Source organism: Echiichthys vipera, assembly GCF_963691815.1.
Source record: "Echiichthys vipera genome assembly, chromosome: 16".
In the NCBI taxonomy this organism is placed as follows: domain Eukaryota; kingdom Metazoa; phylum Chordata; class Actinopteri; order Perciformes; family Trachinidae; genus Echiichthys; species Echiichthys vipera.
In genome coordinates, this window is record NC_139841.1 from 15,952,659 (window position 1) to 16,024,747 (window position 72,089).

Genomic DNA, 72,089 nt, shown 5'->3' on the forward strand with positions numbered 1-72,089 from the left:
TGTTTTATCTGGGTTTTCTCTGAATTCTACGGAAGCCCTTAAAGGTCATACATAACATACATTTTATTTCCTCAGTTTCCTCGTGATAATGAGATAATACCTCCTTATCCCGTGATAACAAGATAGCCCCCCCCCCGTTTTCTTGTGATAACGAAATAATTATGATCCGTTTTTTGTTAAAAAGAGATCATTCTCTCGTTATCACGAGAAAACGGAGGGAAATTATCTCGTTATCATGGGAAAACAGGGAAAATAAAATATATGTAATCTATGACCTTTTAGGGCTCTTGTAGAATACCATGTTTAAATAAAATAAAAATAAGAAACAGTAGTCAGCTATTTTTTAAAATTTTATTTATTCATTTTTTTTGCTGTTAGCCAAACGCCATTTTCTGAAATAATAACATGTCCATTGTTTTTTCTTCCCTTCTCTTCCCTGCAAACAACTGGCTCAAAGCAAGAGACACAGTAACTTTGCCTAATGATATCTAAGAGGTATTGATACTTAAACAAAGCTGGAAAATAAAAGCTCAATAGATAATGAATAGTAACTCAAATATGAACATTATTGTTGTTTATTTTAGGAAAGTATTTGAAGAATGCAAGAGTCAATAGACTTGAATTAGACTCACTCCATACAAAATGCCTGTCATACTTGCAGAATGCATCTTATCAATTATTATATGAGAGACTTTTTTATACCTCTATCAAAGATATGCAGGTGCACTGCAAGAAAGTTTGAAAACCCCCCATGGAAACAGCTCAAACACAATAAATATGTATAGTCATGTGCATGTTTCAGGGCCCCTGAATCATTTAGCATTTTCCCCACTTACTGGCAACCCTTAATTATTTCATACGATGTTTATGTGACTCATTCAGTCTTAATTTTCTGTTGCCAGTCAAGGTGACATGACTAGATGTCATATCTGGCTTCCACCTCACCTGAGTCAGTTTGGTAAAGCTGTGGATAAAAGTTACGTTGCAACCAACTATTAATTTCATTATCGATGATCTGCTGATTATTTTCTGAAATCATTTTTTCATTTTTTAAACCAAATGAATGACCATGACAGTGTCCCGTCTGCAAATGTCTTGTTTCCTCTGTCCATCAGGCCAAAACCAAGGAGTCATTTAGTTTTGCAAACTGATGTTAAACATGGAAGGGCAGAAAAAAACTCATAATGATGATTGCTCGAAAAATTACACTTGCTGTTAACTGACCAAAAATCAGCTAATCTTTTCAGCTCTACAAGTCCAAACCTAAACGTAATCATTGTTCTTTGGTCTTATCTCTAATCTCTATAGTGTTGTATCAACAACATACGTAACTGGCAGCAACATTTAAACTTCTTCTTGTAATCTAAAATCCCAGTGTAAAGTTTGCTATAGTTGTAGTTTCTGATGGCTGCCACTAGATGTTACTGATTTCCTTCTTGCACACAAACGGCACAAAGAAGGTCACGTTTGAGGAGTTGCAAATTCTTTGTTGCTGATTTCTTGACTTGGATAAAAAGTTTGGTTGAAATGGTCTTCAGTGTTTGGTGTTATTGTGAGATATTCCCATGAAACGGGAGCACTTTCTATAAAGCAGATATGCTTTTACTTTAACAACATGACAAACTAAGATGTGAAGAGGAAAATCAAACACATTAAGTTTTACAAAATTGCATTTCATAATGTTATGTAAAGTATTTACATGATCTTTGGCAGTAGAAAAGTTGTTTAGTCTACATGTTGAAACTTGAGACAAAGACACCAGAGTTAGTCCAGAGCTGTGAAAAGTTCAGCTAGCCATACGAACAGCAATGGAATATCATAGTATCATATCATCGACTTTTATTAAAACAATTATGGCAAGAACAATTCAAACAAATAATGTTTACAACAAGTAGCTATTCTTACAAATAACAGTAGAAGCATATATGTAAATACATCGCTGTGGAGTTTCTAAAGGCTAAACGCAAATACTGTTCTAAAAAATGTTTCCCACTTTGCTGAAATGATGCAAATAACATAGCCTCAACACATTCAATTGTTTTGTTGTTTCTGAGGAAACAAACTTTAAAAGGATTACATCATTCAAAGGAATCCAATCTAGCCTAATTCCAGATCCTTCAATCATAATTATGTCCAATTAATAAAAAATCAAATGGTTATCAGGCTAACCAAAAGCAGCTCCCAGAGTATATCATCAATAAACATAATAAATAACATAAACAATATCAGTATGTAAAACAATTAACCCAGTGCAGGATGATTCTAGTCGTTGTCATAGATGCAATCTGAAGAAAAAAAAAACATAATATAAATTCAAAAGTTTATTTCTATTATAAATGGTGATTTAAGTTTAATGTGAACTGGAAAACATACCATCTCCAATGTCGTCGTAGATATCACCATCACCGTCGCTGTAAACAAAACAAAATGATCAGTACAGGCAGTATATTGTTTATAAGTCTCTCTCTCTCTCTCTCTCTCTCTCTCTCTCTCTCTCTCTTTCTCTCTCTCTCTTTCTCTCTCTCTCTCTCTCTGTCTCTCTCTCTCTCTCTCTCTCTCTCTCTCTCTTTCTCTCTCTCTCTCTCTCTGTCTCTCTCTCTCTCTCTGTATGTGTGTGAATGTTTGTGGTACTCACTCCGTAACAATGTGTCCGGTCGAAACATACCCAACTGTAAAGTACACAAACAGATCAATTAAAGAATTGGACTGATTGGTCTAATTTTGCGGTGCAACCAAATGAAAAAGTAGTAGTGTGGTTGAATATTCTATTTGTAGTGATTATTGATTAATTGTCTTTGCAAACACGAACAATAATAACCAGCAGATACTCACACTTGCCCTCCTCGTTTCGACAGATCAGTTTGTTATCCACAGCTTTAACGATGACATCAAGTGTCTCTCCTGCTTTGACTGGAAGCTCCTTCACAGCCCACTTCTTATTAGTAAGTGTCGGGGCGATGGTCACCTGGTACAGCACCTGTATCTCTCCGTCATACTGATGCAGAATTACGTTACGTTAGCTTTTCATGAATGTAAAGCAAAATACTTTTTGAGAAATTAATTTTAACACCATAATAATCCCAGTTAATACTCAACAACATTCTAATTTAATTGAATGAAAATGATTGTTGTTTTTGTTTTTGTTTTTTCAATTATTAATGCGCTTAAATTAGGTAGCAGTATGTGTTTTACACTACAGAGCTGTTTTAGGTTTATTAGCAGGTGAGATCCTAAAAAGCATGCTCAAAGCAGTAATAGAGCGACACACTTTAAACTTTTTCCTGAAGTCCTTCTCCTCTTTCTCAAGCTTTTTCTGCTTCTTTGGGTCCATCTCTTCAGTCTTACTTTTGCCTTTTAGGGGTGGAAGCCTGGAGAGCAAAAACAAATTATTCTTTGGTTGCTTCTGACAGTTTTTGAAAATGCACTTGAAAGCATGGATCTGAATGATTGTAATGTGATTGTGTTTTAAGACTGATGTATTTTTACCTGCTGATGGGAGGAAGGGGAGGCAAATTTTGAGAGTCAACATCGTCGTATATCTCCTCATCAATTGCTGCCCCTTGCTGATCTGTGATAACATGCGGGAGACAAAATCCGCGATGTGAAATATTAACATGCATTCATGCACATTAATCAGACTATATATAACAGTCAGTGTTTGTCACCTTTGAAGGATACAGGCTGGGCGAAAAGTTGATGTATATCATCAAAAGGATATAAAAATGTCTATTGTACTGTATATATCTGTCTGTATCATTTATATCCCAATGTTGAAAAAAGCGTTCATATTCAAGTCATTTCAGTGATGCTTTATTATCTGATCCTTCCACGTTTTATGTTCATTTTGCACTAAAGTTCTTAATAATGCATGCCACATTTACCCATACACACATTCATACGGTGATGGTTGTCTCACAAGGTGCTGCACAATCAATCTAATTTAACTATTGTAGATACAACAATATGTTTTATTGCTTATTAATTCAGTTTTATTTGTAAGAGGAAAATTTTGTTATGTCTTATTTCTTGCTTTAATAATGTCAACTAAGTGGAGAGTAAATGACATAAGGCCAGTTTCATAAGGGAAGGTGTACCTTACCCTGAGTATTTTGAGATTCAAATCAGCACGTGTACTTTGTTTTTATTAAAGAAGAAGACATTCTAAGTAAGGACAAATATAGTATATTTTTCAATAAATATTCACAGTATTATAAGTGATACCTGAATTCCCCTCTGCAGTAAACTGGCTGGGTGGAGGCACTCTGGCAACAACAGAAGGAAAACAATTTTTACATGATTATTATATCATCAAGTAAAAGTAGGTTAATATGACTCAAAGCAGCCCAAATGAATATTCAAATTCAAGAATTACAACACAGTGTTTAAATTAGCATACTTGTCGGTGGTAGCAGATGGTGCCTTGATTTTCTGATTCAGTCAACAAACCATAACAGGCATGCACATGATTCGAGAAGAATTAGTAAAATCACAGAGAATCAGCTGCACTGATTGTTATCACAAAAACAACACTTTGATTTTTAATTTGCAAACATCCTTTGGTGTTGTTCAGTAAGAGGTGAAGTGGTTGATCTGATCTGGGGAGAAAATCAACACTCAAAAGCAACTTCAACTGAGAGGAACTGTTAAACCATTAAAAGGGGACTGACGGTTGAAAGATTAGATGTTAAATCAGGGGAAAGTAGATCTGTGATCAGTCTTACTACTGAGTGTATTTTACTCTTTAGAGCTGGCAGGACGTCTGTTCCGGTCAAACATCCGCAGGAAGCCACGAGGCTTTGTAGGGGAAGACCTGGAGTCCACAGGACTAGAGAGCCATCCAAGCATGAAAAAAACCTGCATTTCCTTTCCTGTTTCAATATTTAATCTTTCCTGCATCCATCTCAAACATATTGTACTGAAATACACATTCTCCATTTACCTATTTCTTGTAAATAAACAAATCAGTTCCTACCTGACTTCCAGGTTTGGGTCAATGATGTCATCATATATTTCTCCTTCGTCTCCTGGTGGTGGTGGTAGGACAACTATAGGACAACAGCAAATACATTATGTAATCCGTGGCATGTTTTATCTCAAGGAAACAACCTTGACATTAATTGAATGCAAAGATTGTAACTGAAAATAATAAAACAAATTGTAATATTGTAAGGTTATACCTCCTGGTCTTTTCACCCCACTGTAAAGAGAGGAGAATTTGATAGAAACATTAAAGAATTTCATAAACTTTAATTTCTCCCTCCTGATTGGAGAAGTGTTCCATGTGGTAAACAACAACAACAACAAAATAATTAGTGAGAATTAAATATGCTGGTAGTTGGATTTTTTTTTAACCTTCCTTTTCCAGTCTTTGTGCTAAGCTAAGCTAACCAGCTGCTGGCTGTAACTTCATATTGAATGTGCAGATATGAGAGTGGTATCAATCTTGTCATCTAATGGCATGTTTCCCAAAATTAAGAACTATTCCTCTAAGGTTTTGGGGTCAAACCCAGAACAAAGTTTCCTAAATATGTCAGAACTCATATTCACAGGTACTAAAGTACTGGGTGCCATTTGATGTATCAAACTGACAGAAAAGATTTGTCACGCGCAATCGTGACATTTTTTCCAACATGTGACATTTTCTTATTGGCATCTCATAATTAGAGATGTTCAATTACCAATTTTTCCCTCACGATACCTGAACTTGCATATCGGTCGATACAGAATCCCGATCCAATAACAGCGGTATACTCCTAACCCTGTACGTACATGATATGATTGCTATCATTGTTACATGGCCTGGCTTAGGTTAAACATACAGAGAATGAATACCATATAACTTTCTTTTATCATTTAGTTTGACAGTCAGTCATAACACATAATTAGACTTCTTTTTCTTCTTCCGGGGCTAATTCATGCGGTATTGGATAGATGCATAGAGTTTTGTACTCACCAATACCAGTGCTCTAGACAGTATCTGAGACATTTCCAATGCTGGTATCAGTATCGGAACAGCTCTACTAATTCATCTGGTTTCTATCATTTCACTTCTTTGTTTTCTCTCTCTCTATGAGCAACATATGCAACTAACTCAGAATAGAATATATAATTCAGTACCTGTTATCGGGAGACACCACATCGATGTCATCGTATACCTCAGGCTCGTACATCTGAGTTTTACGATTCTTCAGAGTGTCAAAGTCAATTTCCACTGAAGTGGTTTTCACATAACCAACTGTTAGAGACAAAGGACAAATGGGACTGGAAGGATGGCATGGCAAAAAACACACGTGAAAGATGAAGCAAAGGCAAAGATAAGGGAAGAAAATGAATGAGGGATAAATATGTGAACTTACTGGATCCATCCTGCGTCCGCCCCAACCATTTACCCTCTGGGTTGCCCTGGACCCGGATGATGTCCACGCAGTCTCCCTGCTTCAGAGCAAGGTCGGTCTTACTGCTTCGGCAATCCACACGAGCCTTCCCTTGGTGGATGACCTCCAGGGGGCCAACCAGCTAACACACACAGACACGCACAAACAATAGATTGTTTCATTTATTTATTGCATGCTTTTTTTAAAAAAAAAAAAAGTAGTTGTCACGGTTTTTTAGGGTCTAACTATATATTTCATACAGTCTTGTCTACTCACTTTGAACTTCTTTTTGGCATCTTGTTCCTTCTTCTCACGTTCCTTCTGCTCCTTCTTCTCAGCCTCCAGTCGTTTTTTCTCCTCCTTCTCATCTTTCTCTTTCTTCTTTTCTTGTTTTTGATCAGCCGCTTCCCTATTTGAGAGTGAGGGAATATACAGCAATAGATCATAATCATAAATCGTGACAGCGGCAGACTGCTAGATGCATTTTTGCTGTTTGACAATGACGACGGCCAAATAAATGTCAACATGATCAATTGGCTTAAAGAGTGTCGAAATACAAATGCCTACAATAGCTTAAAACACCCACTTTATCCATGTAATTGTGATAATCTTAGTAAAGTTATTTATCATAGTATCTTAGCCTAAGGTAATTGGCAACACATCACTTGCAAAACACAAACAATAATAGAAAACACAGATTAAATACACTTATGCTTCCCCATTTTCATCAACTAAAAGTACATTACAACCTCCAAATGAGAAGGAATAACTTCTTGTAGTGTTGCAAAACAACCACCAGAGAGTAGTGTTAGTAAAGGCAAACATGAACACAGCTGAACCAACACACAAGTTCAAATAAGTGAAGATTACTTTGTAGAGAAAAACGCAGTTTGTGCTCGGGTCTTTCAGCAATCAATATAAAAAATGTAAAGATTTAATGGAGAACAATCTCTCTCACCATCGCTCATCAAGATCCTCATACATCTCTCCGTCATCATCATCATCACCATCAACATTTTCCTCCTGGGCCAGACAACACAGAGTGAAAACAGCAATGATTAGTTCAGCAGTCATTACTTTATATTTATGGTTGTCATTTACACCTTTGCAGACCTTTGTAAAGACATATTTAATACACTTTCCTTATTACATTTGCTCTAATATTCCTTTAATTTTTCACTTTTCTTTGCAGATGACCTAAATGCATTAATCCAAAATTTTCTATTCACACGTCCCTCATACTGAGGTCAAACATACTTACAAATCACTTTGCTGATTCGAAATCACTTTGTTTGGCTCAGTTTAATGATTAACGGTCCTTGACTATGCAGTTTGTTTACTTTTCCCCCTATAAGTTTAAATGCACTTCAGTAAAGTGAATGCGTCATCCTTCATATGGCCCACATTTCAGCACTGATTCTGATTCAGTTTCTGATTCTGTCTTCAGTTCAGGGTGTTCTAGTTGTAGTCATGTTTAGTTTAGTACAAAAATAGCCTATACAAGCACTTACGTCAGTTCACTTTGAACATTTGAGAATAAATATGCTGAACTTCTTTAATATCTCAGAGCGCATATGCAAGTTTTTTTCTGGGTGTGGGTGTGTCTGCATCTATAACTGCATACACATTTGTATTTATGGCAAAGCAAATCATTATGTCTCACCTTTGCTCTCTGACTTGGATGACCTGAAGAGAAACGATGAATCAACATTACAAGAGAACTGGATGCTTGTTGTATAGCTATGATCATCAGGATCTGACTTATAGGCATGCAAATACTATTTTTAGTATTTAAGTAACAGTCACAGAGAGTCCCTCAAATATTTTATCTCTTGATTCTGAATTATGTAAAATGCCTACTTAACAACTAAAGTAGACTGTCACTGCCTAGACTAATGATAGATTTACAAAAGACTGTTTGCCAAGATATACTGACTAATATAGTTTCTTTTATGTGTCTTCTGGTGTAAATATAGTACAAGGTCCAGTGTCACACAGTGCTCTTCTGTCTTCCTGTAGTGCTAAAAGCATAAACGCTTTTCCGCATAGTCATGACACGTCACATTTGATCAAAATACTGAACCTGTAGATGGTGGCAGTGGTGGAGGAGTGCTTTTAAATTCATCAACATCATCATAGAAGTCATCTTGCTGGACCCTGAAAAGCAGTCAGGATTTACCTTTTGTTAAAGGGGAAGTTTTATCCACATCTGTAAGTGTGTTTGTGTTTGCATAAGTGTGGGGTTTACATGGCTCCAGGGTGTCGGGGGGGCAGACTAGGAACTGCAGGCTGAGGGGGTTGAGTCACTGGGTTGCTATGGTTACTGGGGTGAGAGGCCAAAGGAGTTGGCATGATGGGTTTCTTAAAGGTGGCAGGACCTGGAACAAACACAAACATATGGTTTTAAAATTTACTGTATGTGTCTTCAGGTGACTATATATGTGTAGATGGATAGACAACTTTATCGGCCCCCAGAGGGACAACTACTAGTGTGGTTACCCATGTGAAAAGAAACACCACGTCAGACAGGTCCCAACAAACAATACCACAGTGTGAAAATAATCCATTACAAGTGTAGTAGGCAGAGGTAGAGGTAGAGAACTGTTTAACTACTTAATGAAAGGATCCCAGGAATCCATTGGTACCAACCATGTCATGCTAGCTTTTTGGGTAAGTAAGTTAAATAACACTCCAAAGTTGGTTAAATTTCGACGATGGAAAAACTGTCATGACCATATTTCAAAGATGTCCCTTGACCTCTAACCTCAATGAAAATGGGTTCTTTGGGTACCCACAAGTCTACCCTTTAAAGACAGACCCACTTTATGATGATCCCGGACAGTTTGGGGTTCATCTTTGGGGTTCATCTATTCTAAAATGGAGTAACTGAACAATCCTGTATAGGCTACTAAGCTGAGACTCTTGTGAATGAGCCTATTTGTGTTAATGTGTGATGATGTTAGTCCTCATAGTAGACATTACAACAACAATGTATGAGACATAATACAGCATGGGCATGGGCATTATAAGCTCCCATCACAATGTTCTAAACCCTTATGCACTCTAAACTTCCCAAAAAATACATAAGCACCTAACAAAATACAATGAAAAAGGGGCTGAATGTTAGGAGGTTAATTATACTTTGCAGTCTGCAAAGTAACTAGGGGAGTGAATTGTAGACAATGTGCCTCTGAAATGCAGAGGAGCAGAAGCATAAAGTAGCACATAAAGGAACTACCCAAATACTTTATAGAAGTACCTCAAAATTGTACTTTAAGCAATTCTTACCTTTTTTGGCATGCCACACAGCGCTTAGTAAAATTTTGAACATGAACAACTCCACCTGCCTCCAAAGTCCCACCCTCTTCCCCCTGCATGACCTCTGACCGAATAAAATGACTGGTTAGACTTTATTTAGAAACATATGAATTCAATTTAATTCAATTTTATTTATAGTGCCAAATCATAACAAAAGTTATCTCAGGACACTTTACAAACTAGGTAAAGACCACACTCTATGATAAACATAGACCCAACAATTCCCCCGTAGAGTACGGTGGCAACGAAAACCTTCCCTATCACAGGCAGGAACGTAAGACAGACCTAGCTCTGTGGAGGACGGACATCTGTCTTTAACCGGTTGGGGAATATGAGAATTGAATATTTTTAAGTTTCAATACCTGGTGGATTTCTTTTACTTGGTTGTGCCATGCGGTTATTAGGAGCATTTTAAGATTACAAAAGAAAAGTAAGAAATGCCCGAAAGGTAAGAATTGCTTTAAGTACAGTACTTAAAAAAATGTATGTCACTTTCCCACCTCTGACTAAAAATGTATTCAGATCAGGTGTTTGTCTAAAAACAGAGCCTCTCACTCGAAACTGTCCCTGTTTGCTGGAAATTACTTCCTCATGTGGTGAAACAAACTCATCTGTCAGAGCGGGGGGAGGAGAAAGGAGAAACTGGACAGGGAACTTGGCTGGTCGAAATAGAGGAACTAGGGGTGTTTCTGTGACTTGGGTCTTTAATCTGAAGCACTTTACAACTGTACAGCAGCTTCTGTGAGACCTGCACCAATTAAATGCAAATCCAGATGCTATGTGAAAATATATTAAAATGCAAAGAATAAATTACTATTAAGGCTGTTATGCACAAGCAGAAGTTGTTTCCATCACTGCTTAATCAGATAACCCAAAGTAAACTCAACAACTGCAGGTGACACATTGCTATCGTCACTGAAACCACATACACTTGTGAAGCAAGTTCACACTTCTAAATCTGCCCAAAGTAGTAGGTACAGAAGGGAAACACACTTGACACAAGGAAACCATTCTTTTTCAGACTCGAATGAGAACTGCAAGCGGTTTACCACCCCATTTGATATTCCAAACAGAAAGCACCTGGTTTAGCTTAGAGTGTTGATTTCCATCTTTTGGGAATCAGTTACGCTGAAACCGTGCTGTATTTGTTGCATACTGATTGTGAGCAGAGTACCAAGGACATATCATACCAGATGGATAACAATGGAGTGCATTCGTAGAGCACTTGATGAGCCTTTTATTCACCCATTCACACACCAATGGCTGCACGCTGCCATGCAAGGTGCTTGCCAACAATCTGCAGCTATTTGGGTTTTAGTGTCTTGCCCAAGGACACTTGGACATGTGGACAGGAGGAGCCAGGGATCGAACTGCCGACCCTGCAATAAGTGGACAACCTGCTCTAGCTGTACCTGCTTGCTGACAGATTTACTCTCCAAAACTCTGTTCCAGTTGTTAACATCATTTGTTCAACACGTTGCCTTATTAATGGTTATAAATAAGACTGGAAAGACAATAAGATGTATACTTCATTTTTTTCTTTAAACTGTTACATCATTTTCATTCCATTTGGAAAAGCTATAGTCTTCATTGAGGAAGTTAGCTTGATTTATTCAGGTCAATACCACTTTGACAGCATGCACCTGAGAACAAATGACATATACCAAAAAAATATCACAGCCAGATAAGTTAGTGACCTACACTGCGGAGTCCATATTTCCCTTAGAAGATTTTCTGACTTTTTGCTATCTTTTTTTCAGTTAAAATATATTTCCCCTACATGAAGGTCAAAATGGTGTTTTAAAGAATTCCCCACAATTCCAAGAATATAATTTTGGTGGAAAAAATACTATGTCCCTTTCATATCTTTTTCCTTTAACAGTTGAGTTCATGAATATTGACTTTAAAGAGATATATCACAATATCATTCCAATAGATCATAAGAGTCAGACTCTGGGTATTAAACCAGTACATTACCACTGTCCTCAATGGCACACGCAAATTACATATAGACACCATCATTCCCAGATTTATTGTCTTTAACTTCAAATGTGTTAACAGATCATTCCAGTAGTATCACGTCCAGACATCAGTTCATTCTTTAGATTGAAATCTGTTTCATTTCTAGGCCCAAACTTTTTCAATTCATGAAGTAATGATTTCAATTTGAACTTTAGACTTTTGTGACAATTCACCAGAATCAATCGAGCAATACCAATAAAGGAACCCCCAAAATACTATTTTAGAAAAGTGGTTAAAATGAGGCGGATAAATAAGCAAAGGACCTTCAAAAGTATAAAACCCTGACTGTTTCTGCTAAATCTAAACAAAGAATACTTGAGTTTATCTATGGCATCATCTTTGAGACCTTAGAAGGTGGTGCCTTGGACTATACTAAAACTATATACTCTAAAATACAACTTTGCCCAATGCAACTTCGCAATGCATGTGTAAAAAGATATATTCCCTCACTGATTGGTGATTATATCTTCTCGTAATTGGTAGTTTTGTTAATATATGGTGTCTATTTAACAAACAAAGCAGTTAATTCCTTTTGATTATGTCCTACTTACCAGTATCAGAGGCCGCAGCACCTCTTTTAAAGTTATCCAGGTTGACTTTGGGGGGCCGGTTGGGCTTGGCGGGAGCAGGGCCCAAAGCTAAGCTGTTGGGGATGGGGTTACGCTTTGGGCCTGAAGTGGCATCGCTTAAAATGCTGCTTGTCTGAGGAGAATTCTTTAGTGGTTTCTTTAAGCTAGGTTTTTTACTGGCGAGAGGTTTTGGAGGAGGGACGGAGTTAGTGGTATTGAGGAGCGGTTTGTTGGCTCCATCTGCTTTAACGCCATTATCTGACTCTTTGTTAAAGAGATTCTGAGCAGTCTTGAAGTTGGAGGGGGGCTTAAAAGCGGAGTTTGCTGGAGGGGGAGTTGTGTTCACAGTATTCGTGCCAGTTCCTGCCATCTCTTCATTTTGCTGCCGTAATTTTACAATGCTGCTGCTCGGCTTTCTTTGTAGACCCCCACCACTGTCTTCTTTCACCCAGCTGGGCTTGGAGTTAAATGGTGTAGAGGGTTTAGGGAGTGTAGGTTTGGAGTCGGACAGGGTGGCGCTCAGGGAGGGCTTGTTGAGAGGGGGCTTCTGTAAAGGAGCCTGCGAAAAAGGTGGCTTCGAGGCTACTGGCTGTTTATTGATGAAAGGTTTGTTTTTGGCGTTGGTGTCATCCTGGGTGTTTTCAAACCTGCTAGCCAGGGATTTAGCTCTGTTTGGTTCATGTGCATCTGTGTCACTTTTAGACGATACTGTACTTTTCAGAAAAGTGGGTTTTGGAGGAATATTCGCACTGCCTGAGAGGCTCTCCAAGATCGGTTTCTTTGTCTGTAACGGCGGGCCTGAGGAGAGGGTGGAGTGCAGTTTGATCCGCCCAGCCGAGGTAGAAGGAGTCTCTTCAGTGCTTGCCCCACCAGTTTGGAAGCGAGCCATCATGGCTTTTACATCAGATTTTTGTTCCTGGAAATAAAAGGAGAGAATCAGAAGAAGAGTTTATAATAAAAAAAGGATGTGATAGCATGCCAGAATATAAAATGACTTAAGCAAACAAAAGTAAAATAGAAACAGAAACTGCTGGACAGAGCAAAAGAGGAATAAAAGAAAATCATCATTAGACTGACATGAAAGGAACAGCAAGTTGCAAAACTTTAAAATACCTTATTTCCTCATCAGGGAATTCCTTTTTCCTATTTCCAATTTTGTCATCTATTTTTTAGCAGTTCCGTTCGAGTGTGTGTGTGTGTGTGTGTTTGTTTGTGTCACACCATCAGTCTGTTATTACCAAGGTGGTTATGTTTTCGGTTTGCTTTGTTTGTATATTGTCAGCAGGATTATGGAAGACTGCTGACCTGATTTCAATGAAACTTGATGGAAGCATGGGCAAAGGAAGAACCTGTCAAATTAATAGATCTGAATAACCAATTATTTTTTACTTCTGTTAACATTGCGGGATAGGGCATGGCCTTGGCGCTGGTCTGCACTCTGCAAGTGCTCTTCTAGTTCTCTTTGGTTTTAACAGGTAATATTCTCAACACTAACTAGACTGCATGAACACAATGTGACAGGTGAAAGTCGTACCCTACAGAGTTTGGATTATGTACTAGTGTTCGAAGATGAGAACTGAGAATCAAAATGTGTGCCTTACATAATATTAAAAAGCAAGTGTGATATTCCAAAAGAAAACATTTTCATAAGCAGACGGATACAAGTGAAATAACACTTCAAAAGCAAGTGATAATATGATAATTATATAGTACTATAAAATAGATAAACCTGGCATTGCAGGTAATGGGTATAAAAAGAACCTTATTACTTCCCAGACCACACTTTGAATTGACTTCCTGGTTTATCTTAGCACATTCTCCAGTGAAGGTAAACAAAAGATACTTCTGTCGAGTATTTATTGTTGGAGAAGAGGAGGAGGGATATTTAAAATATGCCTGTTTTGATGTTGAAGGAGCTTTACCAATAAATTGGTTTATAGTGTATTGCAGTTCGACTGTTTAATACAAAAAAAGAAGTTTAAGAAATCCATTATGTTGCTTTGGCTATGGCATGAATGGAAAAGCCATTCAAACATCTGGAATCTGAGGGTCTGTCCTGCAACCACCCAAAGGTTTGCAGAGCGCCCAAATATTGCATCCAAATGTGTCCAAACTAGTATATTATCTCCAGTGTCAGACATGCAGCTGCTTCACAAAGTTCCACAATAAACTCACCAAGTCGCAGCCACACCTATTGTAATGAGGCAGGTTTGACTGGAGTCAGCATCATACCAGGAAGTGGAGATAAGAGCATGCAATTGCTACAGCAGAGCAGTGAAAGTAAGGGAAATCTATACGGAAAGTACAAAAGTACAAATGAACTACAAAGTTAAATGGGAAGTTAAACCACAGCGAACGCCAGATCTTATAAAACATATTTAAAAGAACACCCAGCTAGAATATTGTAGACAGTCACACTCAAACCAAACCATGTAGAAAAAAAGAAGCTACTGTGTTATTGTAATTATGAACAATTTGATGTTTATGAGTGATGGAAAAGTCTAGTCAAGCTTATTCGTATAGCCCGATACCACACATGGAATCTCAGCAGGCTTTTGAATAACTATAAATAAGTTGAATATTGAGATTTGAGATTCTTTTCTTCGACTGACCCTGTCTCCTAAATTATATGTTTATCTCATCTCATCTCATCTTCAACCGCTTATCCGGGGTCGGGTCGCGAGGGCAGCCGCTTTAGCAGGGGACCCCAAACTTCCCTTTCCCGGGCCACATTAACCAGCTCTAACTGGGGGAGCTAAATGTTTTTATATGGCTTAGATGTTTATGTTCTCGTATGGCATAGAACTTGTAGGAAGAGATTAAGGTTTTCATTAAATAGTGGAAAAGAAGATTGAATTCTAATCTGTGTGTAGCCTTAACCAAGTGCTGTTACTTGCCAAAACGTAACTATAAAAAATGCTTTGGTAACCACGATCAGATATTTGGAAAATCAATCTTCATTTAACTTTAAACATTTTGCAGCTTTGTAGATTTCATTTTTTTTCGTACTTCAACGTCTTAAATTAATTCGGCAGACTGGACCTACCCAACCATAGTATGACTAAAAACTGTGCGTCTGGGCTATTTATTTAGATCTAAAATATATTATACCGGGCAAAGGAACAGAAAAATGGAGAAGTGAGTGATGTTAGAGGATTAGTTTTTATGAGTTTTGAACTATTCATTCAACTGTTGTCATCATTTAATAGATCTAAACGTCATCCAACACACATTAGCATTCAAGCTAGCGCTCTCCATTGAGAAAGCAGCTGCCAACCACCTGTCAGGCCGAGGTTCTGTGTGCAAAACAAAGGCTTTGGATGGAGTGCCCCTTTAATGGTGCCAGAAACATCTTACAGTGATGGCATGAACTTAGCTTGCCATAATGTGACTGCATACAAAATGACAGTAAAGTTCCCTCATCACACTTCTGTTTCTCAACCGCAGTAAACTAAAAATTACCCAATGTGTTCTGTACTAGGCAGTTGCAATTACCGCTTCTCTAAATGTTTGTGCAGTTGCAATTTTGCAAAAAAAGTACAAAATCTTTCAAATCCTGGAAACACCAGAATAACGCAACTCAACAGAACCAAAAACTACAGCCAAACTAACTATGAAGTTTAATTCTCTCTTAAACAGTATCAAATAAAATGTAACAACCATCAGATTTATTGCAGGGTCTTTGTATTAGACTGCATTCATTTCAGCTAAGTCTGACTAAAAAAGTGGCAACAGTGTGTTTATTTTGGCCAAGTATGGATTTAGACTGGTTTACCCTGTATACAATCCCAATGTTTTAGTGCAGGGTCACTTTTATTATGTGTAAGTTCATGAGGTTAAGAGAGAACCACAGCGTTGCTGTTGGCCACCTGATGGTAAAATGTTTAGCTAGTTTTCCTGTTATTGCAAATATAAATGAAAATGCTGTTGTCTATACAGTTATTAAGTACAGTTAAAGTCCAATGATCAGCTGAGAAATGACTAAGAGAAAAAGTGTTCTGGTCAAAGCAAAAAGGAACAATTTTTCTATTTCCAGTGTGATGAAAAGTGGAGGCCAAAGTTGTCATGCTCAATGTAGTCGACAAGAAACCCGATATAGACAAGATATATACATATATATATATATATATATATACACACACACACAACAGTTTAACAAGGGTACTACTTAAATTGAAGAAATCCTCTCTAGTCTATGCATATGTGATCTCACAAATGACATTGTCAAATTCCTGTGTGCAAGAATGAATAGCTCGAGGGTGCTATTTGTAAACAAATACCATTCACAATACTTCACAAGTCTTGTAAAATGCTCATAGCAAAACTTCTAATAGCAGCTTTCTTGATTTAAATCTTACCAATGTACTTCAGACTAACTCTAATATCCAGAAAGTGATTCTTAAATAGTTTCAGTTAATAGTTAAGTTATACTCACCATACTGAGCACAGCAGTCCCAGGCACCTCTGCTACCTCCGAATGGTTGCTGTATAAAGTGCCGCAGGGTGTGTTTGTTCAGTGTATCTGTGTGACTTTCTGTTGCTGTCGAAGAGAGAGAGGTACCGAGATAAAGTGAATGACAACGAGTGTGACAAAGCATTAAGTGTGTGAGTCTGTGTGTTTGTCTGTGGGGGGGAGGTACACTCTAGTTCTGTCGGGGACATGAGCAGATGACTTGACTACTTCCTCTCTTAGTAGTATGTGTGTTTTGTGTGGCTGTGAGCCTCACAGCCTCTGTTATCTGTGTGTTTTAATCTCATTGATTTGCCTATCCCTAAAACTCCATGCAGTTTCCCTATGTGCTCCACCACTGATGCCCACTCACTCAGGTCAATAGAAAAAAAACAATGTGAGACTTGTTCCATAGCAACAGTATTGAGCGCTTTAAACATGATGATGAGCTATTTATGGAAACAAAAATGCGACTTTACTAAAAGCTATGTAGCCGAAATAAACATCAACCATAGTAGACCCCACTTTTGTCAGTCTTCCTCAGTAATCCCATTCGAGTTTCATTCCATATTATTTTTAATATTCAAATTATGTTCAAGTTTTCAATGCCCAAATTTAGCCTAATGTTGATATATTCTAGTATGTACCTATACGCTGTATAAACAGGCTTATTCATTGCAAATGCCACTACCAGCATGTGGTTGTTATATGTTCTGTCCACTAGAGGGCGGTCCAGTAAACATTTGGAATTACCAACAGGTGATAGCTTTATTACAAAGTAATAATTAAGCTTAGGTGCAAAATAAATAATGTAAACATGTCAGCTACATTTGATATTTTGCCAGCTTATTTACCCTAAAAAAGTTAAAACACTACTATTGACATTCTTTTCCGGACTTTATAATAAGTCTATTTTATGGTAATGAGAGAAGATGATGTGTAAAAAAAAAAATGAACTCACTCATTTACCCACATTCACTTACTTTACTAAGGGTCATAGCAGGTTGTGGCGTGCAGACACTCCCAGAATGCACTGGGGAGAAGACACTCATCATTATGCCAACAAGTACATTTTGATCATTCCTGTTCTTAGGGCAAGTTGCCGGATCTTCAGCCTGTCGCTGTAACTCACGGTATTTGAAGCATCAACATTTGTTATCGTTTTGTTATTTGATGTTATTTGCCTACCAGTGCTTACAACTCTACAATCATCTACTTCTACTCCCCTGACTGTAAGAACTGCCTTCCACAATTGTATGTGGTTGTGGTCATGTCTGGTGTTTACTGTTCATTTTTGACACAAATACATTTCTCCTGAAGTGAGTCTGCATATCTTCTCATCGTCATGATTTTACTTTAAGAATTTATTTAAGAATTGCTTTAAGATATTGACAGTGCTGCCATGTCATGAATATTCACTATTCTCTATATTAGTAGTCTTTGTCTCAATGTAATGAATCAGTCTTTCCCTATTATAAAATTGGGTTTGGGAAAATAGGGAAAACCCCAACCCTGCTTTTTGTTTTGTCCTTGTTGAAAGCCATTGCAGTGAAGTTAAGTTCTGTTTTTAAAAGAACTGTTATAAAAGAATGTCCCGAGGCAACGGGTCCAGCATCAATAACTCTTTGTTTTACTGACTCTGAAGTGTCTTCAAGACCACGGCTCTTTAAAAAACAGATGTTTAGCTCAGAGTTAAAGAAAAACATGTGTCTTTCTAATACAGTTTCAATTTTAGCATCACAACATTTCAATAGAGGGAATTTACATTCTTCTACACTCTCTTTCCCTCTTTCTTCCATGTGTTTGAAAGAGAGTGGACATAAGTGTTGCCAACAACCACGATCTGCAGCCTTGAATGTACCTCCTGTTTCACTGTTGCTGTAATCAAAAAACAGAAAATGTTTTCTAAAAAAAAACAGTTGAGGGTGCGCAAATGCTTTTATTAAGAGTTTTTGAACGAAACCATTCCAATAATTTCTGCTCTGCTTTTGACATTTATTACTTACAAACATAAAATATCAATGTGTCTGTGACGATGTGGGTCCTGGACCTGTGAGGTCTTTGTTTATTAGCTTGCCTGTGTGTGTGTGTGTGTGTGTGTGTGTGTGTGTGTGTGTGTGTGTGTGTGTGTGTGTGTGTTTGTGTTTGTGTGTGTGTGTTCATGTATTTGCTGTGTCCTCTCAAGAATTTAGGTAGCTCTTCTTCTCTCCACTGCATCTTCTTCCCCCTTCTTTCTCCTCATTCCTCGGACCGGTGATACAAGTACGTCTCCTCCGCCCTGTCTTCATCGTAGTCGTGATAATGCCGTCCCTCACCGCCCCCTCTCCCTCTGTCCTCAGGGCATTGGATCCCCAGTCTTTTCTGCAGCTTCTCCTCCTGGAGGCGCAGCTCCATGGAGTCCACCAGGTCGTAGATGCTATCCAGGGACCACATGGGTGACGGGAACCACGCCTTGACGTCGCTGTCTTTCCCCACAACCAGCATGCTGAAATAATCCTTACTGATCTTCAGCTGTTCTCTCAGATTGTTGACCACGTCACGGGATAATGGCTCAACTTCACTCTGACTGCGACCTGGAACAACAATAAAAAACTTTTGAAAAAATTAAAAAATGTTGGCGATGTCTCAATATAACAGTATTTACAATAATATACACAACATTAGCAGTTAACTCAAAGTTAATTTTTCCATCATGTTTCTATGTACCTGGACTGCCCTCGTGACTGTGACTCACCATTTAGGGGAAACAGCTCAACAGTTCCTGATGCTTTATCTCCAGTTCCAATCAGCTTCAACATGGCAAAGTGGCGAATGCCTGAAAGTCCCAAACAACAATATGGGATTAATGTGAGTAACAAATACTGTAGTCAGTGGTGAAAGAAGTACTCAGAACCTTTACTTGTAAAAGCAGGAACACCACACTCTAGAAATACTCTACTGCAAGTAAAGTCCTGCATTATAATTTTTTTACTTAAAGTAAAAATGCTCATTTTGCAGAATGTACCATTTTAGAATAATATATATTACATGAAAAGATTATAATAATTGTTGCATTCATTTGTAAGCTGCATTATAATGTTGCAGCTGGTAAAGATAGGGCCAGCTGTAGTTGTACTTTATACTGTATACTGCTGGGTAACGTAATATTTTGCATCAGTCTGAATTTGCAGAGTAGCTAGTAACTCAACCGATGAAATAAATGTAGTGAAATAAATGTATTTCCTGTAAAAGTGACTGACTCATAAACTACAGACAGAGTATTGTTCAGTAGATGCAAATGCGCTTTGTTACTGACCCAGGTGACACTCCTGTCCACTGAGAGCAGAGAGCTGCTGTTGGAAGGAGTAATCGTCTTCAGAGGGGGCAGAGATGAGCAGCAGTCTCCTTTTTGACATGAACCTAAACATCAGAAAAATAACCATGTGAGTTTGAATGTTGTGGTATAAGTCTGTATTACCTGACATAATGCACTTTATATGATTCATGAAGAGGCTCCTTGACGCTGTTTGTCTCTGTGTAGTATAAGGTTATGATAAGCACTGAACAGTACAATACCTGAGAAGTGAATTCTCAGCTGCAGGGTCTTTCTTGCCATTGGAGCAGGACGGAGGATTCCTTCTTTCCTTTTCTTTTTCTGAGCGCCTCGATGGAAAGTTGTCAATGTACTCGAACAAAGCAGAACTGGATGGAGGAGCCTCAAAGACTCTCTAGGGGAAAGATAAAGGCTAATTAGGCAAAAAATAAATAAAACTCAAAGAAAGAACTCTAGTTAAGTTTAGTGTATTTGTAATTTGGAGTGTTGTCACCCAAATTTGAAAGTGGGACTGCTGCACTGGCTTGAAAAGTCTCGGTAGACAAGGTGAATGTTGTTCTCATCACTCTGAGCAGCTGTGAACCTGACTGCTTCCAGGTGTGATCATGAGTGAGAGTGGTGCTGAAAACAAGTCTGCTCGCTTGTTAAACCTAAGTAAAAAAAACAAGTGCAAAGGAGACAGTCTTACATTGGGCTTGATGTCGTAGTCTGTGACGGTCATGGAAAAGAGGTCAGAGGACGACAGGCCGAGCTCTGCTCTCAACAGAGAGATCAGGCCAGGATCTGAGAAATGTTCTGATCGGTCACTGAGTGGAGGCTCCGACTCTGAAACGTGAAAATATATGAATGAATTTGTCTGCATAGATGTAAAGATAGATATAAAAGGTGCAGACAAAACAGCAGGGACACAATAGTTAACCAACAACAGCATTAACTGTGACTCAAAACTATCATAAAGCTGAATCACCACCTCTTTGAGCCTTATGACCAAGAGCAGTGTTTATTGCTCGGCTGTTGTGTGGGATTTTCAGTACTTTGGTTTATGACTAAATACCTTTAAATCAAACAACTTTCCTACCAGCCACAGCTGTAGTTCGTGTTTATTGCATAGACTGTATAAAGACCACGCCCCTAATTATTCACAAACTTAAACCTCCAACAGAATAAAAAACTAGCCTGGTACAAGAAAATTCACCCTCCTCAGGTAAACATACAGACTAGAATGATTTTTTGTACCAGGCCTTAAACAGGTTGATTATGATGTGAAACGGTTTAACATGGGGGTCAATGAGAAACTGCTCTGTTATGAAACCTGCCCCTAGTGGATACTTGGTGAACTGACATTTTTGGCACTTCCTTATTGGCTCAACCAGGTAGCATGCTAACACACTAAACTAAGATATGTTACAACCTCTGAGCCCTTAGCAAGTACCCACAGCATTTGAAGGTCCCATGTTGTAAAAAGTGAGATTTCCATGTCTTTTTTTTGCAAACAAGGGTGAGGTGATATATAATTTATTAATTAAAGTATCAAAATGGTTAATCCACAGAGAAATGCACACAGCCTGTATTCAGAAACTCTGCCTTTAAACAAAAAAACATGAGAAAAGTAATATGTTTTTTGAACAAAAACACATTACAGCATGTAAACATAATGTGACCTTCAAACACACCACCACAGCACAATAACAAGTATTGACAACTCAATCAGAAAGCAGTCTGCAGCTGAATTTTGTAAAGAGGAAGTAAAGAGGATGACGCTTGAAAAACACCAGTATGATCCTTGCTACAATAAATGCAAGAACAGTGAATAGAACCTCTGCTGCTGTAACTATGGAAGCATCATTTGCCTTTGGACAAAAAATACAACATATTCCCCTTTGTTCAGAAAGTTCCGACGGTAGTTGTATGTAAATACAAATAGATAATATCTGCTAAACATTTTCTGATTACTTGGCTCACCCCGAGTGAGAACCTAACCAAACATTTCAGATGCAAATTTTCAAACAAAAAAGAACATCACACGCACAAACACACACAGAAAAGTGTACAAACGCTCCCTACCGAGCTGGTGGTGTTGCAGCGCGAGCACTGCGTCGCTGCCTTCACCCACAATGGTCACCACAGTGATCTTCCTAAACGCAAGGTCACAGTGTTGCTTCTCACTGTTGTCTTTCTGCTGGATGTATAGTGTCGCATCTCTGCTGGGCGTTGAAATCAACTAGTACACACAAACAGATACATCACTCCAAATGGAGGATAGGAAGATTAGTTGCAGATATGTCATAAAAGTCCAATGGTTTGCATATATTTATAATGTGGATGCACATCAGGATTAGAGATAAAACACAGAGAAAAAGGCAGGCAACAGGATGCAAAAAGAGAAAGTTCTCACCATTAACCTCCGTGTCCCCTTTAAACTGTCCAAAAACTCCTTCAAGGCTGTTTTGTCCTTTTCACTGGCCTCTCTGTTCGACTTCTTCCCTCTTCCCTTCCCTTTCTTCCCTTTTTTCCCTTTACCCTTTTTCTTAGAGCTCACTTTTTCCTGTGTGTTCTCCTTTACATTCTGCTCTTTTTTATCCTCACTGTTTTTCCCTCCATGTCTTGTCCTCCCGTCTTCCACAGCAGAGTCCGGCCTGCAGTGAAACAGGAAAGAAAAATACTTTGATGTTCATCCAGCACTAAAAATAGCACTTCTGTTTGGTGTAAAGGGATGAGGAGGCATGGCATACCAGATGGGGACACAAGCTCTAAGCAGGGTCTAAGTGAAATCATTCCATCATCCACACTCTTATGTCTACTATGTTTGAGAAATTGACTATTAATATGAAGACAGCACCTGTCTTTCTTTACTTCTTCTTTGGTCTTTGACACAGACGGTGGACTTTGCACTCTTTGCTGTCTGTTAGAGGTGGGCTGGCCACCACTTCTCGAGTCTTTACCCCTCGTGGACCCCACAGCAGGCACCTTACGGATAACAAACCTTGACCGTCCACTCAGTATATCCTGGATTTTACTCTTCAGGGCAGCTTTTTTATCCAGGGGAGGTTTTCTTTGTAAAGCCACGACAGAAGTCACATTTCCCTGCCTCTGAGGGCTCAGCACTGTCTTCTTCATCATTTTTTTCCTTTTCATCACAACCTTCTTCTTAGTCGTTTTACACCTGAGAAAACATACAGCATCAAAAAGCATTCAGAGAGGATTTGTGTAGTTTTTTTCCTTCATAACTTGCATATCACACATGCACCGCAAACCTGAAATAATTGAGACATTATCCAGCAGAACTGTATGTGAGTACACAAATGTCAGTTGGATTGATGATTCAAATGGTCTTGACCCTGCCAGCTCCCCTACTACAATGTCCCAAAGTGTGAGAATTCACAGCAAGCGAGTGGGCGTGTTGACGTTGTTTTTATCATTTGGCTCAGTGAAGAAGAAGGGCGAATTACGGGAAGACAGCAACAAAATAACCTAACTGAGACGAGGCGAAATTGTCTGACAGATTCAAGGAATGGCGAGACCTGGTTGTTTAGGACCAAATTATGAAGCAGTGTAATCCACATCATACCCTGCCTCTTGCACGCTCTACCAAGGAGCCATCCAATTAACCAAGTATTTCCCTTATGTGAGATTGCATTAATCAAGACAATCTCCTATTGGGTTCTACATGCGTGAAAGGGAGACTCCGGACTCTATCCAGATCTGGTCATGATTCCTATAAAAAAAAAAAAGCACCACTTTAAATTGAAAGTGGACTGAATGAACTTCCTTCCTCTGTCCTCCGTTCTCTAGTACAGTGAATCACCGAGCGCTATAATGGAACCTCAAGTTGGATCCTTTTCTGGTCATCCTCTCCAGCTTCCTCACAGGGAACTGATCAATGAGCTCCAAAACTGCATCGACACGGACCGGATAAGGGAAGCGCTCACTGACCCGAAGATTCTTCTTCAGAACCAGCATGGTGAATCCCTGCTCCTGAAACAATAGGTACAGTATAAAAACTAGAAGTCAATCGGAGGTACCCGTGAAGTAGAGACAGACCATTTCAGAAAAAAATGTCGATTAAAAGACAGCCTTGAAAAGGGCTGCAGCTTCACTACATCTTGTCGAGAGATGAACTGCTTACCTGGCTGGTGAGCTCCAGGTAATGCAGCAGTTTGCTAACTGTGTCGGGGTCCAGGCTCTCTACAGTGGCTTCTCCTTGGAAAGTAGTTTTCTGGATTCGACCTTCCATCATGGCGTTCTGGATGATGGTGATAATGAATGTGTCTCTTTCTGCTAGACGGCAGTTCAGCCCTTTCTGAGAGATAGTAAAACAGGGAAATATAAATTTAAAAAAGAATCTCTAATTTGTAGAACAAATAAATCGGTACAGTACCTGCTCCATGTCTTCCAGCTGTTTCTCCATCATACGAAGGTAGTTGTCATTGTGTGATGGAGCTGTAATCACCCACAGTCGCTTTTTACCTGGAGGGGAGATGGGCGGTGGAGGTACAGTAAGTACGTAAAACAGACAAGTCGATACGATACATCAGCTGATCAGTTCATGTGTCTTGCCTGCAAAGTCAGCCAGAAAATCTAGCTCCGGAGCCAGGCTCGACAATGATTCTCCAACTCCTCTGTTGTCTGCATGTTCTTTCTCCAACCCTAACCCCTGCTCAATCCCCGGGGGGAGGTCTGAGTAGTCTCCCCAGTCCCTCACATTAGGGTCCAGCTGATCCTTGGGCTTGCTGCGACCGATGCCCGGCCAGGCAGTGAGCAAACTCGGGTAGCTGAGGCTCCACAGAGCAACAAACAACAGCAGAGGCCAGTGTGACTTATAGAAATTAAACATCCTTACTGACATGGTTGGAGAGGTTGGTTTGTTGATCAGGTTAGTGGCTCACAAGTCCCCTTCTGACTAAAAAATACATTTGTGCCGGATCGCAGGCAGCAGTGTTGCATGTGAAATGGAAGAGATGGATCTGCCAGTTATTTTAAAAGTGATTCAAGGGTTTAAAAGCTCCAGATTGTCAGTCACAAAACAAAGAAATCTCCATATGTTGAATCCAAATTCAAAACCCTTTTCCGTTCTGTTTCCTTTAAAAAAGACCAAAGCTGACATGAACCACCAAGGGGAAGGACAGCAAAGACTGCTGTGATGTTAATCCCTCTCACCAGCAGAGAGAGACTGACCAAAGTTCCCTCTTCTTGCATACAGAGAGAGTTCCCTCTTCTTACACACACACACACACACACACACACACACACACACACACACACACACACACACACACACACACACACACACACACACACACACACACACACACACACACACACACACTCTCCTGGTTCACATTATACTCCAGGCTTGTTAACAGGAAACTCCTGGAATTTTTTGGACTTCAAAGCATTTTCTTGCTGAAAAATCTTTCTTTTTTCCCAGTCTCTCTCTCTCTCTCTCTCTCTCTCTCTCTCTCTCTCTCTCTCTCTCTCTCTCTCTCTCTCTCTCTCTCTCTCTCTCTCTCTCTCACACACACACACACAAACTCACACACACACACACACACACTCTATCTCTCTCTTTCTGTCACACACACACCGACACACACACACACTCTCTCTCTCTCTCTTTCTGTCACCCCCCCCCCCACCCCCACACACACACACACACACACACACTATTCTATGTGTGTTGCTGCTTTGTCCCACAGCTGACTTGTGGGTTTGGTGTTCATTGTCAATAGAAAAAACAACACTCACATGCAAAAAGACACACATTGCTGCATAACATTTATAAAAGTGAGGACAATTTCCCTACCAAGAGCCTAAATGCTTACCTGCTTCAGGGTGCTTCTGTGAGGCCAATCCTGACCTCTGACCTTCCTCTATAGAGGGTCAAGTGAAGAGGCAATATCCACGTAAGGATCAAATTACTTGCATTATTACACCTAGTGTGAAGATTGACTGTATTTGGCAGTTGTTGTTTTTTTTATTTTAACACCTGTCACTTTCCATCAGACACCAAGGCGCTGCAGGTTGCCTAAGAGTGTTGAGTGTTGACAGAATGAGGGAGTAAAAGTGGGAGATTAGAGTTAGAGCAGATCAGCTTAAAGCCATTTGTTCATAAGGAGTTAAAGCTTTTAAATGAAGGGAAATGGCCGCAACCATAAATAACCCAGACAGGCTAATAGACGCTGCAGTCTAGAAAAGTTCACGCCAGTTCAAAGTTCAAAAGAATCTGAGGCAGATGTGCCCAGAGGTGAGTTAAGGAAAAAGCCAGGAGATAATGTGTTTTCCCTCCCACTACTGCCCCCAAAAAGCTCCACTTACTAATCTTAACCACAATAAACCAATGCCTGAAACTATTCATCTTTCACTTAATGCCCAACCATCTCAACTATCAGTTCCCGTTACAGTTCATAAGACCACAACGCTTCTCAAACCTGATGCCCAAAATTCGGGCCTTTCTAGGTCTGCAAAAGATAAAGTTATAATAGTGTAAAATAAAAGAAATTTTACATTAATTATTTAATCTATTTAAGGAATACATTTGAGTATAAAGTTAAATTTAATATAAGGTATAATCTAAGCAGAGCACAAACATGAAGCAAAAACAAAAGAAATATCCAGTTGCAGCAGCAGTGAGATGAGTGAGTTGCAATGAAATTCATAAAGGAATGGGATTAATCCATGATCCTATTGTTTACTCCTTTTTTATGTAAGGCCAGGGGTCACCATATGTCATGTATTTGTTTTATATGACAATATTTATAAGGTCTTCTATCCTTGATTTTCAACATAGAAAACACATGGCCTGAAAGAGAAAGATCAAACAGTTCTTAAGAATAAAACATGGATATGCAACTAATGATTTTTTAGATCTAAACGCATGCATCTGCTAAACAGAGCGAAGTACAGCGACATTGTGTTACACACTTTGAAATTACTGAAAACAATTGCTGTTTAGGGGCGTTACGATCAGAAATGTTCTTCCACCTGCTCCCTGACCTTTAAATAACACGTGATGGTAAAATTGAAAGTTTGGATGTCAATGAGGAAGAAGAAGAAATGGAGAGAGAATATAGGGGAACAAGAAAACAAAACACTTTCAAGCAAAGCCAATGCAATTAGAAGAGCTGTCTTTGGGGTGAAACGCTGAAATGAGAACCAGGTGTAGCAACAACGCATTCCACTCTCTGAGCCTGATAAAAAGAACCAGATGAGCAGTTGGTGAGAGAGAGTGTATGTATAGTGTGTATACAGTACATATATCGTACTATAAGTGAAGGTATGTGCTGCAGAGTGAATAGATACCCTGAAGAAAAGATAAACAGAGACCTTCTTGCTCCTGTTCCACGTATGAGTGTCAAGACAGTGACAGGGAAGCCACCTTCCATGTGTCTCTACACATCACAGTGTAATGGTGCTGGAGAGGAGATAATAGGCTCAGATGACCCTATATCATATTTAATTATGTATCATGGAAGTTATCAATGAATCCAGAAACATGCTTCCCAAAAACCTAAAACATCAATGGTAATTCTACTTTATTAATGATAAGTGTGTTTCTGATTATAAGGAGCAACAATTAAATGAAAAAAAAATGAAAGAGAATTCCTGACACAATGTAACTGAACAACTGTGTTAAAGAAACCAATTAGTCCATGAAGAGGGCTGGAGTGGGCCGTCGCTACATATATGAAAGTGTCAGTTCAGATATCCCCCTAGACCACATCTGTTTGATGTGATGCTTAAGATTACACATAACATCGATTGATTCAAGCCCCCTCTCCCGGTGACCTCACACAACCGTCCAAATGACTAAATATCTGAAAACACTGGATCTCATACAGGGTGTATGATTATCTGTATAAGTTCCAAAATGAAGTCCAGGTGTTCAAAAGGGGAATCGGGGCGGGGATGCCATGCAAAGGGAAGATCTATGCATTTTATATATAGTGCATTAAAAGATATGAATCACCTAATGGCACCTAACAATAATATTCTAACAGAACTGACAGAACACAAAAAGCAACCTACCACGGTCACATTAAAAGAAAAATACACCTCCACATTCTAAAAACATGCTTATGTTTCCCTAGTGTATTTTAAAATGCACATAAATGCACAATACACATCACAGTGTAATGGTGCTGGAGAGGAGATAATAGGCTCAGCTGACCCTATATCATATTTAATTATGTATCATGGAAGTTATCGATGAATCCAGAAACATGCTTCCCAAAAACCTAAAACATCAATGGTAATTCTACTTTATTTATGATAACTGTGTTTCTGATTATAAGGAGCAATGACACTAACAATTAAATGAAAATAAATGAAAGAGAATTCCTGACACAATGTAACGGAACATCTGTGTTAAAGAAGGCAATTAGTCCATGAAGAGGGCTGGAGTGGGCCGTCGCTACACATATGAAAGTGTCAGTTCAGATATCCCTCTAGACCACATCTGTTTGATGTGATGCTTAAGATTACACATAACATCAATTGATTCAAGCCCCCTCTCCCGGTGATCAGTAGATGTACTTCCTTTGAAATGCTGAAACATATTATTGTAAAAGGAAAATTGTAATTGAACAAGATGTAATCAAACATACATGTACATACCTGAAAGCCTGGATTACCAACTGGGCAAAACAAGCAACTTCCCCAGGGCCCCCAATGCTCCACCTGCAGTACGTGTCAACTGGTTTGTGCTAATTTAATAGAGAACTTGAAATGGAAAGGGCCTTCCCTGTATAAAAGGTGGGTCCTGATTTATTTCCAAACCATGAGGCCTTGTCGACCTGCCCACCTCTCATCCACTGTGGACAGGTATAGCCCCCAGTCCCCTGTAACTCTGCAAATGATAAGAGAGATAATGGATGGATGGGTGTTGCATTACCCCGAGTCCTCTTAACAGGTTTATTCAGTATATGTATATGTCTATGTATATGTATATGTATATGTATATGTATGACATAATTATATGCATAAGTCATTTTTAAAAAAAATGTCAGGTTTAGTGTAGAAGGAAAAAAATCGATAGACCTGTTGGTTTTATCCCATAGTGCAAAGATGGATATAAAATGGCGAAAGAGCGTTCCCCAGTGGAAGTTTACAGAGTTGCATTTTCAATAAATTTTGGGAGGCCTTTCATGATATAGTAGAATACACATAGACTATATGTTCTTCTCATTAACCAATTTCTTCATCCTTAGCCTTCATATGTATTTGTATGGTTTGTCTATTTAGAAATATACTTGTGCATATGCGTAAGAGTTTTAAACATGACTTGTGCCACATAACTTGTGTTCCTAAATGAAGCCTTAACTTATGGTGGACTAAACATGACTTAAGTCTCAATAAATACAATAAACGCATAAATTAATGTATAAATAAATACAGGGCTATATAAATAAATGCAGCAATACACAAATAAATAAGAACAGACATAAACACATTAATAGATAAATGAATGAAAAAATAGATGCTGAAATAAATGAATAAATAATTAATGCGTGAACAAATGGGACCGCCTACCTCATTAACATATGGACATAGAAATACAGAAATAGACAAACGTAGGTGAACAAACATGTAGAAATAAATGTAAAACATTTAATTATTTATACATTTATTCATTCATTAATTTATATATACATTTATTTGTGTATTTATTTCTACATGTATTTATGCATTTGTTTAATCATTTATTTATTGAAACTTAAGTCATGTTTAGTCCTCTATATTAACTGATCATGTTAAGGGATAATAACAACAAATATGAACATTAGTGTTACTGTCAACTGATGCAATGCTAGTTACTAAGGCTTATAATGTATAATACGTATGGCTCGTCGTGCCCATATTGACCGTTTGCCTCGGCTGTGAGTGCACATCAGAAGTGATCGGATATCCTCTCATGCATCATCTCATATGATCCAATAACAGTGCCATGTCAGCCGCTTTCACCAGACATCTTCCGGGTCGACAGAGAGACAGTTCGCCTGTGCTGCACTGAGCCAGGACTATTTTCAGAGGTCAGTCCGACACTAACCTTCCCACTCTCACTTTTCAACGTGCATTTGATTCCGTTTGCATCTCTGCGCGTATGTACTTGGGGCTTTTTGAGTCCCGCGTCGCCTCAATGCACGAGGCAGATGTGTATTGTGCGATGTGTGCTGGCTAAAGCGCGAGCTAGCTTTATGTTAGCCTTCAACCCCCGGACGGGTTTTGCAGACAAAAAGAGAGAAATGGCAGGCTGCAGCTGGCTGCATAATAATCACGTTTAATCCACTAATGTGTTCGGTTTAGGTTTTCTGGGTGTCACACAGCGTAGAGGTCGTCGACTTAAACTATTTATTGGGTCATGGACGTTAAAAGATGCCGTTAACCAGAGGTTTATGAGAAACAAATGCTGACCCGGGTTTAAACCGCCACATTCAGGACAAAGCAACAAACGTTGGCAATAATAATGCCGTGTTCATCCTCTTTATTGTTGAGTAACTGGATGAATCCGTGTGATTCATCGCGATACTTTTTTTGTTGACGTGGTAGCGTCAGTTTTTCTGACATGAACTAAGAGTCTTGAACACAACACAAGCTGTACTGCGATAAATCAATTGTGTTAATCCTGTCTGCACTACAGCTTGGTTTTGCTTGAATAGTACTTGTGTTTTAGACGAGTGGTAAATACATTTATTTTTCAAGCAACATCCTTTTTCCAGTTCCTCAAATATAAGTTTTGTTTTGTTTTATATTGTAAATTGAATATGTTTTGGGTTTTGACTGTTGGTTGGGCAAAACAAGGGACTTAAAGACGTTGACTTTGACTGTATTTTAGTGATAAATCGATATTATAAGCCGATATGTTTTTTCCTGGCTTTATTTAGAGTCAGACGTCCACAGGCATCCCAGTGTCACTGAAGGCGCCTTTGTTATGTTCACTAAATGTTCCTTCTTCTTTTTTTTTAATTGAGACTCGTAACATTTATTATCATCATTGTGTATTTATTATGATGTAAACTGAGGGAGCAAAAGCAGTATTGGCTCCAAATATCAGCTCAAGAAAAGCGGACGTATCGGTCAACGGCTAAGGCTGATGGAAAATCTGCATCGGCTCTAGAAAAGCCATATCGGTCGATCCCTACTGTATTTCACTATTTTCTGACAGATTGAATGATTGAAGCAAAATACATGACCTAATTCAGTCTACCTTGACAATGCTTACACATCTGCTGCATGTGTTGGTATGGTAATGCACTTTGACTGAATAATGATTAGATATTGATCCCTTGACTCAACTACACGGTGTAAATGGGACACAGTTGGTACACACAGTTTTTACAATGAGCCAAAGATTTTATTTTGCCCTTGTGCTCCGTTGCATTGTGGGTAATGTCCTCTGGGACTGCAACTGGCATTTCTTTTATCACCAATTGATTAGACTATTGTTGTAATTGGTCAATTAATTGTTTAGTGTTTAGACCTGAACATGTTGTGTTATTTTAAAGGGTAAAGCAGCAAATTTCTGTAGGCTATTAGATATATTGTTGTATTTTTCCTTGATGAACAACCTAAATGATTATCAAAATTATTATTACGCTATATTTTTGAATAATTGACTGTTGTTTCAGCACTAATGAGTAGTGGTGTTTAATGTTTTCTGTTTTACTTAGGGTTTTGCCTCTCAAATCGACCTGTTTTTGACCTTTTAATAGTCTCTTTACCCTGTGCCCTCTGGAATTTATTGCCGGTCAGTTCTAGTTTAAACCCTACAACACCAGCCAAGCTATCCCAGTCTATCCCAGTTCCATTATCTCCCTTTTTAAAGTAAACATATCCCTCAGGCTGTGTCATGTGCTTAGAGTCATTCGGTAGGCTGCGGTTTAAAGATGTGGGGTTTTTATCCTTAAAAATGGTACAAAAATGTACCTACCTAATGTGCCTTCAGCAGCCAAAACATTTTTGGGGATTTGTGTACTAATGCATGTAGGAAAATGTGTAACCTGTTGCATAAACATAAGTCATAAGTGTGTGTTTGACCTACAAGGGAAATGGTAGGACACAGTATTTCTGTGGGACTTGTGGGCACAATTTAAAGTACATACTTTTGCGAGTATGTGATGTGCAATTGAATTGAAAGCAGATAATGATGGATAAATATATTGCCACTCACAGATATGTCTTCCCTCTCTTTCACACAATTTCATCCTCCTGTTATTCCTCTTTATCCATAACCCCCCCTCCCCTCTCTGTCTGCTGGTGCCCTTATCTCCAACCTGTCTCTTTCCCAGGAGGGGTGCTGTCTGTCCTGTTGAGCTCCTCCTGGTGCTTGAGTGTCGGGTGTGTGTGCACTATGGCGAGCCTCCTACGTGTTGTGGCGGCCAGCTGCTCGGCCCCCTTGTTCAGCGGTGTTTCCTGCGTGAAGTTACAGAGTGGCAGTGCTATCAAATCATCATGCCTTCGCTTTTTCAGGACTCATCAAGCTCTCGGACGATGTGCCAGTCCAGGTAAGACACTACGCACACACACACACACACGCTCACTGTGATTTGGCATGGGCATATGTAATAGGACCATTTATAGAAAGCATCTAATGCCACATCAATTTTGATGGTATATTTAAAACCTTTCCAGCCTTCCTTGATTAAATTCAATGTTTCCAAACTTAAACATTATGATAGTTTGCCAGGTCTTGGACATTTGATTTATTGGCAGCATGCCTGCATTGGTTGGCACGTTATAACCTAATGAGATTAGCATCAATCATAAGTGATCAGTGTGATACTATAGACTGGAAATTAGTTTGAATGATTTCTTTTTTGACTACTTACCTGGCTGATAATATAGCTGATAAATAGCTGATAACCCATCCAAGCAAGGGCTGCAAAGCGACCTTGAATGGAAAGATCTGCAACTGTTTTGATAAGAAAGTAATTGTTAATCTTTTTTTTCAAATAAAAAAAAAAATCAACGTTCTCTGGTTCCAGCTTCTCTGTTGTGAAGATTTTGTAATTTTCTCTGTCATTGATCAGAGAAAACAAGCAATTTTATTACATCACCTTGGGCTCTTGGAAAAAAGGGCAGGACAGTTTATTGACCAAATGATTCATACATTAATTGAACTTTACTTTAAATTAGAAAAAACACTGTTGCATGAACATGATTTCCCATGGTTCCAAGTGGATGGTGGGCACCGACGGGTATAAAAAGCAGCCATAAAGTGTACATTTTCCTAACTTTGGAGAAAAAATGCTCCAGTACAAAACTATGTATGTTTGAGCTGTTTCATGATCACATTTTGCCTGACCTAGCTCCTTTTTTACAGGTGCATGTCACACCACCTGTAGCTTCTGTGTAAATTCTCATGTACTTGTGTATCAGAAGCAATATGGCAGGTGGCAACATACTCATTACATGAATACCGACAGAGCAGGTTTTCAGCATTACAGTGAACCCATTAGTATGTTTATTCCTATTGTTGTCCTTGACAGCTGGGGCAGCAAATCTGTCGCCGTCATTGTTGCATGTTTATTCATTTTCTTCATTGTTAATGGTGTAAAGGTGATCCTCTTTTTAGACAAGGTTGAGATAAATAAAACCAAACAGAGGATGTCTTTCCTTTCAAACTCTTCTTAAAGGTTTATTCTAGAGGTCAGCGTTGCTACCTGGATTTACTTTCAGTCCCAGGGTCACATTTAGGGTACTGCCGCCCTCTGGTATTATTCTCCATTTCTCCTGCCCTTGCTTTGTACACAGGCAGGCAGAAGGTATGTGTGTGTGCATGTGTTTGTTGTGTGTCTTTCTGGAAAGCCAGTCCCAGCTAGTTGCAGGTGCTTCACGTCTGTCTGTGCTTGGTTCATGATTGTGTCAACATTTCTCTGGATGTGGAGGTGGATATTTAAGAGGTGCTCATGAGCAGGTTCATGCTGACATTCCTGCAGTTCAGCTAGCGCCAGTAACAGCTGGCAGCGTCTATTCTGGACACACAAGTATCAGGTTACAGGCCAGTAGAGGAGGGGGAACACAACACGCCCCACTTCATATAGATGTGCTTATGCTCTGACCTCTAAGGAGCCTATAGACATACAGTAAAGACTGAGGCAGTGTCTGACTTGTTACTGCCATTCTCAAACTTACAAGCACTACCAATTTAGATGTACTGAAGATGCTTGATTATGGGATTAGTGTTATGACATGAAAACAGTAATTATGCTTCATGTTTAGCAGGTGCTAGCTACTTAGCGTGTTTTCACATTGTGTCGAAATGGTGACACATCACTCTTACCTCATTGAAATGAATGAGGGGGACTGGGATTTTTCAAAATGTGTCCATGACCTTAAAGATACAATGTGAATTTGTTTTAGGCGTTTCTTATCTAGGCACATTATTTGTATCCATAAGGCCTAATAAAATAGGTGAATGCATTTCCTTTCTCATAAATAATTTACAAAGCTGAATTTTAAATATTTTAATCCTGCATCATATCAATGTTTGTTTGCTAGAAGTCTTCTTTTTAGTTTTCGTGCATGCTTTCTTTGCACTAATTAGTATTTTAAGGGTTATGGTACCCTAGGGGCCGGACAATATGGCCGAAATCTTACCTCTCAATATAGGGCATTTCATATCTGGATAACGATATATACATCATGTTAAGAGTCTAACAACATGGTGAATCCTATTTTTGTATATTACTGTGTACATTGAATATGTAACAAATGACAAATGCTAATTTTTTTGAGAACTTAAGTCCAAAATATAAACCGAAAATATTTCACAGCAGGTTTTTGAGTTAGTATGTGCTTGTTAGTGCTTGCTGTTATAAATATACATGGCTTAATTGTGTTTCACAATCTGAATATATGATTTAATCAGGATACCATTCCATTGAATGTGATAAATGGTCATATTGAATTATCGCCCAGCCCCAAATTATGATGGTAGGTACGGTTGTGTGCATCTGTTTGAATTTGAGCAAAATCTACACTAAAAATTTGTAATATGTTAGTCACATGATAGACTACCCAGCTCTCACACTCTATTCACATTAAACTGATTGTTACCTGCGCTAAATTTGGTGGCAGAAAACAAATGGGACGCACAGTGCATACAGTGGCATGTGGCGACTCCTGGTTTATAGTAACAAATATCTGGCAACCAGTTTTTTGACTTGTGTTGTGGAGCTTTTCATAAAACAAAAGTTACTAGGGAATGGGTCACCACAGCAGGGTGAGGGGAAAGGCGGCCTGTCAGAGGCTCATGTGTTTATGTATAGACAAGGAGACGGAGGGAAAGAGTTGCAGCGGAATTTTCCATAGGAGCCGACACAACATGTGACCCGTCTGTCACTTGGACACTGTACTTAAAAAGACACAGAGAATGAACTGGCTGAAAATAATAATAGTTCAGTGTCATATCCATTGTATCTCACTTGACTATGTTTCTGTCTTTGTATCTTCCCTTTACCAATTTTATTCTCATTATAAGCTTATTTTTGCTCTCACATGTTGAATCAGGTCATTTTTAAAGAGCAGAAATATCAGACAACCAAATAAAAGCATTCTACTTGTAAATTGCAAACAATATTGTGTCAAGAAGATTGTCATATCTTTATAACTATACTAGTTTTGTACAGACATTCATGATCCCTAAAGTCATTAGGATTCCCAAAATAAATCCTAATGACTTTGGCGATCCCTTGACTTTTCTTCATGTGCAAATAGCAGGTCAAAGTTTTCATGTATCCACTTATAGATTCATATCTACCCAATGGATGGAACGTTTGGTCGACACATTCATGATTTTTTGGTATAATTTCTCTTGGTTTATGACCAAATACCTGCAAGACTGAAAACATTTCCATCAGCCTCAGCTGTAGTTTGTATTCAGTGCTAAATAACAATTGTTTGCATGCTAATGCACTGAACTAAATACAGTGTCATAGAGCAAGTAACGTGGCTGAAGAGTCTTACTGTTGTTGCTGGACACTGGCCTTGTCTCTCTGCCTACAAGGGACATTGCATATAGTACAGTATTTATGTTAAACGCAGTTCTAACTCTACTCATAGCTGCTTCCTGAGGAGATTCTGCCAGCTCTGACTCAGGAAAGTGAAAAGTGTCAATGATCCATTCAATCATTTTTGTTGATTGAATGGATCAATCAAGCATACGTACTATGATTACGTAGTTATCATACTACGTACTCATACAAATCTATGAGTACGTATGTACACATACTGTGTATTGTTTGTGTATCTTTCTGCTGTTTTGTCACTTAGGTAACAGTCTCCTGTATTGTTTCTCTTTGCCTCTGCAGGTATTTCCTACAAACAACTCACAGTCGGTGTCCCCAAAGAAATCTTTCAGAATGAACGTCGGGTGGCGATTTCTCCTGCTGGTGTCCAGGCACTCATCAAACAGGGCTTCAATGTCGTCGTGGAGTCCGGAGCCGGAGAGCCTTCCAAGTTCCCTGATGAACAGTACACCCAGGCTGGAGCAACAATTAAAGACATTAAAGATGTCTTGTCATCTGATGTGCTGGTTAAGGTAGGATTTAAGTGAAGGGTGGAGGGGAATTGATAGTTGCAGTACTTGACAGTTCACCAAGCCCCCCCACCAAGATATTTATCCCCCCATCCAAAACTTTTTCAACCAATATCTCTGCTTCCAGGTGCGCGCTCCTGTTTTCAACCCCGACTTGGGTGTCCATGAGGTGGAGCTGATGAAGGAAGCGGCCACTTTAATCAGCTTCATCTATCCAGCTCAGAACCCCGAGCTGATGGACATGCTGTCCCAGAAAAAGGCAACTGTCGTGGCTATGGACCAGGTGCCCCGAGTCACCATCGCCCAGGGTTACGATGCACTGAGCTCAATGGCAAACATCGCAGGGTATGTGCACAGTGACTTCGGGGCGGGGGAGGAGGAGGGGGCAACTTGAATGACTCGTTGATAAGATTTTACTGTCTGTTTGAATATTTTTACAATGTCTTAATTGAACATATTTAAACATGCACATTTCATATGTATGTCCTTATTGCTTGACGTTTCACTCTCTCCATGTTTCTCTCTTGTGTTATTTTTCCTCTCTCATCATTTCAGGTACAAGTCAGTTGTTCTGGCAGCTAACAACTTTGGTCGCTTTTTTACTGGACAGATCACAGCAGCGGGGAAAGTGCCACCTGCAAAGGTGTGTAGTACGAGTCTGTGTTTCTGTATTAAGCCTCTCTCTTGATGCCGAAGAATAGAAGTTTTATGGTCAAAGTTAATGTGTCCTAGTCAGTCTTAACATACATGCCGCATCCCAAACTATTTCATGTGTTTGTGAATAGGTTTTGATCATTGGAGGCGGTGTGGCTGGGTTGGCAGCAGCCGGTTCTGCCAGAGCTATGGGTGCCATCGTCAGAGGATTTGACACCAGGTTTGTTTTTGATATTATACTATATGTCTGGATTGCAAATCGAATTAATAATCTCTTTGAAAGATTCAATTGAGTACAAGTGCAGAATTAGATGAAATTAATGTTATTTACCTGCTACTATGATCAGATTAGTTAAATTTGAAATGAATGACAACTGTAATGGCAGCAAGCAGTAAAGGCAATCCTGCAAAATGTGTTTTGGGACAATGAGTTGATAATAAAGGAATGACAATATTTCACAATATCCGCATGATTTGATTGCTATAGATTATAGCTTCAGTCCTTTTGCGGCGAACAGACTTACATTGTTTTAATAATCATGCCATCAGCAACTCCGTTACTCCAGCAGTGTAGCAGATATATTTTCCCTCTGCCTGACTAAGAAGTCACCTCTCCTCCCTCTCCCAGAGCCGCAGCTTTGGAGCAGTTTAAATCACTGGGCGCAGAGCCACTCGAGGTGGACTTTAAGGAGTCAGGAGAGGGTCAAGGAGGCTACGCCAAGGAAATGTCAAAGGAATTCATAGAGGCAGAGATGAAGCTGTTTGCTAAACAATGTCAGGAAGTGGACATTGTCATCACCACTGCTCTTATCCCAGGTATGCACAGACAAACGTTTGACTTTGAATGTGCAAAAAGTAAGGTGAACAAACAAAATTTTGTGGAATATCTGGAAAATCACAAAATGTGAGACAAGTATTCTGGGCAGATCATTTAGAAATAAAAAGGAACAGTCGGGAACATTTAAAATAATTAGAGGAACATATTTTACAACAGATTCACATTTGTTCCATTACGCCGTTGGTTTCAGTGTTTTTTTTTTCTACATAGTCAAGTATCGACAGTAGCTGCAGTGAATATGTATCACTTCTTGGGGAAAGTAGGTATAATGCCTATGATGTCTGTGTTTCCATCATAGGTAGGCGTGCACCCATCCTGATCACCAAACCAATGGTAGAGAGCATGAAAGATGGGTCAGTAGTGGTGGACTTGGCTGCTGAGGCTGGAGGAAACATTGAGACCACAGTACCTGGAGAGCTGTCTATTCACAAGGTCAGCGCACGTACTCACTCCCCATACCAAAAACACAGAACATGTGTGGTTACTGTTGATTGTCTTTTAAGGGTATTATGTTTTTTTTTGTTTTTTTTAGGGAGTGACCCATATCGGCTTCACAGACCTGCCGAGCCGTCTGCCCACACAGTCCAGCACTCTCTACTCCAACAACATCACTAAATTGATGCGGGCAATCAGCCCTGACAAGGACAACTTTTTCCTGGACGTCAAGGAAGAGTTTGACTACGGGACCATGGATCACGTTGTCAGGGGATCTGTCGTCATGCAGGTACGTGGCCTAATGTGGCCAGCAGCAGCCGAAACAAACACTTGTGTATGTGTACATCTGAGATGTCACACACATTTCTCAGGTGATACTCGAGTTGCAGCACAGAAGAAAAAAAAAAATTCATCATCCATGCAGTTATAGACACTGTCACTAGGTGTCACCCTAAGAGCAAACAATCTTCTCACACTTTCAATTAAGAGCATCTTTACCATTCCCAATAGAGTCATGTCCCATGAATAAACCTTATTGGCATTAATATGATAACAAAGATGCACACAGAACAAAAAAGACATGGCAAAGATAACCTCTAATATAAGAGTCATTGTGCATTGCTCTCTGCTTATTTAGTCAGAAGTAGATTCCTCATAATTTTTACATAATTGTACTAAAATGTTCCTATATAGCAAACACTTTAGCTTAGTAGTAAATGACTTCTAAATTAGACTTGTCAATACTGTTTTACACCTTAATAACATTTGCATAATGTTATTATAACTTCAGCTTTCAATTTTTTTAATGACTTAATTATAAGTTAATTTGTCCAAATTAGAGTCATGTTACTTGTTTGGAGACACTATTTGTTTTGGGGTATTTGTTAATTCATTACACTTTAGAACTTGAATCATCTGAAGCCTTTATCTGTTTTATAAGCTCCAAATAATGGTTTGCTCATGCTGTTCTAATATCACAGCCTTAACATGCAGATTTAAGATAATTGAATTTCTGATATTATTGGCCACTATTGGCTTGTTAAAAAATGTACTGGTAAAGGGACATCTGATGCTGCCTAAGGAAGAACAATGAGCTTAAAACACTTAACCCAGAGCAGCTGCAAGACCCTTTTGTGTTCTCTGTGCCTTTAAAGTACCTGCATACAAGCACACATTTCTCACTTTCACTTTTCTTCTAAGAAAGGCTCCCCCTTTTTCTGTGTGGTTATTTAGGTTTCACAAGTTCATTTCTCATTTCCAGTTACATTTTTCTGCAGATGTAATGTAAATGTTTGTTAGGTAAAAGAAAAAAATAGTACAATTTTTTTTTATTTTTACTGTTGTTGTTGTTTTAACTCTTGGATGTGGATATCAGTACTGGCCTTATATCTCTTATATCATGTATATGTCCTAAATCATAGATCATTGGAGACTGTGTTCCTTTTTTTTTGGAGCAAAAAGATATATTTCCATTCGTAATTTGACTCATGATCTGATCCCAATAATGATCACACATCTAAGAAAAGTCTAAATGCAGATATTTCTTACTGTGCTAACTTGTAATTTGTTTGCTTACTTTGATCTTGACAGCAGAGTCTAATGTTTCCCATATTTATAAACGCAACAGAGGACATTGTACACCATCAGGTGATGAGATCAGGGAATAAATCGAAAAGCCAAGCCATTAATATGGTGGTTAGGAAAGATTGATTGAGCTATCCGTTTGTTCTTTTTTCCCTCCTCCTCTCTTTCCCATCATACCATTCTTTGTTTTTGTCACCTCCAGAATGGAACGAACCTGTTCCCCGCTCCCCAGCCTAACAAAATGCCTGTTGCCGCTCCTCCTAAACCCAAGTCCGTCCAGGAAATTGAGAAAGAGAAGGCTTCACAAATCTCCCCCTTCAGGGCTAGACTCACTACTGCTGGCATGTACACCGGAGGTTAGTTAAATGTGCCCTTAAATTTAGATTTGCTTGATACGTACAGAAATCTGAGAACTTGAACGTTTTAAAGGGACAGTTTTTCATCTTACATGTAGAGCTATTGATCAATCTATATTGTTTTGGTGAGTTGCCCAGTGTTCGAGATATCAGCCATAGAGATGCCTGCCTTCTCTCCAATATAATTGAAGTAGATGGCCCTTAGCTGGTTCTCAAAGCATCAAAACAATTATATTTTTTAACTCAACAGCAATGTTTCTTTCCAGAAATCATAGCCCGGGTTACTAGAGATAATCCACAAACCTGGTTGTGAGTAGTTTTGTGGAGGAACTATTTTCTTTCTACCGAACTTCACCTGCCAACCGTATAACTGCGCGGAAGGAAAACTAACCGCAGACCAAGTTTGTTGTCGATTGTAGCAATTGGGAAACAGCAATGACCCATAAATGTCTTTTAGCTACCAACAATAACAAATATCAACAAAAATATTCTAGCTAATAGTTTGAGAGCTAGCTAGCTCAGTGAGTTAGCTAATGTTACAGCTTATCTGAGGATGACGCCATTAATGTTTGCGCCTTACTACCATGAGTATGCTTCCTTTAGCGCAGTGATACGGTTGGTGGGCGTAGTTTGGTAGAAAGAAAATAGTTCCTCCATGAAACTGCTCACAACCTGTTATTGTATGATCATGTATGTATTTTTTTGCCGTTTTGAACACGGCAAGCGGATAGACATCTAGTTCCATTATATTTGGAAGAAGGTAGACATGGCTACGGCCGATATCTGTGGGCAACTTGAACCAAAGCAATCTGGACTGATAAATAGCACTACAGGTAAGAGAGAAAAAATGTAATTTTAATTTGAGTGAACAGTTCCTTTAAGGAAGGAGGTCCACCAGAAGGTCAAGCATAGGTTAATAATCAGCTTTTTAGGTCACTGCTGGAATGTGAACAAGAGGCGAGAAGTGACACACACACAGACACCCTGTTAGTGTCAGGAAGTGCGCGTTGTAAAAAATAGTGTCACGCTGAGTGTGCGTTTGAAGTAGCGCTGTAGCGAGTGGTTCCCATGGTGTCACACAGCGCTCTGTGAAAGTGCGCCACATGCAGTTAATGTGGTTCACACATTGTTTAGGTGCTTGAGTAGTTTTCTACTTAACACCGCCACAGAGCGGCTGGTGCTGGCCGCTCTTTCTTGAGAACTTTCTTTGTGCTGGTTACATGATTATTAGCGTGGCACGTTACACAGTCATTTTGGTCATTTTAGATTGATTGTCATAGATATTGATAGCTCATGTTGCTACACCGGACAGTTTGTTACACGCAACCAAATGAAACCAGACAAATTGCTATTTGACTGATAATTATACCCGTCTGTGGATGTAACAGGAAAAAAGGACATCATGGGTGGTCAAGTTCATACCACATCTTGCAGAAAAGAAAATGTGCTCATTGTTGGGGAATATATGCTGTCATCTCTTTGGGCTCATAACGCATAGATATATTCAAGATGGCACAAAGGGTTAAAAGCAGAAGTGACATTACACGTGTTATGGGGACATAAGCCAAAAAGGTTTGGGAACCACTATACTGGAATAAAAATGTCTGATTCTAAATGTACTATACATCAAATGTTAATTATCTCAGTTGTTTTTACTTTTATTTCAGCAAATTCTGCCACCAGATATACTGTTCAAGCTCTCTAGTTTTTACAATAGCTCTCTTTTAAATTCTTCAACCAGGCGCTGCCACCCTGCTGGGTCTGGGTCTGTCAGCTCCCAACGCCGCCTTCACTCAGATCGTCACCACCTTTGGTCTGGCCGGCATTGTGGGATACCACACAGTGTGGGGAGTCACTCCGGCTCTGCACTCTCCACTCATGTCTGTCACCAACGCTATCTCAGGTTAGTTGTGTTTTAGTGTGTCTCTTTACAAACACCTCTCAGTATAAGGCAGGTGTCATATTAAGCAATAAATTGGATGATAAATTTGTATTTATACGTCAGCACTGGGAGTTGCCCTTCTTGGGCTTGCTTAACTTTCATATATTCATCTTGATCACTCACAGTATGATTGTTTCTGGATACATGGGCAGGACTTTATATAGATTTGGACTATTAATTTAAGGACGGCTTCACCCTCAAAATGACCATTTGACTATAAATTCCTCACTGACAGTTGCCTTGAATGCTTGAGGAAAATGTCATGTGCCTCCACAGTGAAGAATCAAAAAAAGGAGAAAAGTCTTGATGCATTGCAGAAATAGGGGTCCATATTTAACAACAGCAAAACTAAATCCAAACGTCCTTCTAAAAACTCTCACACAACCCCTCCATTATGATCCAAGTCTCCATTTTCTAGTCGTATGCTCAGTACTTCCTAAATGCATGTATTTTCGAAATGTTTTTAGTTTTAACAACACTACTGCATAAATAGTCTCCAGCTTGGTAGGCTTCTTGGACAAGCAGCGGAGAAGTAGCTAAAGTAGTAATGTTTAAGGGAAAAAACTTGCGCAAGTTGTGTTTGAGTTTGTAAACAGATGTTTCGATATAGTTTTGCCGTTGTTAAACATAGGCCCCTATTACTTCAGTACATCAAGGCTTTTCACTGTTTTTTTATTTACAGAGGAGGCATGCGACCAAAACAAAGTTTTCTTATCGGAATTAAAGGCAACACTCTGAGTAAATGATATACAAAAGGTCATTTTGAGGCTGAAGTATTTCTTTTAACTGCAAACTTTGATGAGAATAAATAAGAATTATTAACACAATAGAAGATCATTTTCCTCGTAGGCACTAACACCTGAGTATTAAATTCACACTAGTAGAAAATATAATTAAAATATGTAACACACAGCATAAAATATCCAAACCATACAGACAGAGCTAGAGATCAAACATTTCACATGTCTGTCCATCAGATCTCTCTGCAGTCACACTGTTGCTTTTCAGAGTCCAAATAAAAACTTTAAAGATTGTGTCCTTATTGTCGGCTGCCGCTTAACACAGTGGGGTTAAGAGGTTAGAGAGGTAAGTGCATGTGTGTGTTCTTGTGGCTTTGATCACTTTCAAGACCCACACTGGGGTAGGAAGTAACACAACGTCGGGGATCTTTGAGGGTCAGGGAAGTCCTTTGCTCGTTTACTCGAGCTCACAGCCGGACATGAGAGCTCGGTCGCGGTGCCAGCAGTGCAACAACTAAGAGACAGTTTTCACTTCCTTTTTAAAACTTTATTACCGACACCTTTACCCTTTTTTTCACATTCACATCTTCACACCATCTTACTGACCTTTGGGTTTGTGCTTTTTTAATTTTCTGCGCTGTCTTCTTGAAGTTCACAATCTTGTATGTCAGATTTAATCTTTCGAGAGCTCACCATTGAATATCAAAAGAATATAAAACTGCAAATGAAATAAATGAAAGTTCATTTAAAGGTTTTACATTCTTCTCTTCCCTCTCTCTATCCTGCATCTGTTGTCCTCCTTCTCCTCCTCCCTGTTCAGGTATTTTCCTTTTCATATTTGGCGTTACTTTATTACATTACCTTTTTTTTCTGCCACTGACTGACTTTGGTTATGGAAACATTGACACCAAAAGAATTCTGTTGTTGTGCCAGGCATTGTAAAGACACACACACGCACACGCACACACACAATCATTCACAGACATGAGGGAATCCTATTGGAATTTAGTGAGGCACAGTTATATTCTATTCATGGGATTATAGAGTTACAACCAGTAGTGACTCTGCTGGTGGGTCATCCTAAAGTCTTCAGACACTGGTCTCATATGCAGTAGCTCATTGAGACACATCTTTATATCGGGTGTCTGATAGAAATGCTTTAATCTACTTGAGAGCGCAGATTCACTGTCACACCCCTGCCTGTAGACCGGTGGCTGATGTTTGTCACAGAGACAGACCTACAGGACATTGGCCCACCCAGTGTATGTGTGTGTACGTGTCATAGTTGGTGTGTGCGTGTCCACTGATGCCTGTTGGCTTTCTTTCTGGCTAATCTATTAGTTGTAGTGGCCAGGCTTGCCTTTGATCTCGGTGTAACTGTACCTTCTTCTTTTTTTTTTTGATCAAGTAGCTTGCAGAAAAATAGTGTGCCTCATTTTGAACGCTACAGATGAGATGGCAGTGTGTCAAATGCATATTTAATCAACATTTAGGTAACTACAAGTATCAGAGAAACACAGTATTAAAGTACTCGGATTTGAACCACAAAACCTTTTTTTGTTTTTCTTCAGTCAAATCACATATCTACCCAAACCTTTTCAGTAAATCTAAACTACATATTATTTAGCAAGACAAGGCTTTAAGGGACCATTCTTTGGCAGTGGATACATGAATGTACACTAAAAGGCTTAAGTGAGCACCATATTCAGTAATCAGAGATGCACTGACTGCACACAGAGGCCAAATACATAGTGCTTTAAGGCTTCAACATCAACATAGACTGAATTGCAGACATTAGTTAGATTGAAAACAGAAATTTGCTTTAAAAAAAAGAAAAGGAAACCATCCAACAACCCCGGGTGGGTCTGGCTGGGAACCCTTGTTGTATGTCGTTAACATCTACCTTTTCAATATATTTTAATGATTTTAGATGAAGAGATTCCTGGGACAGCTTGGTAACATTGCAAAATATGTATTTGAAAGCATACAGAACGAGATTGCTGATCAGATATGAGCTGTATAGGGGTAGATATGCACATACGAGTTAACCTTACAGACCCTGGCATCGGAGCCAACTTGAAGGATGTAGCAAAAACATGCTGATCATTAGCCTACGCAGAAAATTCAGTGGCAAGAACCCAAAATACAAATGTTTCGAAAGCTTCATGTAAATTATGTCCTTATTTTTAATATGCTCCTCACAAACAAATGTAGCGAGTTTAGTGCTGTCTGTGTCTCTTTTTTGTTGCAGTGGAAAATTTAAATTGGCCAGTATTTACGTAGTAGAAGTTGTGAAATGATGTCTGGCAGCTTTTGAAACTTGCTTTGTTTAGGAGCCGATATACACACTGGATTATAAAGTTGACTTTGTTGGAGGGGAAGAAAAAAAAGGAGACAAGTGAGAGAAGGTCAAACTTTGCACTTGTCTCATTTGAAATTTCAAACCAACACTATAGACTTCAAGCACCAACATGCACATGCGCATACTCTCTACCTGCTAGTCAGCGCAAATCGTGCTCAAACACAATTCCGTGTGAATGCAGGCTCCCGGGGTGCTGTGTGTTGCATCTTACTGCCTGTAAGTCATTACAGGGTTGATGTTATCAAGGTTTCCTGAGCCTCTTTTGGTAAACACACTCCCTCTCTTTCTTTCTCCTCCTCTTTTTATCTCTAAATCTTCCTATTTCTGACCTTTTCCAATGTGGGAAGCAGACGGAGTATTCTAAGCTTAACAAGACGACTATAAAATGTCTGTAAATGTTAAGATCAGTTTTTTTATGACTGATTATTAGGCTTTCTCTTTGGTTTGTGCTCTTTTATATTTAAACATATAAAACATTTAAATAAAAGATGCAATATACTGTATTATTTACAAGTGAATGCAAATTGTGGAAATTGTGGCTATGGCAAGGTTATATACACAATTTGTACAAATCTATCCATTTGTAGGCATAAAGTAGTAAAAGACGCAAACATAGCACCCATCTGTTCCATAAGAATAATGCATCAGTCAAACTCACACACACTCACTCATGCACATTTATTCATAATATATGCAGGTATATACAAACACTATCATTAACGGACTAATAGCATACATTTATTTTCAGTTTTTTATTTTAGGTTTCTACGAGAACATCTTTACATGCTTTAATGTAGAAAAACACATCTTTCTTGTACTTTGTCTGATCATACCTGTATCATAATGAGGAAAAAAAAAAAAAGACATGGAAATTTCACTTTTTACAATGCGGAACCTTTTTATTGTTTTTGTAGCATCTTCACCGAAGGTTTCAATGTCTTGTATAATAATAAACTATCAAAGAGGAGGTTCAGGAATACTAAAATGTCCTTGTTCTGCAGGTCTGACTGCTGTGGGTGGTCTGTCCCTGATGGGAGGCGCCTACACCCCAACAACTACTGCTGAGACACTGGCTGTGCTGGCTGCCTTCATATCCTCGGTCAACATTGCTGGTGAGTCACCCACATATAGACACCCTCTCGGTGATCCCTGCCAGTTACAGCAACCTTTAGCCAATAAAGTATCAACTCAGGCCGAAGATTGAAATGTTTTATGTTGATTGTACAATAACATGCTTTTGAACCAAGTTTCGCAGCTGCCCTCTCTACCCACCTGCTCACATGAGTGTCTCTGGCTCGGACCACACACATTCATCTCTGCTATTCCCCTTAATAATTACCCATTATAATGATGAAGTGTTCCTGGAGTCATTATAATACTCATCACTCTCTAATAGTCCTGGGAAACGGAGCGTACCTCCAGGGCCGAGCCATGAATTTGTTTTAATTTCTCCTGTTAGCTCAGAGCTAGACACCAGGGGAGACTGGTTGACATGCATGATGGATCGGTTCAGCCTGTTTGTTAAAATACACTGAAGCTTCTCTCAGTTTTATGTGTGCGAGATGCAGGGCACCACAAGATTTTAAAGTTCGAGGCAAGACCGTGAATCCCGCCACTAATCCCGGGCCCTCTAGGCTCTGTGGCATTACTCTTCAAACCACCCATTAGTCTTTTAGATTTCCCTTAACGAAAGCATGCTAAAATACCACAGCCTTTATAGACATACCTAGTTTCATTTTTGATCTTCTACATGGGTTCATTTCCACACGCACATTTCTTAGTGGTTCACCACATTGCCCATAAACTCCCGGGAACAGAAAAAAAAACATTCCATGGAAAGGGACGAAACACAATGGTGAAATTTAGCTCTACTAAAACAGACCTTGAAATATTTTAGTCTGTTTTGGAGGAACAGGGCCCTTGCTCGTAGCTTCTTGTTCTGTGTTTCTCTGCAGCCGTAAGAGGTGGGAATGCACGGAAAACACCTGCGTCTGCTGAATATCTGGTGCTAAATAGGTTCCATTTTTCAAAATCCAAAAGTCAGTGTCTGCTATCACATTCCTCATTTTCCTATTATTGTACCAGACCACTCATTACACTTATTGAGCTAAATCCTATTAATAGCTTTAATTTATAAGTGGCTTAAAATGAAATTACATTGACCGCACAAAACAGATGACTAATTGTGATTTTAGGCACACTTTGAGCTTTTAATCACAATGTATTATTGCCAAAATAACTGTGATTCACCTTAAAAATTGCCCTAATACATACTGGAATCACTTGACCTTACATTTAGTCAAGAAACAAATATTTTGCTGCTGAGTCAACACTGCAGCAACAAGTGTCTTGCTGTTTAATTCATTTTGATTGATTTGGTTAGTCTACAGTACTGATAAAAAAAAAAAAACGGAAACCCGAATACCTATCCAACGAACGAATCTCTGCATCGTCAAATACTTGTCCAGCCAAATATGTGCAAAACTACTGGCATTCCCTTCACCTCAAAACTTATTAGTGCTAATAAGCTTATGTTAGCCTGCTAAAACACTGAACTATGATAGTGCTACTGTGCGCAGTAGAGCTTTTCAGAGCTGCTAGCATGCAAGGTTTCTAAATATAGCGCCAGCAGATCCATTATGGGTATGAAAAACAAAATGACCCAAAGTCATCAGGAGTGGGTTCTGGCTTTACATTGTTATAAAACATGAACATTCCTCCACATTAATATATTGACTCAGAATGGTTAGCAATAATATTAGTCAGATTATGTTACATGTTTTAACTAGGACAGTCTACCACTAAAATTACATGAACTTGTAAGAAACGGGTGCTTACCTCTGGTTCACCCTCTTTATATATGTATGGGTGCATGTGTGTGCTTGTCGCTACACTCAGGCCAGGGGGGGAAAAAGGGAGACATACACACGGTAATGTGATCTCTTTTCCTGTAAAGCAGTGAGACACTGTCTGGTCCCAATTTGACACTATTGAGGTTTTCTACTTGAAATATTTACACTGACATAAAGTAGACTCATTAAATTCCTAACATTGGTTATTGGGCTTGGCAACTGTTTTTAGCTATTGGCCTTGAAACACCTGTTGTCTAAAAATAGATGTTTTTCATGTATTTCAGGTGCCTTGACTCCCTGTCTTAACTTCCCTGCCCCAGTTGCTCTTACTCTCTTTTTTGCAATCTCTCACTTTTTTTTATCTTTAGAGTTTTTTTCTATATTGCTTTTTCTATATATATTTCCTGTAAAGCAGCTCTTAAACCTGATTGCGTGTGTAAATACAGGTGTATTAATTATCTCACCCAGGTGGTTTCCTGGTGACTAAGAAGATGTTGGACATGTTCAAGCGTCCAACTGATCCTCCAGAGCATAACTACCTTTATCTGCTTCCTGGTGGTGTCTTTATCGGTGGCTACGCTGCTGCTCTGCAGTCTGGATACAACATTGAACAGGTGCGAGAGAATGTTTAAGCCATGTGTTTTCCCAGATGTAGTACAGCACCCCCAAGCAAATCATTTGGCCTTTTTCTCATCCTGTGGTCCCTCAAACCCTGTATTTAATCTTATTCTGTTTTCTGTCTCGCACCAGATGATATACTTGGGCTCCGGTCTGTGCTGTGTTGGTGCTCTGGCCGGCCTTTCCCACCAGAGCACAGCCCGTCTGGGTAACGCTTTGGGTATGATGGGAGTTGCAGGCGGGATCGTTGCCACTCTGGGTGCCCTCAAACCGAGTCCGGAGCTCCTTGCACAAATGAGTGCAGCCATGGCGATAGGTGGCACTAGTGGTGAGTCTGTGTTTACTTATGAGAAAGAGAAGGCAGACTTACAAGCAGTCAAAGGCAGACGAATGCAATGCTTGCAAAATTGTGTTGTAGCAGATGTTAGCAGACATTGTTTTTTTTATTGTCTGTATGTGTGTGTATGTGCATGTATTCCAAACTTGGCCCAATTAAGCAGTGGGTGTGCTGAGTGCAGAGACATCTCTGTGATGTTTGCATCAAACACAACATGACTAACTCCCTGCCAGACTCAGGAGGTCTGTCCAAATGGTCAGCAGCATGCATTACTCACTTTGTCTCGCTCATTTAGGACAAACTGATCATTCAAATGCTAATTGTTCCAGTAAGAAAGCGGAAAGCGGGAACTAAACTAGCCTGACAATGCTTGTTTTCAGGTACAGGAACATATTGTAAGGCTTTCTGCAATTTCCCAAACAGGCCTCATGAGCAACACCTGGCTCCTCAGATGGACCCACTTCCCAGCAGTCGTGCATGCGTGCGTGCGTGCGTGCGTGCGAGTATGCACACGCGTGTATGCGCCTGCTTGTGATTTACATGTTATTAGTGTATGTGTGTGGCCACTACACTTTCTTTATTTGTAATCCATCCATCCATCTCTCTCCCTCCCTCCCCCCTTTAGGTCTGGCCATCGCAAGGAAGATCCAGATCACTGACCTGCCCCAGCTGGTTGCTGCCTTTCACAGCTTGGTGGGGATGGCCGCCGTGTTGACCTGTGTCGCCGAATACATGATCGAGTACCCCCACTTCGCCACAGACCCTGCAGCCAACCTTACCAAGATCGTCGCCTACCTCGGCACCTTCATCGGCGGAGTCACTTTCAGTGGCTCTTTGGTGGCATACGGCAAACTGCAAGGTGAGAGAGGCACAGTCGTATATATCCTTAAAGGGGAACTCGTCCCATTTTCAAAATTCATACATGTTATTCCTTTTGTCAAAGACAGTCCAAAAATATCAGTAAACATGAACAATTTGTATAAATGATAGTCTGGAACTGCTCCAAAGAAAATGAATTGCGACAGACTTAAAGATGACACTAAGAGCACATTTTCTCTTTCAGAACTGTGAACACAACAATAGAATAAAGCTCATTTGTGTATTAAAAATAGAAAACAGTCATTGTTTATGGAGCAGCTCTAGACTTTATACTTGATGACATCCCAAGTTTGAGACTCTGGTTTCTGGTTCTGAGAGAGAGTCGCTCATGTTCACAAATATTGATCAAACTTTCTGAGGCCATGGAAATAACATATTGGAATTCTTTATTTAGGCCTTGTTTCCTGCAGGGCAAACATTTACCCTTCCAGAATGCTAATGCGGGAACAGCACTTGCATTGACGATGTTAAGGTTTTATAAAGTCATCACATTGATAGGTAGACAGAGAAAAGTCCTTAACTGCATATTGAGCATGCACGCGTGCGTGCGTGTGGTATTTGACACCAAACACACACACATATATATATATATATATATATATATATATATATATTTGGTATTTTAAAGGAGTTATTTTACATGATTCACATTGAAAGACCTTTTAAATTGGCTCCAAAAATGTCTATCTCTCTTGTTGTCTTTGTTACTGTTTTTAGAAATGATTTAAAACAGTTTTATTTTATTCCATTTTATATACAACTGCTCAGTTCTTTTATTACCTGAGTAATTGTAAACATTTTAATTCTTTGTCTAGTCCATAATCGCCAGTTAGCTGAGCTTAGTATTGCACTCTAATATTTAGGGGTTATAAAATGAACATGTTGTGTTTATTGGTGTGAATAAGCTTAACTCAAAACAGGTTTAATAGCATATATTTTATGTCAGCTTGGCAGCACCGTAGTTATCAACAAGAGAAGGTCTGATGCTTCACACCCACTGCTGCCTGCTGTGAAGGGGGGAAAAAAGAGGGGGGAAAAATGAGTTCATCAGGTTCATGTGCTGGCTCCAGTCTTAGCAGCCACACTGTAATTTCCATGTTGACTGCAAGTGTTTCATGAGGACAAATTATGCATGAACATGACATTCCGCTAATGACTAGTCTCAGGTTGTGGCTTGCTGAAGGTTGATCTAACACTATACAAGTTCTGTTTCCGCTGTTCACAGCTGATTGATACGTAAATACAAGTATGTTTATATGTGCAATAATTAGTGGTGTGTTTTAAATGTCTCTATTGAATCTTTTCTCTGTGCAGGTATTCTGAACAGCGCTCCCCTGATGCTCCCTGCTCGTCATGCTCTTAATGGCACTCTTATGGCGGGCAGTATTGGTGGGATGATTCCATACATGCTGGATCCCAGCTACACCACAGGCCTCACCTGTCTGGGGTCTGTCTCTGCTCTCTCCGCTGTCATGGTAGGATGTGTGTGTGTGTGTGTGTTAGTGTGTTTCTAGGGTCTGTTTTTTGCACTCTGTCAATAGTAAAATCTGCACTTAAAAATTGCAGATGGGAATTTTCTTCTGTGCTGAGAGAAAGAAAATGTAAGAATGCTTTTAAAAGACTTCAATATACACCAGGAATGTAATGTAATATGTAAAGGAATAAGTAGCAAAAGTGATTTACAAAAAAAACCTAAATAAGAGGCCCCTTGCACAGGTAATAGTAACAGTCTAACATTAAATGTTGCCTTTGTAAAGCTGCCAAACAAAGATGTGCATGGTCAGCACTATAATATAGATATTTTGTCCTTTGTAGTTCTAATAAGTCAGTGGCTGGTCAACCTCTTACGTGAGTTTAAGAATATACAGCAAGTCAAGCTACTTTTTACATCTGGAGAGTTTATTCATCGTTTAGTTATTAAGGACATTTTAGTTCAGTTGGTAATTGTAACTGAAAGCTCTGCAGAGCTTTTAAAAAAAACTAATTTCAAGGACATTTAAGCTGAAAATGTGACATATTAGAACTGTGGGTGCACAATAGTATCCTATGAGTGTTTACTGTTATCAAAAGATAAAACATAAATCAATGTAAATCAAACAGTCTTTAGAGATACTGTAGTTTTGATAGGCATTTGGTACGTGAAAAAAGATCATAATCTGGTGAATCCATGCAGAGCAGGCAGGGGCGGAGAGCACACATTAATGTAACTACTGTAAAAAGGGAAAAAAAATAAGTGTATGCACAGTGACGTGTTGCTTGCTTTCCATATTTACATGCGTTGGTGGCAAAATTAGCAGCTGGAGTCAGTCCCATAAAAAATGGCTAGTGGTTCCCTGTAGAAGTCAGATGGATAATTTTTCAGTTTCAGTGATACATGTATTAGTTTAAAATCAGCCTCTAAAGGATGGTATAATGTTTCTTCTATTGTAAGTTAAGAATAATCTATGATGTTCACCTGTGCACGTTGAATAAGAATGCGGAGATGCACAGATGGTGGCAGGACAGAGAACAAGTGGATTTAATTGTGAAAAATATAAGTGAAGCTGGAAAGTCTGTTTTCCCGTCATGTGGAAGAGAAATTGTGGTTCTTTTCTCCCTTAGCGATCACTTTTCTTCTTTTATAGTTTTCACAGCTAATCTGATTACAGCATTAGATGAAACCCCTGGTATTTTCTTCTTCTCTCCTTTTTAGGGTGTAACCTTGACAGCTGCTATTGGAGGCGCTGACATGCCGGTGGTGATCACCGTACTGAACAGTTACTCAGGCTGGGCCCTGTGCGCTGAGGGCTTCCTGCTCAATAACAACCTGCTGACCATCGTCGGGGCTCTCATCGGGTCGTCTGGAGCCATTCTGTCATATATTATGTGTGTGGTGAGTGGAGCACAGTGTTAAGAACAACAAAAAAAAAGACTGACATTGTAGTGCTGCTCCCTTGAGTCTCAGCATCACTGTTGTTGCAATAGATGTGTTTATCAGTTGTTCCTCTCCTGTCCACCAGGAGGGACTCTAACTTTACCACAGTAGAGTCCCCGTTCTGAATAAAAATGTGTTGGGGTTTTTTTGTCAGGAATTTTCCCTTTCAAAATTCCACATATTGCTGTATTTTGTTGAACAGTTATTGAAGTGAAAGCAAAAGGTAAAAAAAGAAAAAGAAAATACAAAATAAGTTTTCCCCCCTCTCAGGCCATGAACCGTTCACTGGCTAATGTAATCTTGGGAGGCTACGGCACGTCTTCCACCGGTACAGGAAAGCCCATGGAGATCACAGGGACACACACAGAGGTTAACGTGGATCAGACTGTTGAGATGATTAAAGACGCCCAGAGCATAATCATCACTCCAGGTAACACACACACACACACACATAAATACAAATGCACACACACACACACACACACACACACACACACACACACACACACACACACACACACACACACACACACACACACACACACACACACACACACACACACACACACACACACACACACCCTTTCGGCACACACTTCAGAGGTCTTGTGTGCGAGTGGAAAAACATGGTACTTTGCCTTTCCAGTCACTTTTTTTTTTCAGCATAAGCGAAGTGTGTGTTCTGTTTATTTAACCTTTTCTTGACCCATGTTACATCACCATTTTGCTAGGCTAATTGACAAGTCATGGTAGAGTGGCCACACACACACACACACACACACACACACACACACACACTCTTGGATTTCTGTGTGGTCGTCAGTACCAGGTAAATAGACATTCTACAGTGCAGCATATATGTGCAAGGTCAAGGGAAAATGAGATGGAATGAGGGTATGCTGGGTTTATGTTGACAATTCAAATACTACGTTCAAAATTGGCTTCTAGTTCCTTTTTCAGGGTTAGAGTTGGAAGGGTTCAACCTTTGTTCCAGGTACATGGTTTTTTTTCTTCCTTTCACATGTTTTCAATATTTGACTGTAAATGAGGGTCTGAACCTCCCCCTAGAGCAATGGTCCTTGGTGCTGCTGTCCCTAAACCATCATTTTTTGGCCCGGTGACATTTCAGTCCTCTCGCCAGACTGTTCAGTTTCCAAAGAGTTGTTTTACTCATGTGGGTACATGTAAACATAGACTAAAGGCATCCAGCCTGCAAATTGGCGATTCCAGTCCCAGTGCTGAGTGTCTATATACAAAAAAACTAACTCTTCAGAGGAAACCTCTGCAATTTACAAGAATTAAAGTGGTCACATGGTTGAGAAGAGAATAAAAGTGGAAAAGAAGTGATCCATGTAGCAGCATCCAATAAACCGTCTTTTTTTTTTTTCTTACTTTTTTGAGACCAATAGAAGACAAAAAGGAACGCTTCTGACAGCTGAAACCAGAAACAGGCCGAAGATATTTTTAGTTGGAAAGAGTGGGGAAAAATGAGAGAGCGGAAATGAAAAAGTTTCTTTTTTTTTCTCAGCCTTTTCTCAAACGTTCTACAAACAATACCACACCGAGTCGAGACAAATAATAAAATGCCAGACACGTCTTTGGAGGATTAAAGCAAAACATAAACCAGCCGATAGAATAAGTAGAAACGTATAACAGAACCACTCAAGGTCATTTTATAAAAGATACCCAGTCAGTATAGAAATATTTCTCTCTACAGGTTCCACGTTTGTATGAATCGTTGGTGCAAAACTAATCTGCTGTTGTGCAAACATCTATAAAATAAATGACCTACCAAATATATCTATTAAAATATAATTGAGTTAGCCGATGTACATAATACGTACATTTTTGCTAATGGCGTTAGCTTCGAACACATATTCTTCTCTCTACCCTTGTAGTGAGCAGTCAGACTAGTATTGTTAGCCAGTGCCGGCTTTAAGTCAGCCTCCTTGTTTCCATTTTTACCAAGTCTCCCTAATTGGAGCCGTCACAGTCACTTTGCCTGATTGACATCTGTGGAAACGGTTAAGACTCTGCCTGATAACCATAAGTGTTTTCCTGGCCTGTCTAGCCCATCGCCGCATGGCCTGCGTCCACTTGTTTTTCTCATAGGAGAAACTCCAGAGAGAATATTGGAAGCACAAGGAATGACAGAACTGTGATTTAGAGAATAAAAAGAAAACCATTAAATAGTTGAGCTGAGTCAACCATGTTTCTTATAGTGTTTTGCCCTCTCCTTTCTCTATGCTGAATGTGATACCTTGTCATTTTGACTGGTGTGATGCAACAAGACAGTTTGACGTGTTGTTGTGACAAGGCTAGTAAACACCACTGGACCGTTTGACGTGTGTTTGTGTGTGTGTGACGCCGTGATAAAAATCAAGTCCCACACACCAGCAATATTAAACGTGAAAGAAGTCTCAGGCTTGGAGAAAAACACACACTGTGTATAGAATTCATTGCCAGATCTCTACTAAAAGACAAGTAACATGATTTATTACACATCATATGTAATCTGAATGTTTAATATTAAATGCATGGTTTAAAATATTACAGTTGGTTAATGGTTATTTCAAATAAAAAAATATTTGAAAAGTACTCTTTTGCCACATGAAGTCATTCTTACCTGTTGTTTTAAACTCTCTTACAGGTTACGGACTCTGCGCTGCAAAGGCCCAGTACCCCATCGCTGAGTTGGTGAAGATGCTTATAGATGCTGGCAAGGATGTCAGGTAAAGACATTATTACACTAACTCATCTTCCTAATGCCAAGTGCCCACTACACGTCTTTAGGCCTGATTTTCTGCTCGCCTACAGCTTTTGGAGCTCCACAGATAAAAGCCCCAGATCTGAGGCGAGTCAGGGTCGGCGAGGCTAGCAGCTCGCCGTTGCTAGCAGCTCGCCGTTGCATCGCAGACACGCTCCAGAAATCTGGCAGGCTAAATATCTGGAGCTCTCAGGGATTCCAAGAGCGAATGAGAGGGCAAGACACAGGCTTAGGTGGAAACCAGGGGTAGGGGGGGTCGCCCTTAATGATAGGAACGTTATTGTATGTGCAGCCGCAGACGGATACTGCCGCCCCGTGGACAGGTGAAGCAGCGGGGAAAAGCTCAACTTCCGGCTGGTGGAGAAGCCGCTGCTGCTGGCTGCATTGTCACAGCCCTTGGGGTTTGATACAGACCCACAAAGCATCCTTGAGTGTCTGTTTCGAACACACAGTGCTTTCAACTGTAAACCCATCCGCAGCAATATCGCCAGTCTGTGCAAGTTGTACAACTTTAAGTCCCCAGACAATAGACGGCAAGATGTGTACTGTGGTTTGAAGAGTACAGCAAACTGACAACTTTGAAAGTCTTGTAGTGGGAACTTGACATCAAATGTACATTGAATGAATTGAAACTACAGTAAGTAGGGTATCTCAGGCAAGCTATGTGACATAAAAAGTCGACTGTCATTTTTACGGAGGGATATTACTTTGATAGATAGAAACAGTATGGATGTACATGTAGATTCAAATAAAAGGACATTAAGTCACAGACAGTAGTACCCAAACTAAGCCATGAAGAACAGAAGAGTTGTGGTTTTAGGCTTGATGACAAGAAGGTTGGGACAGGACAGATAGGAAGAGACCTGTGTGCGAAGAAAGAATGAGAAAAAGGAAACACGAAAGAGAGGAGAGGAAGGACAAGGTACAGCGGAAGCTTGGGTAATTGTCCTGCCTCAGTCGTTTGATCCTGGCTGTTGCAGCTGCTGCTACTTAGAGCATTTGTACATGATTAAAGGAAAGTGGGTGGTCAGAAATAAAGTCACCCTGATCTCTTACTCTTTCTGTTTTTCTCTGTTCTGTATTCTAATGCATTCTCTTGATTCGTCACTTGTCTTCTTACTCCTCGTATATGCCTGTGTAATCCTCTTCCTCAGTCTGAATGAACTATATATAGTTTTATTCCTCTTCCTCATACCCTAGACAACACGCTTCCGCTTCCCTCTCTAAGACCAAAGCCTTTTACATCTTTCGTCTGTCCTCTAATGCATGTAGATTATATGGAATTACATGAAGGGCAGAAAATGACTTTTTCAATCGGCAGCCACAGTTACTAATAGATCCCAGAACCGGCAAGCCGTCTGCACTCTGAATCCACCCTAATTCGCAGAACAAATACAAAATAAATCTACAAATGGTGGTGGGTCAGACAGAGCCAGCCACCAGAATTCAGTAGGCTGGTGTTAATTTCCTACTCTGATTACATGGCATGGCTAATTGAGTTTGAGAGCTGTGTAAAGCCAGTCCCACACTCATAATATGCTATATAGTGGAGGATTGCAGTGGGAAGTGTGTGTAACCAGACTATAATTAATCTCAACCCCACTTGTCCAAAATCTCCATTTTAATGTGCGTTTCTCTGCCCAACTCTATTTCTTTTGATCCGATCTCCCCTCTCCCTGATTTAGGAATGTCAGGTTTTACTTAATGGTGGTTAATAACCAAGACTATAGAGGACGGACAGTGTTAAAGTACTCATTTGATTTTGTTTTCAAAGGTTTGGTATTCACCCTGTTGCCGGCCGTATGCCTGGTCAGCTCAATGTGCTCTTGGCCGAAGCTGGTGTCCCGTATGATATTGTGCTGGAAATGGAGGAGATTAATGAAGACTTCCCTGGTAAGATCCACTACATTTACATACTGCTTAACTTATACAACCAGGATAATTGTCACCCAACATGTCTGACTTTGCCAGTGCTATGGAATTTCACACAAGCTAGTTAAGTTAACACAGGCTCAAATTAACTAGTTGTTCATAGTTCACAATTTTGAGTTTTTGAAAGTTCACAGTCCCAAAAAATGAACAAGTTCATGTTCATTTCTTCCATTTTTCTTGAAATGAGTTGCTCAGAGCTGTTCTTTTTCAGTAGAACCTCCCTCTAGATGCCTCAACTGTTGTTTCAAATCTGTTGATGATGTGGCTTTTCAAACCCTGCAGGCATAATTTGCATAAAAATGTGTGATTTTTATTTTTTTCTGTTGGAATCTGTACTGATTTGTACTTCAAATATTCATATGAACTTGCTCCAGCAGTACCGGCAGCTGTGTCTGAATTGCCTGTTACACTTGCAAAACCATGGTTGATTTTCCCTCCTGTAAAAATGCGTAGCACCCTCTTTCATAGTTAGGGTAGGGGATATGGTTTACTTCGGGTTTATGTAGGGGGAAACGCATATCAATCGGGTGAATACGCTACAACCCCCCAGCATGCCAGTTGTGGTTAATCCTGAGAGACTGAAGGACGCTGACATTCACAAGTCCCAAACGGTGCTCGTCTGGTACTTTCATGCATAACACTGGATTTTGCTGCAGATTTTTAGAGAGTTGTCAGAGAAGGCAGTTGGCGATTGCAAATATGGAGTTGTAATTAAATTCTTGAGGAAATAGACTTATTAGCTTTCTTGCCGAAAGTGAGATGAGAAGATTGCTACCACTCTCATGTTTGTATGCTGAATACGAAGCTAGAGCCAGCAGACAGTTGGCTCACTGTGAAGACTGGAGGCCAGGGAAAAGACTATCACCACAATCCAAATAAAAAATAACAATCTCCTTACCAGCACCTTAAAGCTCACTAATCAAAATGTTATGTTGTTGGTTTAATCTATACACAAATCAAAAATGACAAGTTGCGGTATTATGGGAGGTAAGCTGGTGGAAATATTTCTTGCCGAGTCTCTGCAGGTTACCTGGCAACCACCTCAAAGTGACAGCAAGACTACAGCAATACGACTTGGTAACTGAAATACGCAAAAGTTTGGATTAGGTATAATGTCATGAAGTCAAAGGCCAAGACAAATAAATCCAGTAAACATGAGGTAAAAGGAAAATGATGAGGAGATGTGTCTTCTGATTTGAGTTTGTTGGGTGTCCAATCAGAAACTGACCTGGTCCTGGTGATTGGCGCCAATGACACGGTAAACTCGGCCTCCCAGGAAGATCCCAACTCTATCATTGCTGGTATGCCCGTGCTGGAGGTCTGGAAGTCTAAGCAGGTGAGCCATCTGGTACATTCATGTGTGATAATGAGGTTGTCCTGAAGCCCAAAAAGATAAAGAGGAATGTAAGATTTTACAACAACTGGACTGGACTTTTTATCACCACAACTGAATGTAGGAGGCCAGACCCGTAGTGGGGCCTCCATTTGAAGATACACGGACGCGCGCGCGCACACACACACACACACACACACACACACACACACACACACACACACACACACACACACACACACACACACACACACACACACACACACACACACACACACACACACACACACACACACACACACACACACACACACACACACACACACACACACACACACACACACACACACACACACACACACACAGGCGCTCAGACTCACATACATAGACACAGACTGTTACATTTCCAGGTGCAGTCCCATCCTGATCCCATTAGTGGTGACTGTGTCGCTGTGGAATGACGACATTCGGAGCATCCCACTGGCACCGCTCCGAAATCTGGGATTTATACACAGCGCTCCCACTTGTTTCCATACACTTTTCCCCGGGGAAATCAAAGAGGACATTCTACCTAACCACACACACTCTCATGGATGCACACAGAGACACACATACAGGTGCACAGATAAAAATCACACAAATGCTTTTAAGTAGTCAGTCATAAGTGCCCAGTTATGCATGCATGATTCATGACATAAACTACTTTTACATACACTTCTTTTTTACTTTTGCTGAGTCAAATTTAAAAGTAATAATAATAAGTCACTGTCTAACACGTAACATGAGGTTATTTTAACTATAGTCTTAATTACTACGAGGTTTCCACTTTCAAAATCAATACAGAGGTCGTTGAGGAGGAGAGAAGGGCTGGGATGAGGTGGAAATATCTGGTTTTATTTAGAAAACTTGGCATAGTTTGAAACAGAAATTGCATATCCTAAAAAAATGTTTTTAAAAGCTTCTTCTTCAGTATCTGAGCATCCAATTTTAGCGGGTGTGTATCTGCGTGGGCATGTGTTTGTGACTGTATCTCCTCCCTGCTCTAGGTTGTTGTGATGAAACGTTCTCTCGGTGTGGGATACGCAGCTGTTGACAACCCCATCTTCTACAAGCCCAACACTGCAATGTTGCTAGGCGACGCCAAGAAGACTTGTGATGCACTCCAAGCCAAGGTCCGCGAGTCCTAGAGCCAGTAAGGCAGGCACCTCCAGTAATGGAGCGAGGAAGGTCGAAGACAATGAGTCAGTCCCCCCCCCCCCCCAAAAAAAATCTCCACATTAAGATAATCTTTGTCTGATTGCAACTCAGCCAATTGAGCAAAGATGATTTCGGCACACCCTACCTATCATCTACGAATAAGAGAAAACTTGGAACAATGTTTTTCTATTAGTGCTCCCACTGTAGTAATGTGCAAAGATACAGATTTACAGGCACTTATTTTATTTCTAGATATTACAGGAAGGGTAAATTAGCAAGTTGCATGTAGGCTGTGTAATCTAGGGAGCAACTGGCAGTGTCATCGTCATTGCAGGTGCCTATATTAATGTATAACAATCAGACATGTAGATGCAAAAACAGATATATGAAGGTAAAACTTAAGGGAAAGAGGTATGAGAGAATGGCTGTAAGCGCTCATGTTTTTCAACACGGTTAAGAGTTTTCTGCCACGTTTTCTCCCGTTTCCTTTTCATATTGTAAGGTATTTTGGTGTTCCCTTTGATAGATCAATTTGCTCAAATGCTAATGTCGCACCTTCCTTTCCTGTACAGGCAAAAAGAAAAAAAGCAGAATAGTGCAACATTTTTGTAAAGTTCTTTCAGTTCCAGTTTTATACGGTATTGAGAGATTTTTGTATTTGGTCCAATAATTCAATAGAAAGTCACATTTTAGAAGCCATAGCCAGTCCAAATCTAGTCATGCTAATTGCTTTTTTTCTTTTGTGTCTCCATGTGTCTTGTGACCTCCACCCGTGCCTCTAGTGCAGCGATCAGACATGGATCCATAAACATTAAAGATCCATTCAAAAACCTTGCCTATCAAGCACCTAATGCAATAAACCAAATTGATCTGACCTTTTTTTGTTTTAAGTGTGAGACCACAGCTGTCATGCAGTGCTAGTAAAGACTGTACTACTCCTACAAACCCTTGTAGCTCTGATAGCTGAATGGATTTTACGATGTTTTTGAACCAGGTGCATCACCCTGTGTGGTTCTGATGTTACAGTACATGTGATGCTAGCCTTTGGCCTCTACTGTTAAGAAGAGTGTTTTAAGTGAACGTGGCTCCATCCACTCCAATTTGTGTCCTCATTATTTTTTTAGAGGGTTATGAAGGATCACTGTTTGTAAACTAGAGCCAGATGTTAACCTGACTGTTGTGTAAAGAGACAAAAGCAACATTTGTCGTCCCATTTCAGAGTACATGAATTGCTCAACGTTATTATTATTCATTTCGAAATTGAAATTGTCCTTTTTCTTTCCTTTGCTATAAACTTGTGCCAAATTTCCCCCCTTTTAAGACTCAATCTGGATAGATTCTATTGAACAAATATAGATAGATCGGTTGTTATATAACAATTCACTAAAAAAGGCAATAGCTCCCACTCTGTACCTAACTGATTAAAAACTAAAACTAGCAGAAACTTAGTCCGTCAAGTTTAAATTTTTCACTATGGTTGGTTTGCTGCCATCTTTTTTATTACTTCCCTTATCGCAGTTTTGCTTGTCTTGGATACAGTAGATGAGTTAGTATGATGCTTTGAGAAACAATAGGTCATGGTCTAATCAAGTACTGTAGGAAGTTATAGTTTCATCCTGGGACCTGATACGTTGACCATGACAGCTATCCTACCTCTCCATAAAACGACCAATAACTTTCCAGAGGACCCTCATCTGACCAATCACCTTTGACTGGATCGACCACGGAACCGGTCATTTTCCTACCACACACCTGATATCAACCTGTCAGCTCTCATGTGTCCTAAACCTGACCAATTGCGTTCCGTTTGTGTTCACATCGTGTTCGTTTAACCATCAGACCTCAGTTTGCCGTTGGCTAGTTTACTGTATGTCATGCAAGTGTAGAGCTGCAGATGTCATTAGTGCACAGACCTTAGGGACCTTTGGATTGAGGTGTTTGCTTAATTTGAGTAGCTTGTTGCCATTTTAAAGGTATTGATCAAATTAAGGGAGATGGATAATATTAATACATTTTTGCTAATGTGCCCCTTTATTCCCCTCTCTAACTTTGTCTACTTGAGGAAAGTATTTTTGTAAAGAGGCAACGTATTTGTGCAGAGCAGCAGTGGGGGATTTTGAAGTTGTACAATGTTTCAATGCGCCATGTAAGGGAGATGAAATGTACTGTGAATGTTTTTTCCCCTTTGTTTATCATGGAACATTTTCATCCCTAATAAACCTGTATTTACACTAGATGTTGCCTGAGGGTGTCATTCCTTCCCTGACACACTCCTAAAGTTCCTTAATAATAAACAAGTTGATCTGCAAGGTTTTCCCTGCGGTCTACCACAGCTTTGATGGTAATGCTACCTGCCCAATTTTATACGGCATGGTTGAAAACTCAAATATTTGCAGCAATTACCTGGGTTAGGGATCCTGAGGGGAAGAAGTTGTCCACACATACTTCATCTGTGCAGTGCTGCTTTACAGAGAGTAGTCCAAATAATGTTAACACTTGTGCACACGAATTTTAGCCCTATCAAATTCTACCAATTAGAGCTGCAATGATTATTTTCATTATCAATCTGCTGAATATTTTTCGAATCATCATTGGTAAATAAAATGTCAGAAAATAGTTGAAAAACGTCCATTCCCAGTTTCTAAAAGTCAAGAAAATGTCTTAAAATGATTTGTCAGTATGACCCAAAGGTATTTAGTTTTATATGATATAAAATAGAGAAAGACAAGAAATCCCCATATTTGAAAGGCTAAAAATAGCATTTCCTGCCATTTGTGAATACAAAACTGCGTTGACAATTTAATCAACAAAAAAGTTTCCGGTTGGTATTCTGTCAATCTACTAACTAATCGTTGCAACTCTACTGGCAATAAGCACTTTGACAGGTGAGGTTTCAAAGCCCTTTGAGGCAACTGACGGTGCGTAAAAGACTGGAACAAAAGCTGGTGCATCAGCCACAAAACACCTATTTAGACTGTTGAAAATAAAAGAGCCAAACACTAAATGTTCAGAGAGAACCTTTCTGTAGGAATTTCTATACTGTTGAGTGCCATGTTGCAGTTTCCAAATGACCAAAAAATGGAAATCAAATGCATTTGAAGAGCTAAAGATAACAGTGTGACTACAAAAAATGTTTTCTTAAAGATAATACAACTTTTACTTGAAAGCAGTCACGGTTAGCCATTGAAACGCATCGAGGAAGTGGTGTCTGTTTTGCTGTCGTGCCACCAGTTTCATGCGATGAGCATCTCTTCTATTAAAAAATAAAGCTGAGATACAATAACTCTGCCTTGATGAGGGATAGTGGGGACAAGATACACAAGCTGGTTCATGAAGGCCACCTCTGCAACCTCAAAGTGTCCCTGTGCAACAGAATGGGATCGCATGAGTCCGCCATGAGGGTTGTGATAATGACTGAAATGTAAATATCAGTCTGTGTGACATTTTAACCTACAAGCGCCACTTGATTGCTATTCATCAGCGGAGAGTGAACTAGAGGTACTTAGAAGGGGAGAGATGGGAGAGATGGGGTAGATTAGACCGTAGAAAGATTTATGAAGATGGGGATTGCATGTGTGTGCGATGAGGGTGGCTTTATCCTGTAACAAGTAGCACTCAGACAGGCTGTTATCTGCTCTCAGGCTGGAGGGGATCTAAAGAGAACTGTCACTCCCACAGCAGAGGCGAGATGCTGCGATAATGATAAAAGAATGAGTTGAGAAAAGACTATCACTTATTTTGTGTGCTTCATCTGTCCAGATTGCTAACGTCTTAAATGTGAGTAAAATGTATTGCTACATCTAGGACTATTCATAAAATGTCCTTCTTGGAGATGTTTATTTCGTGTGTGTGTGTGTGTGTGTGTGTGTGTGTGTGTGTGTGTGTGTGTGTGTGTGTGTGTGTGTGTGTGTGTGTGTGTGTGTGTGTGTGTGTGTGTGTGTGTGTGTGTGTGTGTGTGTGTGTGTGTGTGTGTGTGTGTGTGTGTGTGTGTGTGTGTGTGTGTGTGTGTGTGTGTGTGTGTGTGTGTGTGTGTGTGTGTGTGTGTGTGTGTGTGTGTGTGTGTGTGTGCGTGCGCGTGTGCGCGAGAGAGAGAGAGAGAGAGAGACAACATGAAGATCCACGGCCTGATACGTTCTGAGGTGACAGCCTCCTCAGCTCAAGCTGGTCTATTGTCACACTGCCAGCATTTACCCAGAGTGCTGAAGGACAGCCAATGTGTTCCAGCCACAATAAGCCTCCATCCCTTCTCCCTACTGGGATAGTTTGTCCTGTCCTCCCTAAAAAAACAACACAGTTTGTTTTGCCTGGCTTGCATGCAATTTGACGTGAAGGGTATTTAATTATTTATGATGAGGCTGTTTTGGTGAGTGGATGTTTTTGAATCTATTTGATGATGACACAAACTATGCGGATTCCCTGCCTGATAAGGTCGGTGAGCGTGCATGTACATGTGTGAGAAGAAGATATGCAGCTGTTGATGAAGTGTACATATTATTTTACTCATGAAGTAGAAATATCACATATCAAACTTTGAGTCAAGAATAAGTCAAGCATCAGTGTCTCTTTCAAAAACACTAGATTTTAGCTGGAAATGATTAATGAATGTGTTTGATTGGTAATTAAGTATTCATTAGATAGAAGCCAGGCCTTCTTCCATACCACATCATCCACAAAAGGATTCCAATATGAAATGACTTATGAAAATGTAGTATTATACTAACACATTTTTAGAACAGATAATATAATAAGAATACTAATAAATAACTAGAAAAACTCATTTTGCTTATGGGAGTGTGTGTGAGGGATTAACCCTCTGCTGAGATACAGGTGCCGCTTGCCAGCATCCAAGGTAGGGGACTGCTTGGGGCCCCATACCAGTAGGGGCCCTGGAGGCTGACAAACGTTTAAACTATGGCAGTGACAATGCGCAAAGTTTGCAATGACAGTAGGAGACCCAACCTCCCTAAGGGGGCCCCACCTGACTCCACCCAAGTTTTTATTGTTCAGTTTTCTAATGTTCATATTCAGATTTTGAAAATAACTAACTTTAAATAACTAAAGTGTACACTTTTGAAATGAAAAAAAAGTCTACATTTCGCATTTTTTGTTGTTGTCAGATTATTTATAACATATTGGTGATGAACGCGGGATTGAGGGGCCCCTTTGAATTTTTGCCTCGGGCCCCAACAGACTCTAGAGTCGCCTCTGCTTAGTTAGCATAATAACCACTCCAGAGATTATTGCAATGGAAAAGCATGAACTCCAGGTATTACAAGCTCCGCCCACTCGTTAACTAATTGCGCATTCAGGTAGCTAACAAATTATACCGAAACAATGCGCAATGCGGCATTTGACATAGAAGCTCCTTTTTTTTTTATTATCGCGTTATAGATAAATAATTTACCCCACAACGCAGTGATAATGTATGGTGTGCCAGGTGTGGGCCTCAATGTGCAAACTGAGTTTTCCTGTTGTGTTTTTCCTACTTTGGGACTACCGGGGTCCGTTACTCTTCCAAATGGACTTCCTTGCTGACGGATGCCGAGGTTCCTGCTTCACTTCAGATAAGTAAGCCGCCTACCAAATTACTGCTGCTCGTAAATGGTGCTGACATTGTGTTCTGCTTGCTGCTAATGCTGCTATTCATTCACACACATAATTCTTTTCTTTGCGGTGGTTTAAGTGTTACTTTGGTTGTTGTTTGAAGTGTGCATTGAAGCAGTTGGCTTCACAAACACACCACTCTATTATTACATTTATGGGGTCAATCCAAGCCAACCAATCTCTGGTTTTGGCCTAGATTATTGCTGTTGTTTTGAGTGGTTATTTTGGCTCAGATTATGGTTAGAAACAATGGCATGTGGGTTGAAGGGATGTCACTAAACAAGACTGTTGTTTGGCACATAATTATTTGCTTCATTGTCACGTTTTTTCCCACATTAATATTTTGTCCACTTACTTTACATCCAGCTGATCATTGGTTAAGTATTCAGTTTAAGATGTGTTGGGTTTAATCTACCAGCTTGTTTAATTATTCATCATATGATTCGCTCCAGCCAGCCCCCGCCCCCCGACCCCCCGTGACCCCGACCCGGGATAAGCGTTGAGGATGAATGAATGAATGAATGATGCTGACCTCTTGTTCTGTGGTTTATTCTGCTGCTGCTGCTGCTGCACTCAACTGAATTCCCTAGCAACCTTTTAACCCCAGTGTCAGTGTGCTGTTGATGATCTTTTGTTTACATGCAAATGTTTCAAAAGCAGATTTTCATTCTTTTGACAATGATGATTTTCCATGATTTGTTATATCCTGATGTGGCCTAACAGTTGTTTTTCGTTTCCATCTATTTTGCACTTGATTATATATTTCTTGAAATGTCTGGAGGGTGTTTGGGAAAGAGCTGCATGCTGGGGCACAGCATCCCCAACGCTGTCCTCAGCTGGGTGTGTGGAATGTGAATTGGTTGACAGAACTTACTCTTAAATCCCACGAAACTATGGGAAAATAGTGTTTGAATGCTGTAGCAACATCTCATCTTCTCCTTCACCCACCACTATAAGAAGCCCGCTGTTTTCCGAAAAACACATTTTAAAGCAGTGCTACGCAGACATGCTCGGGTCTCATTCTGCATGTGTTTGATCGTGTGATGAGCGCCAACCTCAGACCCCATATCCCTCAAAAGTGTGTGTGTGTGTGTGTGTGTGTGTGTGTGTGTGTATGTGTATGTGTATGTGTGTGTGTGTGTGTGTGTGTGTGTGTGTGTGTGTCGTCTTGTGTACATGAAGTAATCCTTGTTGAAAGGTTGAAAGGCGTGCAGATGAAACTATGTGTGATTGAGGATTGGAGAGATGTGTAGCTGGGTCCCCCCACCACAGATGAGGAGTAAGTGAGCGTGTGTGTGTGTGGGAAAATCAGGCCAGAGGATGTGGCTGTGCTACGTGATGAAACCTCTCAAACAAGCCTTTATCCCAGGATCAACATCTGTTTAACATGTCTTTTTTTTTTAACCAAATGTCAGTCTGAACATGAATTACATACTGTATTTGCTACTCAACTGACATGCAACTCAACTCACCACAGGTGGCGTTATTAAACGTCTTAATCTCAGGTCCCAAATTAGAGAAATCTGTTCTTGTTACCCCAAGGCGCTGTCTCATTAAAATATTACTGCATTGCTGTTACATTTACATTCAACAGAAATAGGCCCACGACTGACCATATTTTCAAAAGCCATAATGGCGTGAACTTAAATGTATGAATAACATGACTCAAAACTCCTAGCTTTTGAATAGTAGTGAGTTTACTTTTTTTCCTAGATCTCAGGCCTAGGGCATTTTCACACCTATAGTTTGAATGCTCTGGTTCAATTCACTTGATGAGTTTGTAAAGAAGGAGCGTTTCACCTTCCACCCACAAATATCCAAGCGAACTAAAATGCACCGCCACAAACCATGCTAAAACATTCACTCCGCTTATTTGTTGTGTCTGGGGCGGAAGCCAGAAAGTTAATGCAGGAAGAAGGCTCTGTGCTCTGGACTAGTGGATATTTTTGACTACTGTACGATAAGCTAGGCTACTTCGCGAGCAACGTTACAACATCTGCAACATTCGTCTTCTTCAACTTTAGCGCCGGCTGCTTCGACCATGGAGATGCAAGTGACTGCTAGCTTGACTGCAGTATATTTCTTAGGCTTGGGCCAGTGGAAACATTTTCAAACGGGTTTGATATTAGGCCAAACACCGCACCAGACCGGTATACCAACTTTTACCACTAGGTGTCGCATTTGATTTAGCAGCTGCTCCCAAAGCAAAACAGACCTGACTACAGGAACCATTTATTTCTAATTTGCAGAATACACCTGGTAGTTTGGTAGGATGGAGGTCGGATAACATTCTCACCACAAATTTATATAAGAGATTAATCATCCCTATAGTTCACGCAACTGGTCTTTAAGCTAAATATGCTTCTTGGCATAAGCACTGTGAAATGCCACAGCAGAACCCTTTTTTATATCTCTGTGGTTTCTTGGTTCACTTTATTCCTTGTTCAGTCTGGTATTTAATCCACCATGACATGCAAATAGATTTGTTATAGTTTTGTCTGCTTGTTGCTGCTGTCTTGCCAGATTTCCCTTGCTTATGGGGATTACGTTATATTAAATTATGGTTTAAATAGAAGTACATTTATGTTAGCCAATATGTTATAGCTTTGAAAATAAAGCCGTCTTGCTTCTATAATATTTTTACGGTCATTTAGTAAACCCCCATCATCCGTTATAAAGGTTATAAACTGTAAAAACTCAAATAAGCGATCCGTCATCCTAATCTATCACTGCAGCACTGGTCTTGTTATATCTACAGGTAGAGTGATGCTGTATCATCAATCTGTGTTATGAACGGTGGAGGAATCTCTTTCATCCTTGATCTCGAGCATTTGAGCATGTCTAATCTGATCGTCCTAACAGCTTGTTTAGAGGAACTGTGTTATTGAACACCGTCTTAAAAGCCCCCAGACCCAGGCCTCTTGGATACATCGACCCATGGACACACACAAACATACACAATGTCTGCTCCAGACTGTCCTCAAGTCGTTTTGAGTGTGACAGTTAGAGATAAATGTAGACACACAAACCTGGCCAGCGAACAACACGACTGGCCTCTTTACCATTCAGTTTCATTGCTGCTCAGTGCCGGCTAACATAAACATTGGGGGAATGTGTCCTTTTAAGCTGCTTTTATTGTCCAGCTGCTTCTCAACCTCTGGATGTAAATTGTTGAGAGGCTGGGATGGGAGAATGAGAGAAGACGGGAATAAGGTGGGGGTGAAAAGAGGTGAGGGGGGTGGTTAATGTAGTGGAAAGAAGTGAGGCGATGGGAATTTCTCTGAAGGTGTGTGTGTGTGTGTGTGTGTGTGTGTGTGTGTGTGTGTGTGTGTGTGTGTGTGTGTGTGTGTGTGTGTGTGTGTGTGTGTGTGTGTGTGTGTGTGTGTGTGTGTGTGTGTGTGTGTGTGTGTGTGTGTGTGTGTGTGTGCGTGCGCGTGTGTGCGCGTGTCATTACGAAGTTCAGACAAACAAAATGTTTATTGTAACATCTTCCCAGACCACTTAGCATCAGTTTGTTATTGTCTTGTGGCTGGGCGAAAGTTGTAGGGGCAAAAAGAAACAAATTGTATAACACTGAATGTTTTGGAAACCCGACCTATGCAAATTAAGGGGGGAATCACAGTACAAGACTTTGAAGCTGATGTAGGCTCACTGTGGCTATCAGACACAAACACTGGATTGGAAATCCTTGAAAAAATGTTTTCTATGCAACTTAGGTGTCTGATATTTATTTTCTCATAAGCCTGTGAATATTCTCATTTGTCCAGGTCATCGTTATCCCCAAAGCAATTTCAGTCAAAAGCAAGTGGACTTGGTTATTTGTCTAGGAAGACGTTTCTGTCGTTAAGACTCAATAACAACTAACAAAGTCAACGTCTTCCAAAACAAATAACCAAGTCCAGTTGCTTTTGACTGAAATTGCTTTGGGGATCTTCAAATAAGTTGTCATCGTGATCGATAATCGAGAACAGTCTATTTTCAGAAACCAATTTATTTTCCCCATGCTACTTGCGTGACATATACGTAGAGACTTAATGTATTGAACATGTTGCCTATGCCTATGTTGGAGCAGAGCTGTTTTGAAATATAAAAGAATCTGGCCACCTGGCCACCACGTTTAAAAGCGATAGCTTGGCATCACAAATGACCTGTACATTTATCGAGAGGTAGTTTTTGCGATTGATGAATGAGTAATCATTCATGGATGGTGCCTTCAGATGCACATGAGTACAATCAATTGCTCCAACTGCAATTTTTATTTTTTTAATTCGTTTTAAGAATCCGTTTTGATCTCTTCTTAATATGTGACTGCTTATGCTTACTGACAGCTGAGGTTTGTTTATTATTTTCAGACAGGTTTTGCTGTGCTGCACCGCAAATCCACAGGCTCAAATGTGCGTACACCCTCTCAGACCTGACGTGAGATTTGATCGTAGCTCCCGTTCACGTCCAAATTGTGGAAATGCTGAAGTTTGCCTGGAAATGGTTGTACGCACGTTTTTCTGCCGTACGTTCGTTTGATAAATTAGGGCCGATGTGTCTCAGAAAGATGATGAAAAACTAGTCCAAGCATTTGTTACTTCTAGGCTGGACTATCACAACTCCTTTATCATCAGGCTGCTCCAATAAGTCTGTTAAGAGTCTCCAGTTGGTCCAAAATGCTGCAGCTTGTGTACTAACTAAAACAAATCGAAGAGAACATATTTAATTTCATTATTTTAATTAGCTTCTTTGCACTGGCTACCTGTAAAATCTAGAATAGCATTTAAAATCCTTCTCCTTACCTACAAAGCTCTTATTGGTCAGGCTCTGTCGTATCTTAAAGAGCTCATAGTACCTTATTACCCGACTAGATCACTGCGCTCTGAAAATGCAGGGCTGCTTGTCGTTCCTAGAGTCTCCAAAAGTAGAATGGGAGGCAGAGCCTTCAGCTAGCAAGCTCCTCTCCTGTGGAACCATCTCCCAAGTGCTATTCAGAATACAGACACTGTCCCCATATTTAAGAGTAAACTTAAAACTTTCCTTTTTGATAAAGCTTACAGCTAGGGCTTATGAGCCCTTAGCAATGTTGTTATTTTTAAGCTGATTTTGTTCTGCTTAATGATGCTGCTATAGGCCTAGTCTGCTGGGGATAATACTTTTCCTGATACTCTGAGCTTCTCTCCTCTCTGTCTGTATCATTCATGTCTCATCAATACATGTAACTAATTCAACTTCTTCCCCGGAGTTGTTTGTGCTTTGTCGTCTCTCAGGTCTCTGCTGATCGTGGTGGTGCCTGCTGCTGTGGTCCTGCATGCAGCTTCTTGCTACTCTTATAATCTATCACCTAAGCTGTGCTTGTTTCTACTATTCTGCTGTATTATCTGCCATAACATATAAGTCATATTCACATCAATATAGATATCATTATAGTTACTGTAAGTGTGTCTGTCTCTGTCTTTGTGTCTGTCTTTGTCTCTCTCTGTCCATCTGTCCATCTTTTCTCTCTTTCTCTCTCCTTTTCTTCCTCCCCAACCGGTGCAGACAGATGTCCGTCCTCCACAGAGCTGGGTCTGTCTGACGTTCCTGCCTGTTATAGGGAAGGTTTTCGTTGCCACCCTACTCTACGGGGGAATTGTGTGGTCTTTACCTAGTCTGTAAAGGGTCCTGAGAAAACTTTTGTTATGATTTGGCACTATAAATAAAATTGAATTGAATTGAAAATGGGGATTGACTGATGTGTTTTTTTTTTTTTCCAGGGCCGATACTGATTATTAGTGATCAAGGAGATCTTGGTGTCAACACAAGTCTTAAATAATATGTCTCAAAGCATCAATGCATTTCTTGAAAGCTTTTCTTTTAAAGTTAAACTAGTTTTTTAAATTAGAAAAAAAAGTTCTACCTGGAGTTGTATGAAGTAAAAATAAAAAAAAATTGTAAAATTTTAATTCTTCTATGCTGACTACCTCTATGGCAGTATGCTCTTCTTATGTAGCACCTTCCACCTACTCTTTTAGCCACTCTTTGGCCAAGGTCAATGTGGCGCCGGAGGAGAATTATTCCTTTAACACTGATCTAAGGTCGCACTCACACTGTCCATACGTACCATGCCCCAGGACGTTTCACGGCTAAAGTCTAGTTTGTTTGACCAGTGTGAGCGCAACTGTACTGCTCCTAGGAGCGGTA

At 39.8% G+C, this 72,089-nt stretch overlaps 3 protein-coding genes across 4 annotated transcripts; 1 reads left to right on the forward strand and 2 right to left on the reverse strand.

Moving 5' to 3' along the window:
* Positions 1 to 1,861: 1,861 nt before the first annotated feature.
* Positions 1,862 to 16,840, reverse strand: fyb1b (FYN binding protein 1 b). Of its 2 annotated transcripts, XM_083930342.1 has the most exons (19): positions 16,719 to 16,840; positions 12,266 to 13,199; positions 8,623 to 8,752; positions 8,458 to 8,531; positions 8,038 to 8,060; positions 7,333 to 7,397; positions 6,651 to 6,783; positions 6,357 to 6,516; positions 6,118 to 6,235; positions 5,178 to 5,197; positions 4,973 to 5,045; positions 4,739 to 4,825; positions 4,222 to 4,262; positions 3,487 to 3,568; positions 3,269 to 3,368; positions 2,833 to 2,995; positions 2,636 to 2,669; positions 2,374 to 2,411; positions 1,862 to 2,285 (listed from the first exon to the last, which is right to left on the reverse strand). In XM_083930342.1, the coding sequence occupies exons 1-19, from the start codon at positions 16,719 to 16,721 to the stop codon at positions 2,263 to 2,265; spliced, it is 2,301 nt and encodes a 766-aa protein (XP_083786468.1). In that variant the 5' UTR covers positions 16,722 to 16,840; the 3' UTR covers positions 1,862 to 2,262. The 2 variants fall into 2 exon arrangements, with proteins under 2 accessions (XP_083786468.1, XP_083786469.1); XM_083930343.1 differs by lacking the exon at positions 4,739 to 4,825.
* A 1,975-nt stretch (positions 16,841 to 18,815) lies between these two features.
* On the reverse strand, positions 18,816 to 25,193 carry ccdc80l2 (coiled-coil domain containing 80 like 2). The gene is made up of 12 exons (XM_083929717.1): positions 24,604 to 25,193; positions 24,425 to 24,513; positions 24,173 to 24,346; positions 23,870 to 24,021; positions 22,886 to 23,209; positions 22,442 to 22,682; positions 22,111 to 22,267; positions 20,735 to 20,871; positions 20,289 to 20,440; positions 20,029 to 20,132; positions 19,468 to 19,548; positions 18,816 to 19,306 (listed from the first exon to the last, which is right to left on the reverse strand). The coding sequence occupies exons 1-12, from the start codon at positions 24,890 to 24,892 to the stop codon at positions 18,972 to 18,974; spliced, it is 2,235 nt and encodes a 744-aa protein (XP_083785843.1). The 5' UTR covers positions 24,893 to 25,193; the 3' UTR covers positions 18,816 to 18,971.
* A 4,829-nt stretch (positions 25,194 to 30,022) lies between these two features.
* nnt (nicotinamide nucleotide transhydrogenase) lies at positions 30,023 to 60,371 on the forward strand. The gene is made up of 22 exons (XM_083929211.1): positions 30,023 to 30,074; positions 32,331 to 32,546; positions 36,354 to 36,583; positions 36,708 to 36,925; positions 37,136 to 37,223; positions 37,366 to 37,454; positions 37,863 to 38,050; positions 38,371 to 38,504; positions 38,605 to 38,796; positions 40,294 to 40,447; positions 42,189 to 42,350; positions 46,493 to 46,603; positions 48,812 to 48,957; positions 49,094 to 49,289; positions 49,924 to 50,157; positions 51,492 to 51,652; positions 52,870 to 53,049; positions 53,362 to 53,521; positions 55,742 to 55,823; positions 57,633 to 57,751; positions 59,011 to 59,126; positions 60,170 to 60,371. The coding sequence occupies exons 2-22, from the start codon at positions 32,393 to 32,395 to the stop codon at positions 60,308 to 60,310; spliced, it is 3,255 nt and encodes a 1,084-aa protein (XP_083785337.1). The 5' UTR covers positions 30,023 to 30,074; positions 32,331 to 32,392; the 3' UTR covers positions 60,311 to 60,371.
* The last annotated feature ends 11,718 nt before the right edge of the window (positions 60,372 to 72,089 follow it).

Bases quoted from the DNA above. Each gene is read 5' to 3' on its own strand.
- ccdc80l2 (XM_083929717.1), bottom strand. From the start codon at position 24,892: ATGTCAGTAAGGATGTTTAATTTCTATAAGTCACACTGGCCTCTGCTG. The intron at 24,022-24,172 runs GTAAGCAGTTCA...CTATTGTTTCAG, and splicing joins ACCTGGAGCTCACCAGCCAG to GAGCAGGGATTCACCATGCT. The intron at 23,210-23,869 runs GTTCCATTATAG...ATGTTTTCTCAG, and splicing joins AGAAAAGGATCCAACTTGAG to GTGTAAAACGACTAAGAAGA.
- nnt (XM_083929211.1), top strand. From the start codon at position 32,393: ATGGCGAGCCTCCTACGTGTTGTGGCGGCCAGCTGCTCGGCCCCCTTG. The intron at 53,050-53,361 runs GTGAGTGGAGCA...CCCCCCTCTCAG, and splicing joins TGTCATATATTATGTGTGTG to GCCATGAACCGTTCACTGGC. The intron at 53,522-55,741 runs GTAACACACACA...ACTCTCTTACAG, and splicing joins GAGCATAATCATCACTCCAG to GTTACGGACTCTGCGCTGCA.
- fyb1b (XM_083930342.1), bottom strand. The intron at 6,784-7,332 runs GTGAGAGAGATT...ACTCTCAAATAG, and splicing joins GAGGATCTTGATGAGCGATG to GGAAGCGGCTGATCAAAAAC. The intron at 2,286-2,373 runs GTATGTTTTCCA...TTTTTTCTTCAG, and splicing joins CTACGACGACATTGGAGATG to ATTGCATCTATGACAACGAC.